The following is a 69552-nucleotide window of genomic DNA, read 5'->3' as shown; positions in this document are numbered from 1 at the left end:
AGAAAATTTCATGGAAGCACAATTTGTGATTCCCTGTTTAAAAATAGTTGGGTTTATGTAACCCTCCTTCTTTCTTACCTGCACCAAGATTACTCTGTGTTGGGAAATCAACTAGCCAATCATATGTTGCTTTTCTATCCCACCCAACTTCCTGATTTTTTCCTCTGAAATTACTGGCTAGTTTTAAACACACCCATGTTGGCTCCATTTTTACTTCAGTTGGATAATAAGTGAGTGTGCTCGCTTATGTAAAATGAGTACTGTTTATTTAGTGATAATCACAACCTTCAGAATAGTGCTTATTTAATATAGAATCACATATTTATTTTTTAAGTCCTTGTAGAAGTTTCTTTATTTACCAGGGTATGGGATTGTTTTCATATTTTACATCTAAAATATTTGCTTTAAACTTTTTGGATGCTTATTTAACATATCCTGGTCTATTGAGCAAGGCGTTACTTGGAAGAAGGCCTGGAGCATGCACGTGAAAGGCAACACTAGTATTTACAAGGTGGGAAACCAGAATAGTCGCTGGGCACCTGCGTGTCCCCAGGGCGCCAGCACTCACTCACCTCTTGGCAGTGCCTAACCCATCCTGGCAACACACTGTGTTTGTGTTTATTGTCATTACCAGTCTCCTCTGGCATTTTGTGTATTCCTCCAAGCCAGAGACTTGGAAGTCATCCCTGAATCCTCCTACTTGTTTACATCCTACATCCAGTGAGGTATCAAATTCCACTTCTACTTTCTGATCATGCATGTAATCCAGCCATGCAACCTCCCTGCTCCAGCGGAGCTCTCCTAGGTCAGTGTCCTCACAACAGTAGCAGCAGCGACCAAATGGCTTCCTTTGTGTGCGCCTCTGATCATATGCCCCACCCATGCACCCCTTGTGCTGGAAACCCTTCCTTGGCTTCTCTTGCCATCAAGAAAAAGTCTAGGTTCCTTATAGGACCTGTAGAGCCCTTCATGATCTGCCCTCTGCCACCACCTCCGTCTTCTCTAGTGCCATCCCCAGCCCACACGCCACACCCCAGCTTCACTGAAACACTTGAAATGTCATGGGGGTTTCCAATTGGCATTAGCTTCTGAGCCTCAGTAAATGTTCTTCTTGTTGCCCAGAACAGTTTCTCCCTGTGTCACCTGGCACACCTGTGCTTGTCTCTATAGTGGAGGGCTACCCCATTCCAGGCATATAGTAGGTGTCTAGTTCACGTTCACAGAATGAATGAGCGGCATGTGAGGTGATGGAGGATGGGTGATGGGTGCATCCCTGCGCATCTGGAGTGGAGCCTGTCCCGGTCTTGTCGTCCATCGATCCTTCCTGCCTGCACAGCCCCTGCTGCGACAGCACCGCCACAGGGCATATGGCTTCCTATCCACATCTCATCCCCTAGGTCCTATAGATTCCCCTTCTATAATGAGAACTCAAGGAGATAATTTTTAATTTTGAAAGTAGTGACTTCCCTGTACAGGTCCACCCCAGTGGTACAGGGATCCATGCATCCACCCATCCATTCATCCTCCCATTTTCATATTCCACTCATTCTCTGAGCACTGATTACACACCTACTATATGTCAGGAATAGGGTAGGCCGAACACAGTAAGGACAAACATAGGTGTGCCCATGATTTGAAATTTTTAATTTTGAAAGAGGTGACATCTTCCTTCTATGATTGAACAACCCCCTGGTGGTATTTGTTTCATTTCCCATTGCACTGTAAGCTCCTTGATGGCAAGAATTATGTTTGTTGTTGTTTTTGTTTGTTGATGTTATTGTTTTTTGGGTTTTTTTTGTTTGTTTGTTTGCTTTTTTGCTATTTGTATCTCCAGAGGCAGTACCTGGGACATAGTAGGTCCTCAGGAAATAATTCAGTGAGTGAAGTGAATGAATACAAGAATGAATGAACCAGGGTAAATATTTAGCTTAAAATTTTTTTAAATTTTAGAACAGCTTTAGTTTTACTGATGACAAAGATGGTACAGAGTTGCTGTGTGCCCTGCTCTTAACATCTTGCATTAGTATGGCAAACAGTGTGGGGTCTCTTCCCTTTAGGATCTGCCTGGTGTTTTCCCATCTGGGCCTCCCCTGTTGGGTCCTTTGTCCGGAAACCTGGATGTCAGTTACCCCACTCTGTGTACCCTTCCCACCACGGTGTCTGCGTCTGAGGCCATGTGGTGGAAGACACGGTGAGAGAAAAGGCAATAGAGACTTTGGCTCCACCTCCCTCAGATCACAGCTTCTCCAATCAGAGAGGAAGTTTCCTCTTCTTCCCAATGTTAGGTGCCTGCAGGGCCCACTGGGGCTTGAGAAAATGGGAAAAGGAAAAAGAATAGAGGATTTCCCTCCACCCTCTCAAAGTGTTAGGAATCCCTTTCCCGCTCCTGGGTTAGAATAAGAGGGTATCCCTGGAGTTTCCTCTGTGCACCTGGTCCCCCTTCCAAGTTCTGTGCTGCCTTGGGTCCAGGCCAGGGGTATAGGAAGGACATATTGGGAACCTCACTGCCTCTTCAGTGGTATTTTGAATTCTGGTCTTCTTCCCCCATTTTTAGATCCTCAAAAGACTACTCCATGCATTCTGTCCAGATTTTATACTGTATTTGGGAGAGACGGGTGGACTATGCTTATTGTGTTTATTCCATCTCACCTGGAACTGAAACTCGATATGTTTAATTAACTTTTAAATTTTATCTAAGTAATACATACAGGGAACTTTATCTATATAGACAAATAGATATATTTCCTTCAAGAGAAAATACACCAACATATTAATTATGGTTATTAATCTACTAATAGCAGGATTAGAGTATATTATTTTTATTTTCTGTTAGTTCTAAATCTCTTCCACAGTCACCATACTTTACACCAGAATAAAACCCAATAAATGTTCTTTTCAAAGGGAACCCTAATACAATTGGATATTGTGACTGGAAGTTCACAGCACCATTTATCAAGTGATTCCCAGCCTCCTTAGCCCACTACTTTGACCTTCATGGAGCCAGACAAGTTTTAAAAATATATTTGATTTGGACCTCAACTACATGGAAATTGCTTAATTGTAATCCTCTTCCATTATACACACTGTTCATTGGTCCTTATGTGACTCAATTTTGTTTGTCTGTCTAATCTATAATAATAATGTAATTACTAAGCACTCATTATAGAATAATGGTGGCATAATGTAAAATCTATCACCAAGAACATAAATTGACTCTTTTGGCAGGTGGGGGAGAAGTGGTGACAGTTCATTTATTTTTTATTACTTAATTAAAATTTTTCTGTTCTATTACAGCTGACATACAATATTATACTAGTGATTAGACCCCTTCTCCCACCTCCCATCCAGCAACCACCAATTTGTTCTCTGTATCTGAGTTTGTTCATTTTGTTTTTTAGATTCCACATATAAGTGAAACCATATGTTATTTGTCTTTTTCTGTCTGACTTCTTTCACGTAGCATAATATCCTCTAGGTCCATCCATGTTGTTGCAAATGTCAAGATTTCATTCTTTTTTTATGGCCAAGTAATATTTCATTGTATATATGTACCAGTTCTTTATCCATTCCTCAATCCATGGGCATGTAGGTTGCTTCCATATCTTGGCTGATGTAAATAATGCTGCAATGAACATGGGAGTTATGTATCCTTTTGAATTAGTGTTCTGGATTTTTTTCAGATATATGCCTAGAAGTGGAATTGCTGGGTCATAAGGTAGTTCTAGTTTTAATTTTTTTGAGGAATTTCCACTGTTTTTCTACAGTGGCTGCACTAATCCGCATTCCCACCAACAGTGCACAAGGGTTCCCATTTCTTCACATTCTAACACTTGTTGTTTGTTGATTTATTGGTGATAGCCATTCTGACAGGGGTGTGGTGATATCTCATTGTGGTTTTAATTTCATTTCTCTGATGATTAGTGACATTGAGCTTCTTTTCATATGTCTACTGGCCATCTGTATGTCCTCTTTGAAGAAATATCTACTCAGGTCCTCTGTCCATTATTAAATTGGATTGTTTATTCATTTATTTTTTTGGTGCTGAGTTGTATGAGTTCTTTACAAATTTTGAATATTAACCCCTTAACAGATGTATCATTGGCATATATCTTCTTCTGTTCAGTAGGTTGTCTTTTCATTTTGTTGATGGTTTTCTTTGCTGTGCAAGAACTTCATAGTTTGATGGAGTCCCATTTATTTATTTTTTCTTTTGTTTCCTTTGCCTAAGGAGACATATCCAAAAAAAATATTGCTAAGAACAATGCCAGAGATTTTACTGCCTATGTTTTCTTCTGGGAGTTTTATGGTTTCAGATCCTACATTTAAGTTTTTAATCCATTTTGAGTTTATTCTTGTGTATGGAATAAGAGATAGTCTAGTTTCATTTTTTATATGTGTCTGTCCACTTTACCCAAGGACATTTATTGAATAGACTATCTTTACCCCATTGTATATTCTTGCCTCCTTTGTCATAGGTTAATTGACCATATAGGCATGGATTTATTTTGTGGCTCTCTATTCTGTTCCATTGACAAATATGTCTCTTTTTATGCTAGTACTGTGCTGTTTGGATTATTATAGCCTTGTAGTATAATTTGATATCAGGTAGTGTAATTCCTCCAATTTTGTTCTTTCTCACTATTGTTGTGGCTATTTGGAATCTCTTGTGGTTCCATATAAATTTTAGGATTATTTGTTCTAGTTCTATGAAAAATGCTACTGGTATTTTGATAGGAATTGCATTGAATCTATAGATGGGTTCAGGTAGTATGAACACTTTAATGATGTTAATTATTCCTATTCATAAGCATGGTATATGCTTCTATTTCTAGCTGCTTTAATTTTTGTCTTATAATTTTTGAGTACAGGTCTTCTACCTCCTTGGTTAAACTGATTCCTAGATATTTTATTCTTTTTGATGCAATTGTAAATGGGGTTGTTTTCTTAATTTCTCATTCTCATAGTTCATTATCCTATACTAGAGGCCTGGTGCATGACATTAGTGCACTGGAGGGGGGTGTCCCTCAGCCTGGCCTGTGCCCTCTCGCAGTCTGGGACCCCTTAGGGGATGTCTGCCTGCTGGCTTAGGCCTAATTCCCACAGGGAGCAGGCCTAAGCCAGCAGTCAGACATCCCCTGAGGGGCCCTTAGGGCTGCTGAGGAGGTGGGAGAGGCTCCCGCCACCGACACTGCACTTGCCAGCTGTGAGCCTGGCTTCTGGCTGAGCAGCGCTCCCCCTGTGGGAGTGCACTGATCACCAGGGGGCAGCTCCTGGGCTGAGCATCTGCCTCCTGGTGGTCAGTGCATGTCATAGCAACCGGTCGTTCTGTTGTTCAGTCAATTTGCATATTAGCCTTTTATTATAAGGGGAGCAGGCCTAAGCCATCAGTTGGACATCCCCCGAGAGCTCCCAGACTGTGAAAGGGTTCAGGCTGGGCTGAGGGACCCCCTCTCAACCCCAAGTGCATGAATGTTGTGCACCAGGCCTCTAATTGGTGTATAAAAATACAACCAATTTCTGAATATTTGTTTTGTATACTGCTACTTTACTGAATTTATTTATCAGTTCTTGTAGTTTTTTGGTGCAATCTTTAGGGTCCCCTATGTTTTGTATCATATCATTTGCAAATAATGACAGTTTTACTTCTTTCCAATTTGGATATCTTTTATTTCTTTTCCTTTTCTTTTTTTGGTCTGGTTTCTATGGCTAGGACTTCCAATACTATCCTATATAATAAAGAACTAATATGCTAATTAGACCAAACAGCAGAACGACCTTCCAGATGACCTTCTGACAACCATCTGGACAACCTTCTGGAAGAAGCTGGGGCTCCGAGGGCTGAGCCTCTTGCACGAATTTCGTACATTGGGCCTCTAGTGTTGAATAAAGGTGGACTTCCTTGTCTTGTTCCTGATCTTTCAGCTTTTCCCCATTGGGTATGATGTTAGTTGTGGGAACATAAGCTGACTCTTGACTTAACCTATATCTAATAATAGGCCCCTTCCCTCCTGTCTCACTCACCATCATGCCTCCACCTAGACTAATTATAATCCTGAATCCTGTGTTCATTAACCTTTTGCTTTTTTTATTAAGGTAAAAGTTGCATAACATAAAACTAAGCATTTAAAGTGCACATTTCGGTGACATTTTAGTACACAGACAATGTTGTAACTATCACCTCTATTTAGTTCCAAAATATTTTCATCATTCCCCCAAAACCCCATACCCATTAAACAATCATTCCTCATTTCCCCTTTGCCCCTGATGTTTTCTGTCTCTATGGATTTACCTTCAATGGCCATTCTGTATAAATGAAAACATATAGTATGTGGCTTTTATGTCTGGTTTATGTCACTTAACACATTGCTTTTGAAGTTCACATGTTGTAACATGTGTCAGTACTTTATTCCTGTTTATGGCTGAATAACATACCATTGTATGACTATTTTGCTTATCCAGTTGTCTAGTGGTGGATATGTGACTGGTTTCTGTACTTTGGCTATTGTGAATAGTGCTGCTATGAACATTCCTGTCTAAGGTTTTGTTTGAACACATGCTTTTATTTTTCTCGGACACATAACTAGGAGTGGAATTACTGGGTCATAAGATAATTCTAAATGTAACTCATTGAAGGACTGCCAAGCTGTTTTCCATAATGGCGTCAACATTTAATATTCCCAAGGGGGAGTTTAACTCTTGTGTCTGATTCTGGAATCTTCTTCCTCTACTCTAGCTTGGATGTTCCTGTCTGGCAGAAACTCCCATTTCATTACCTCTGCAGGGCTCCTTACGGCTCTGAGCCCTAGCTCCTGGCCTGCCTGGCTCCGTCAGGCGTGGTGGCGCAGGGCTCGGTGCTTCCCCCCAGCGCTGCGGCCCCAGGCAGTGCCTGTGATCGGGTGCCCTCAGAGACCCTCGTGAGCTGCTCAGCGTGGCGTGCTCACACTGCCTATTGGAAGCCAGGTGTTCCTGCTGGTATTCTACACCCAGAGGTTCCTCGGGGTAAATCTGACCGAACGTGAGATGTGCTTTCAGAGCCACGTTTCCTCCGAGGCCAGATGGTGAAGATTCAGAGGTGAAGGTTGCCACATGGAAGGGAGTGCGATCACCTGCAGCCTCTGACACTTTGGACTGGACTTAGTCCTCGCTGCGGCTGGGGTGGCATCGGGACAATTCATGCGTAAGGGGGAACAGGACAGTGTGTGCGTAAGGGAGGCTTTCGTTTGCGCGTGTGATGACACGTTAGGGCTCTGAAGTCCTTGTGGGTTCAACTCTAAGTAAGATCTTTGCCAAGATCTGCCAATTCTTGCCGAAGGGGCCAGATGGAAGCTGTGATTTTAACTCTTGGTTGAAGTGCTAATTCTTCTATCCAACTGGTAAAAATGTACTACAAAATGGGCATATTTTGGCTAGTTCAGGGCCTTGCATTTTATCTTTTTGCAAAAGCATGCCAACGACTAAATATCTTCCCTGTAGCATCATAGCGACAGCAGACAAAGAAGCTGCAAGGAGCCAGCAGGGAATGAATGGTTTAATAGTTTATGGTCATCTTATTGGAGGATATTGTTCAAGTGCTGAAAAATGAAGTCTGTGTGCATGTAGAGATATAAGCACAAGAAGAAAACAACATATTGCATTTTGCCTTATTGTGCTTCACAGTATGTTGTGTGTGTGTTTTTTTTACAAATTGAAAGCAAGACCTTCAACCAGCAAAAAGATTATAACACACTTTATTGCAATACTCGCTTTATTGTGGTGGTGGTGGTGGGCGGCCTGGGACCCATCCTACAGTATCTCCGAGAAATGCTTGTATACCGTCATCTACTTTTGTTCAGGAACAAATGTATCTGTATACAGGAGGTACTTACAAATATTAGGTAATATTTGTCAGGCTCTTATTGTGTGTAGCACTAGGCTTATTTCTCTCACACCTAAATGACGGCATTTAGTTCTCACAACACTGTGAGGTAGGTACTTGTTTAATTGCTGAGGAATCAGCAGCCTAGGAAGGTTAGGAAGCCTGCCCAGGGTGCATAGTGGGTTAGAAGCAAAACTGGGACCACACCGGAAGCCTGCTGTCCCAGCCACCATGCTGGATGTGCTTCTCGTTAGCACTGATCCGCTGAAGGACTGTGAGGTGGGGTGGGGGTTATTTAGTGGGGACACCATATGAGACTCTTACGTGAGACGGGTACTGAGCTAGATCTCTTCCAGGTCCTTCCTGCACTCCGAATTTGCGTCCAGGCTGCGGGAGCCTTCTGAAAGTGTCACTTCTCGGTACAGGACACTGCCCTCTCCCCACCCAGGGCCTCCCCACCCCATGATGCTATTCATTTTTTTAAATATATTTTATTGATTTTTTACAGAGAGGAAGGGAGAGGGATAGAGAGTTAGAAATATCAATGAGAGAGAAACATTGATCAGCTGCCTCCTGCACACTCCCTACTGGGGATGTGCCCACAACCAAGGTGCATGCCCTTGACCGGAATCGAACCTGGGACCCTTGAGTCCGCAGACCAATGCTCTATCCTCTGAGCCAAACCGGTTAGGGCAGATACTATTCATTTTGGATTCAGAGGGCAGTTGGGCGACTTTGCTCGCGGACTTCTCGCTAGCTCTCGGGAACTTGACGGGTACTTGATCCTTAAACTTCACCTTGCCCTTACAGCACATTTAGAACAGAATGGCCGCAGTTCTGACTGCTAGGGTGACCTCGGTCTTCAGTTCACATTAAACATTAGCTCACATTGCCTCAAGGCCTGGAACCAATGTACCCAGAAGAACTTTACAAAGGGACAGCGATGTTGAAACAGTTTAAGTGCAAACAGGAGGATTCCAGGCGCTATCGTCTAAAGTCCCTATTTGACTCGTCGTTTTTCCATCCCATCTCTGGCTCGTTCCTCTCTGAACTGTCAGCAGCCGCCTGTGCCTGAGCATTCCAGCCTCTCGTTGTTAAATGCTTCTGATTCAGTCCATGTGTGTAAAGTCTCTCCATCTCTGAAGAGGTCACTTCCATGTGGTTTTAATCGCCGGGAGGGATAGTGCTGCTACCGCTGAGCCATTGGCAAAACTCAAGATTTGGAGCCCCAGACAAGGGCTTTAAGTCTCATGTTAGAGGCACAGAGGGGATTTGGTCACCGGAATTGTTAGTCGGGATTATTACATCTTACCTTTTGCTCCCCACAGTCCAACCTCTGATGCATCAGGTTTTGGTTGATTATTTTGTATTGCTTTCTAGTGGTTTCTCCAGCCATTCCCATTCCTGAGACCTCGGTTCCCTATTGTTGCTGGGGCCGGAGGGTGCAGCAGATCTGAGAGTGGGTGAGAACGAAGGGAGAAATGCCATCTTTTAGTGCATGAAGTGGTTAAAGATACATTCTGTTTATTGCTTTTCTTGGTCGAAGCAAAAAACAATGCAGAGTTAGGTGAGCAGGGTGTTTACTAAGTGTACAGGGCTGAAGATGTAGGTGTCTAACTGAACATCTGGAAGCTTTGGGACACGGGGCTCTGACAGGTTCCCCGTAACGAATCTGTCTCTCAAGAGTCCTTCCCCCAAAGCCCGGACACTTTTTAAACATTTGCTTCTTCGTGTGATTGCCAGCGCCTCAGAGAGGCTGACAGTTTGGGTGACTTCTACCAGCAGAACAACGTGGCCTCCACATGGGTCTGTTGTGTAACCCCCCAGCGGCCTCGGAGCCCAGGCGCACGCTCTCGCTCTGAGGAGGCGGGAGAAGGGAGAGCCCATCCAGGCGGGCTGTGGGGGAGGAGGGGACACCCAGCAGCGGAGGCCACCCTGTGCTGCAATCGCAGCCTAAACCAGATCCCTGGAAAGCGAGTGTCTTGCTGCCTGTGTGTGCCCCTGAGTAACCAGGGCCCCCCCCCCCCCCCCAAGGTGGGATGTTGACCTTGGGCAGCATGGAGTCTGGCTGCAGAGCCTGCAGAGCGTCCCTTCCACGGGGTCTCCGCAGCCTTCTTTCCCACCACTGACAGGTGCCCAGGCCGGGGGTCAGAGCTGAAGACGGAAACCCCTCCAGGTGAAGTGACCCCTCCCAGGAAATGGACTCCTCCCCTTTTCTCACATGACGTGCTGGCACTTTCACTCTTCCATATATAGGGTCACTCAGGAGCCAGCTCTGGCCAGTCCAGGTAGCCACACTGCCACCTTCAGTCCCTCCCTTCACAGCATCCTCGCCTTGCTCTCGAATGCTCACCAGCAGTTAGGCGGGAGTGACCCCTGCGCTTCTGCCAACCACAGGCCTGTTGGGTTTAAAGAAAAGAGAAAAACTCAAAGTCACAGCATTAAACGGTTGCCTTGAGGAAGCTGAGCGGAGACCTGTGAAAAGATGAACGGACCGGTGGATGGCTTGTATGACAGCTCTCTCAGTGAAGAAGGGGCCTTCATGTTCACCTCGGAATCCGTAGGAGAGGGGCACCCTGGTGAGTAGGCTGTACCGGCCCGACGTGACCTGGACCGAGGGAGTCACTTTTGCTAGAGGTGTTAGTGACTCTCAGGGCTCTCTGGAGGAACACTGTGAAGTATTTTTTTACTCTATTTGTAGTTTTGCAAAACAGATCATCGCATGCCAATGAAGCATTGCAAGTGAATGAAGCTGAGGGTTCCTGCCGCCACCACCATGGGCATCAGCCCTCAGCGTGGGGGGGGGGGGGGGTTGGGGGGGGGGCTGCAGCAGAGACCACACAGCTTGTTGACTAAAGATAGTCAGGGACATAAAATTATCATCAGATACAAACATTATATGTGTATATATATATACATATATATATATATTAGTAAATCTTTAACTTATTATCAACGAGCAGCTTAAGTCAACAGAAAATGTTCCCTCAAACAAGACCGAGGGTCACCAAGTTTTTCGTGTAAAGCACATGTAGCTTAGGAATAAGCGGCAGTGCATCCTCTGTTGGGATGGAGCTCCAGGTTCTGGAAGTCTCCGGTGTGTTATAGAAGAAAGTGCAGATGACTTCTCGAAGAGGAAGAAAATTCAAGCGTTCTTTTGGTACCTGAAAAGTAGGTGGGAGAGGCTTCCTGAGAGAGGCTTCCTTGGTGACAGTGGAGGCCAGGATCAGAGCCTCAGTGTTTAGAGGAATGGTTCTCAAACTCCGGGGTAAAATGCAGAGTGCTGGGCCTCACCCCCAAACTCTCTGATTTAGTAGGTCTCGGGAAGGCTCAAGAATTTGCATTTTGGGGAGCAGTTGAAAACTGGCAATTGTTGTCAGTTTTGGCTAAAAGAAACTCTTTAAAAAAGAATTTTCTTTTTTAAAAAATGTATTTTTTATTGATTTCAGAGAGGGAGGGAGAGGAAGAGAGAGACAGAACGTCAATGATGAGAGAGAATCAATGGTTACTGACTTCGAGCCTTGACCTCCTGGTTAATAGGTTGTCGTTCAACCACTGAGCCATGCCCACGGGCAGAATTTGCATTTTCAGTAAGTTCCCAGGAGCTGCTGCTGCCTGTAGTGTGGGAATCTTACTTTGAGAACCATTGTTCCAAGAAAACCCTGGGGCTAGACACGCTGATTTATGTATTTAAGCACTTCTTCAAAATTCATTGGACCAGTTGAAGTTTTTGGTAACTCATCACCAAGTCTACTTTTTTTTTCTTGTTCTTGTTCTTCCTCAAAGAGATTTAACTTCTGTACCTTGTAACTCAGCTTTAAATATCTCAATACACTACTCCTTCCATATGCTTTAGCCAGTGGTTATCAACTTGGGCGATTTTGTCCCCTTTCTCCCAAGGACACTTCAAAATGTGTGAAAACATTTGGGATTGTCACAACCAAGGGGGGTTTGTAATGGCCATTTAATGGATAAGAGGCCCGACATGCTCCTATACATCCTGCATACACAAGTCCATCTCCCCACAACAAAAAATTTTCCAGCCCTAAATGTCCACAGTCACGCTGTTAAGAAACCTCGTGACTTAATTCAATGTAAATCATCTTTTTTATTATGCACAATTTTACAAAGTTTCTAGGTCTACCGTACTCATAATCTCTGCTTCATTGCTATGTCTGGCAAAGTCTGGACAGCTCCCTGGCTTTTGAAAGCCAAATATAGGTTAGGATTTGCTCCGCCCGGAGGAAGTGGGTGGTTTGGCATGCAGTGGCCAGTGGTCCCAGGGCACACACAGCAAGGTGCTCGGTGGACAGAGAAGGAAAATTCCAGCCGATCAATTGGTTGTTTTGTCTACTGAATGGCAGACTACAGTTTGTCTGATTCTCCTTTCACTTGCCACTAAAGATTAACTGTCCACATAAGTCAGTCAGTTTCCACTAAGGATTGGTGACTTTCTGTTTGTTATTCCAGTGCTAAATTCCTCTCCACCAGAAAGATAAAATTAATGCTTCTTTTTCAACTTCCAACAAAACCACCTATTAGCTATCTTATGGCTACTAAGTGATAACGATAAAAATTTCCAAAGCCGAAAGAAACAGTTCTGAAGGGCCTCCTTAGATGTTATCTTAGTTTGTCAAGCTATCTTTTTTTTTTTTTTTAAATATTTTTATTGATTTCAGGGAGGAAGGAAGAGGGGGAGAGAGATAGAAACATCAATGATGAGAGAGAGTCATTGATCACCTGCCTCCTGCATGCCCCCAACTGGGGATCGAGTCTGCAACCCAGGTATGTGCCTTGACCAGGATTGAACCGTGACCTCCTCTTTCATAGGTCAACGTTCAACCACTGAGCCACACCAGCCGACTGTCAAGCTATCTTGATATCCTTGCTCAGCTCCAGCTTTATCCCTAATACCCCTTATCCCATTTCTCTGTGTGCGTTGGGAACATGTGACCCATGTCCTTTAAGTAAGCAGAGTCATCACGATCGGCTCCCAAGAGTCCTGATGGGTCAGCCTAACGTGGATGTTAAAGCAGCAGGACACCTTCCTTGGGAGGGTGTGCAGAGGCTACGACTCAGACAAACTTAGATTTACAAGCAGTTCTGCCAGTGGCAGGAGGATAGAAAAACTCAAACGTATGGTTATTTTTTCTTTTTAAAAGTTTTAAAATTACAGTTGACATTCAATAGTATATTAGTTTCGAGTGTACAGCATACTGGTTAGACATTTATATAACTTACTAAGTGATCACCCCAGTAAATGTAGTATCCATCTGACCATACATAGTTGTTACAATATTATTGACTATATTCCCTATGCTGTACTTTCCATCTTCATCTGTAACTACCAATTTGTACTTCTTAACACCTACCCCTTTTTCACCCAACACCCTACCCCCTCTCATCTGGCAGTCATCAGTTTGTTCTCTGTGTCTATGAGTTTATTTCTGTTTTGTTTTTTGAGATTCCACATATTAGTAAAATTATGTTATTTGCCTTTCTCTGTCTGACTCATATCACTTAGCATAATACCCGCTAGTTCAAACATGTGTTTAATAGCACTTTTTGCAAGGAAAAATTGGGGAATTTACCTTTAATAACAAATTGACATTTTTAATTACAGAACGTATAATGTGCTTTTGAGAGTAGAATTGCTTGATTCTGGATCCAAGTTCTTAATTTATAAACTTAAAAAAAGAGAGAGAAACCCAAGGAAACTTTTGGAGGTGATAGATATGTTAGTTACCTTGATATGGTAATGGTAACATGCATGTATACATATGTCCAAACTCATAAAATTGTACACATTAATTATACACAACATTTTTATAGACCAACCATATCTCAATAAAACTGGAAAAACCTTATTAATTTATTAAGAGCAGACCCTACGGGTATTTTGGATATTAAATGATATTAATATGTATAAATAGATAAATAGATGCCACCTTTATGTCAGAATTTGTGAGCATTGACAGTTCACGGGACCCCAAAGCAAGGTAGATTTCTCCACAGAGTCATCTAGTGGTCTATGAGCTCACCCATGCAGAGTCTCGAAGGCAAACACAGAGTGAGGTCAAAGGTCGGCTGGTGCTGAACTGTCAGTCCACCTTGACTGTGGAGGTCGGCCCAGCTGTTAGAACATCTGGCCTTTAGGAGGCCGAGTGGCCGTGGGGAGGGTCCGAGAGCTGCCCGTGGGAATGTTCTGCAATCAGCACTGGTGCTCAGAGGTCCTCTCAGCCCACGGCTGGGGTGGGGCTGGGCTGGCGAGTTCTACACCACACGCTGCATCCTGTGGAACCTGCAGCACGTGCATCGGGTTGTCCCTTCTGACTTCACACCTTGGCACCTAATCTCACCGGTGTTAGTAGCTGTTTTAACTTCTATGTCCAGGACTTTCCTGGGTGTTAGACTGAGAGGAATATGTTGAGGAATGAGGGACTTTTAGTTAGAAGTGTGTGTGTGTGTGTGTGTGTGTGTGTGTGAATTGCTGTAGACTCTTAGAACTGGTTTTGGAATATATTTCTGTTTTTAGGAATTCTATAATTTTATACATCATACAAAATTAGGCAGAAACGGGAAGAAATGTCCTTTTAGGCAGAGTTGCTATGTAAACTGACAGAATAGCGAATTCTTTTAGCATTTCATTTGTTGTACCTAATTTCCGTGATTCCTTCACATGTTCATTCTTTTCCAGATAAGATCTGTGACCAGATCAGCGACGCGGTGCTGGATGCCCACCTCCAGCAGGACCCCAATGCCAAGGTGGCCTGTGGTAAGAAGCGCCTGGGCCCTTCGCGGAGCCCTACGGGCAGCCTGAGTCCTTTGCTGAGGCGAAGCCCTCACCACAGCAGAGTCAGGAGGGCCCCGAGTGATTAGAGCGAGTCCTCTCACTTCACTGAGGGACAGTGCGTGCGGCTGAATGAGGGCCTTGGCCACCGTCACCGCGTAGGCGTGCCCACCATGGAGACCACAGCCTGCTGTCCTCCTGTTGGTGCCCTGGCCTGTCTGCTGCACTGACCGTCTGTCCCTCTCCAGTGCCACCCTGGCCCCTGGATTGAGGACTAGGTGTCCCTCTGAGGGTAGACTTCACGCCGACATCTTCGTAAACAGCTCAGATTCTTTGTTCAGGATCCCACTCCCTGAAGGCCGCAGTGGAGGTTAGCAGCAGGGGCGGGAGAGCGTCGCACAGGCTGAGCGCATCCTTTAGGCCAACTACGTGCAGTCGTGGTCTCCTTTTAATCCACACTGCAGTCTTCTTCTTCGCCTCACCTAACAGTGAAGGAGACAGACAGAGAGGCTAAGTTGTTCAAGGTCACACGAGTAGTAAGTGTGATATGAAAACTTGGTACAAAAACTCAGGTGTAACCAGTTCTTTCCGAAGTGTAGTTCTTGGGGCATTGAAGGTGGTCAGCAACCATGCTGGAATTCACTCCTTTTATTAGCGTTGCTATTGCTATTTCCCGTCTGGTAAGGTTCGCTGTGAGTCTCTTTATCAGCACGGGGAGAGGTCTAGCCATTAGGCGTCCCTGTGCTGGCGCTGGCCACTCCCTTTTGTCCTTCCCTTCCAGAGACAGTGTGCAAGACGGGCATGGTGCTGCTGTGTGGGGAGATCACCTCCATGGCCATGGTGGACTACCAGCGGGTGGTGCGAGACACCATCAAGCACATTGGCTACGACGACTCTGCCAAGGGTAAGGCAGGGCCCGGACTCCGCGGGAGGCCCCCCAGGCTGTCACATCAGAGGCTTCTGGACGGGCACAGGCCACCCGGGGAGAGACAGTCCTAGGGGCGCCTGTCGGGGACCAGGGGTCAAAGCCTGGCAGCAGTAGGCAGCCCAGTGACCGCCCACAGAACCGCCCAGTCCATCCATCGTAACTCTGGCCTTGTTTAGTGTCCTGCCCTCTTGGAGCTTTTGGAAGAGAAAGAACTCCGAGGAAAAGGAGCTGCCCTCCGCCGGGTCCTGTCCTCGGCTGGCACTGGCGCTGGTCTCTGTGTCCTCTTACTTAACTGCTTGAAGACCCTGCTGCGCTTCTACCCAGATGAGGAAATCCGAGCTTCAAGCTAAATGGTTTCTATGAGGTGACAGTCAGTGCGTGGCTGCCCCTCTTGGGCCTCCCGTGCTTTCTGCTAAACTGTGCTGCTGCCCATTATGGACAAGAAGAGGACTTAACCCACAACTGGTCCTGGGAGCGGGCGACGGAGGCAGGCAGTGTGGGAGCCTAAGCCCAGGGAGGGGCACAGGCCCTGGCAGGAGTGGAGCAGGAGCAGTGACCAGGGGCGGGCGAGAGCCGAGAGCACTGAGGCCTGCGGCGGGCAGGCCAGGAGGCCCCTGCAGGGCATCAAAGGGCAGGGTGAGGGCCCGATGCTGAGGGCCTGTGCACAGCGCCGGCCCACTTACTGGCTGTCAGGGTGACGTGGGCATCTGTGTGGGTTAGGGCAGGCTGGGTGCCTGTGGCACCTTTCTAAGTGAGAGAGCCACCCCACTTTCCCAGGTCACGTGACGCCCTTGGTTGGTTTTCAGCATTAAGAAGAGTCATTATGCCGAAACCGGTTTGGCTCAGTGGATAGAGTGTCAGCCTGCGGACTGAAAGGTCCCAGGTTCGATTCCGGTCAAGGGCATGTACCTGGGTTGCGGGCACATCTCCAGTAGGAGATGTGCAAGAGGCAGCTGATCGATGTTTCTCTCTCATCGATGTTTCTAGTTCTCTATCTCTCTCCCTTCCTCTCTGTAAAAAATCAATAAAATATATTAAAAAAAAAGAAAAAAAAAAAAGAAGAGTCATTATGTAGACAGTGATTAGGCCAAATGTGAGATGTTTATTGCAAAATGGTGAGTCCTTGGCAGCTCTCTAAAGGTTGTTCATTGGTTGGTGCCTTTAGAATCGGTCACTGGGCACAGGAGGCGGCACGGGACAGAGGTGTCCCTGGAGTTGGGGGCACTGCCTGGCATCAGATGATGCAGCATGAAGTGCCCGGCAGGGAGTTGGTGGCATAACTCACCAGGAAGAGCGGCGGGAGGGCCCAGGGATGCTGACTGAGAGCCGCCTGACTCGGGTGTGTGCGGGGCTGGGGGTTGGAGGAGGAGCATTCCAGCAGAGACCTTGGGGAGGTGAGGGCATGTCCTCTTTAAGGCCACCCCCGAGCTCACGTTGGCGAAAGGGGTCCGGCTGCAGGAGACCGTTTTACTTGGTGTGGCGGTAGGGCCTCGCCTGAAGCATGTGCACACACCATGGATTGGGTCTGCGTCGTTGGCTTGTTTGTTTGCTTTAACTGGCCCACTCTGGCCGCGTGGACAGGAGAGACTGGAAAGAGGGTGACAGCCAGCTTGTCACTAGTACCTGACCCTTTGGCGGGGCCGTTTGCTTTAGCTCCTCAGTCACAGGGTCGCTGGGCTGAGGCCTGCGCGTTGGAGGCCCCGCAGGGAGAAGAATGTGCTGTCTGTGCATGTGCTCCCTCCTGCGGCTCCGCAGCTGGGCTGCTGCGAGCCCAGACTCCCCTGCCCAGGCCCCAGCCGGTGCCACCTGCTTCCACTTCTGTGCCCGCCGAGCTGCGGGAGGGCAGCCAGGGCTCCGCTTCGCAGGTGTGGCTTTTCCCTCGGGACCACATCTCAGGATGAGAGGCCTCGGCACTGGGAGCCTCTGAACAGTCAGGGACACGTATTTGTTCAGTGTGTTTAATACACATGCTCCTCGCATTACCATAAGCCGGCCCTAAGCTGAAGGCATCGAAAGTCAAAATGCACTTAGTTCAGCTAACCTGAGAGCGTCCCCGGTTGCCTCGCCGGCCGCACACGGCCCAGAACACCTACAGTGGCCACGCTGGGCAAATCGTTTAACAGTGGCTACACTGGAGAGTGCAGGTTGTTGACCCTCCTGATCGCGTGGCTGCCTGGGGCCGAGGCTCGCCGCCCAGCATCTGAGAGACTATGGTACTGAATATCGACAGGGAAAGATCCAGGTTTACAGTTTGAAGTATGGCTTCTACTAAATGCGTATCGCTTTGGCAACATCGTGAAGTTGAAGGCTCCCAAGTCGAGGCCCGTATTTGGGTACTTCGATTAGGCCCATGTCCGGCTTTGGGTGGCAGGGTTGGCAGGGCCCGGGTTCCCTCGTGCAGTCATCCCACCTGGGACCTGGGAGGTGCCTCTGGGAGCAGCCCCGGGGCAGGTGTGAGTCACCCACCGCGCTTCAGGGGAGCAGCTGGGGCTGCTGCTGGTTCCCGCACAGCAGTTCCATGAGGGCGTGCGTGTCTAATCGAGCTGTGACGTAACACAGTGCAGCGCGCAGTGCAGGACTCCCTTTGGCTAAAGAGTCTTACGTGATGGTAAGGATACTGGGCCTCCCCCATTCTGGCATTGGCTCTGGGCCCAGGCAGGTCCCAGCTAACCAGAGGCACCCCTCCTCCCCCTCACCGCACAAGTGCACGCCAGGAACTGAAGGTCCTGGTCGCTCGGTCGCTCGGTCGCTCAGTTGCTTGCAGCTGCCCTGTGTCTGACGTGTCCCCCCTCGGCCTGCTTCCCTTCTGCCCAGGCTTTGACTTCAAGACCTGCAATGTGCTCGTGGCACTGGAGCAGCAGTCCCCAGACATCGCCCAGGGCGTCCATCTGGACAGAAACGAAGAGGACGTCGGTGCTGGAGACCAGGTGAGAGTGCGGAGCCCGGGCGCTGGGGCAGGACGCGGGCAGTGCGGCCGCTCTGGCCCTGCTCTGCCCTGTGTTGAGGAGCTGGCAGGGAAGTTCCTGAATAACGGGTTAACCACACTATGGGGTGACCCCTCCTCCTGGGGGACCGCAGGGAGCTGCACGCCCCTACTTCAGGGCAGCGACGTGAGGGCACCCGGGCTGTGGGAGGCTGGGGTTGCTGATGCCGATTTGGGCTGTCTCCCCTCTTAGGAGGTTGGGTGGCAGGGACGGGGCCATCCCCCCCACAGGGCCCAGCGCGAGTGCTGCGTGCGCGAGGCACCCGAGTGAGGTTGGAGTGCGGCGGAGGGTTCGGTCTGAGGACAGCCGCCCTGGTCCGAAGCGGGTGTGGCTCAGTGGGCTCTCTCCCCGCTGCAGGGCTTGATGTTCGGCTACGCCACCGACGAGACGGAGGAGTGCATGCCCCTCACCATCATCCTTGCTCACAAACTCAACGCCCGGATGGCAGAGCTGAGGCGCTCGGGGGTGCTCCCCTGGCTCAGGCCCGACTCGAAGACTCAGGTGGGTCTCTCCTTTGCCTGGTTCCAGACACACACCTCAAGCTCCCCATCCTCTCATTCCCGTTAAGGCCAAAATGTGCAGTCTGGACACAAAGAATTGTGGATTTTTGAAAAGAGTATTTATTTGAAAAATCTTCAGCTCTAGATGTTTTCTCCCCCTATTTTATTACGAAAAATTTCAAAGGTACTGGAAAATGGAAAGAAATTTTTTAAGGAAAAAAAATTGTTGTTTTCCTTCTCGGCATATGTTGACTCTGGTAATGTAATTCCCGTTCCTGCCACAAACTTCTGAACGGGTTTCAAACTTTTGGTCACTATCCTGCCACTAACACAGGTCTCCGCATCGTGAGCAAGGTCTGGACGCCGCCTGAGCAAAGATAGTCTGCATCTGTCTGGGCCTTTTCCTTTCTTTCTCATAAAAACACCTTCTCTTTGCTGTTCCTGCCTCTGGCCCTTGGGCCCTGACCACTGGGCTCCCCGCAGAGTGAAGATCCCCACGGAGGTCTGTATTCGAGGCCCACGGTGATGCCAGCGCTCGCACACCTGGAGGCCTCCTGTCCACCTTCCCTGTCCACCTCCTCCTGTCCTGGGGGCTCCCTCCCCCGGCTCCTCTTCCACATCCCAGTGGGTTGATGGCTCTTCTTCCACCCTTGCTCCCCTCTATCTGTGCTAACGGACCCACCTGGGCTCACTCAGCTCCCAGTCTTCCACCTGCAGTCCTCTTCTAGCCACCCCCCCACTTTTCACTCGCCCTGCAAACCAGTGTGCCCAGGAGCCCGCTGTGTGCCGTCTGGGCCGGGAGTGAGGTCCACTCTGGTACCCAAGCAGCCTGTGTGCGGGTGTGGGTCCCCTGACGGAGCCTCCCGGCCCCTGGACCCCCAGGCCGCTGCATTGTGGGGCACTGTGCCCGGACCCGCTGCGAGGCCTTCTCCTCCCCCTCCTGGTAGAGGAGGTTCCTCACCTCACCTGCGCTGACTGAGCAGGATGAGTCTTTCCACCTGAGCAAACGCCTCCTGCTGATACGGGAGTTGAGTGGCAGCACGAGGCTATTTTTGCAGCTGGTCAGGGGTGTGTTTTCCGTGGTGCATTTTCCTGACACGATGAGATAAGAGCCCTGCTTGAGCCCTGAGCTCCGAGGCCACAGCTCTGTGGGTCTGCAAGGACGCCGCTGGGGCTCACGGCCGAGGGGAGGTCAGGGGCAGGGGCAGAGGAGACGGGCCTCAGCCGCCCCTCGGGATGCAAGCCTTCTCCTGTGGCCCGAAGGGCAGATCTAGCCCTAGAGCCAGAAGGGTCCCCCCTTCTGAGAGCCCCCAACTCCAGCGCCTCCCACAGGGCCCTGAGTGTGCACAGCCCAGCAGATAAGGGTTGCTTCAGTCCACAGATGTTGGTGTGCATCGCCCCTCTCACACGATGTCATGTGGGCAGGGTTCCTTCTCTCCCTTCCCTGACCTCACCCTGTTGCTCTTTGGACCAGGCAGGACGCAGAGTGGGAGTGTGACACAAGTCCAGTGTTGCATGGACATCCGCGGGCCTGGGGCTGGCAGACACTGGCTGCAGGCATAGCCCCAGGAGGGCACTGCTTGCTGCCCCGTGGTCCTGTCAAGGCCCTGGGTTGGGAGCAGTGCTGTGCCTGCAGCCAGTGTCTCTACCAGGGCCCCTGGCATAGCTTCACTCCTGCAGGCCCCCACACGCCAGAGCCCCTCGGGGCACTGCTCTTGTGGGTTCACACTGACTGGGTAGCAAGGGGGCCTGTGGCTCCAGCATAGCCCTGAGGGTCTTAGTGACAGCTTCCTGCTGGGCAGAGCCCCCGCCAGGCCACACAGCTCCCGGTCAGAGCCTGGCTTTGCTGGCTGTGTGACCTTGACCAAGGCGTTTATGTTCTGGACCTCAGCTTTTTCGTCTTTAAGACGGGCTGGTAACAGCCTCTTAGAGCTTTCAGCATGGTTCCTGGCATACAGTGCATGCTCGGGCCATGCCCGATTCTTTAACCAGCTTTGTCTGCTGTGCTCACCTCTCCTCCCTCTCACTTGCCAGCCCCAGCTGCCCTGGCTGCTCTCTGCCTCACAGCCCGGCCAAGCAGGGATGCCAGGCTCTCCTGCTCACTGAGGTGTCAGGAAAGGACGGGAGAAGCGTCTCGTCTGTGCTGCTGTGGGAATAGCACGGGCTTTGGACCAGGCAGAGCAGGGTTTGGCTCTTCGGCTTTTCTCTGACGAGCGTGTGGCTTCAGACAAGTGGCTTCACTTCTCAGAGCCGTGTTCTCATTTGTGAAATGGAGCGCACAAGGCCTGCCGGCTAGAGTGGCTCACAGAGTAATTGGTCCTGCACAGAACGGGCACAGCCTGGCCTCGCTGGCGGCAGTGATCCTGGCTCTGTCCCTGTGGCCTGATCTGGAGGGTGCTGCGGGCAGTGCCACCCGCCGGGTGCTGTCCGCTTCCCTCTCATTTGCCAGAACACCCAGAGCTGGCAGCTCCCTCTGCCTCAGCCAGTAAGTCACTGGCCCTGTCTGCCTCCCGAGCTCCTCCCCGAGAGGCTGGGAGAGCGGGCCGTGGCCCGCAGACTTCCTGTGTCCTTGGAAGGAGCCAGAATAGCTTGGCCCTGGGACATAGAGGATCAAGGGAGGGCTTTGACCAGGGGACACTGGTTGGCACCCAGAACCCTCTGAGATAGCAGTAAAGGGGTCCAGTGGGTCATAGAGAGACAACTGTGTAAACCCCGAGTCTCCAAGGGGCACTAATGGTGGCCACAGGTGGGGCTATCTTATGCCTGATGCCCAGCCATCGCATAGCACTAGGCAGCCATTCAGATACCAGATGCGTCAGTTGAGCTTTCCTGCAGGCCTTTGGAAGACAGCAGGCCCCTGGCTCCTGGGAGCCCTGGCTGCTCTGTGCCCAGCAGCAATGTGTCCTCCACCCAGGGCAGGGCCTCACGAGTCTCCTGCCCTTCTGACCGACAGGTGACAGTGCAGTACATGCAGGACAACGGCGCGGTCATCCCCATGCGCGTCCACACCATCGTCATCTCTGTGCAGCACAATGAGGACATCACGCTGGAGGACATGCGCAAGGCCCTGCAGGAGCAGGTGATCGGGGCCGTGGTGCCCGCCAAGTACCTGGACAAAGACACCATCTACCACCTGCAGCCCAGCGGGCGCTTTGTCATCGGCGGTCCCCAGGTGCGCCCCGGTCTCTGGATGAGGCCCTGGTTTGTCTGTTCCTGGGGTGCTCCCTTCCGGAGCACGGACTGTAGGGGGCTGTGTGACTCAGCCAGGTCTGGCCTTGGACAACTGTGAAGTCAGCTCCCTCTCTGTGAGGCTTGCTGTGTACCTGTCAGTACCTGAGGGACGGGGACGTGTCCCCAGGATTCCTCCACCTGTGCTGCCTGGCCCTCCCACTCCAGACAGCTCATCCTTTTTTGTTGTTGTTAATCCTCACTCAAGGTTATTTTCCCATTGATTTTCAGAGAGAGTGGAAGGGAGGGGGAGACAGAGAGAGAAACATCTATGTGAGACACATCGATTGGTTGCCACGTTGCCTCCATCATGTACCCCGACCAGGGCTGGGGATCTAACTTTGCAACCAAGGTACGTTCCCTTGACCGAATCAAACCTGGGACCCTCCAGTCTGAGGGTCGATGCTCTATCCACTGAGCCAGACTGGCTAAGGCCAGACAGCCCATTCTTGATGCCATGCTTGCCCAAGAGGCTGCTGCCTCACCTGCTAATGTGCTAACTCGCATCCTAAATGACTGACCTTTACCAGGTGGCGCTCACGGGTCGTTGCCACAGGCCCCCTTCAACTCTGAGGGCACCGAGGTGGGCAGTTTATTATGTGGACACCTGCTGCCCCCTCCCTCCTGCCCCGCGGGAGCGAGGCCACGGAGATTGGTATGGCATCTGTGCGAGGCTGCCGGCCACTGTCGGGGCCTCAGCTGTGGCTGTGCTGCCACAGAGCAGAAGCCCCACATCAGGCCCTGTGACCAGGCGAAGTGCAGGAGCACAGCCAGAAAGAGGCCATGCCGCTTGTGTGTCCTTGCAGGACCTCTCCAAGGCTAGAAACATGAGTGTGAACATAACCTCTAACAGGGGGGGTAGCAGGCACTCTTCTCTAATCATTTAACACGGAGCCCTGGCGTCTCCACTGCCGGGTGTTGCCCAGAGCAGACACGGGAGGAAATGGGCGCCATGGCACTTATGGGGCAGCACCAGAGAGGCCCTGGCCCGGGTGTGCTGATGACAGCACCGTTGCCTCCTGCAGTTGGATTTCTGCATGGTGATTGGCTCATGAAGCAGAGGCAGTAGGGGCTGGCTGCCATCCCAGCGGGCTCATCGTTTGCACTTTCTGATGAGGCTCTGATGGTTTACTGACTTCCAGCTGGTCAGTGACTGGTCTGAACTGGAGCCCGGGTGTCTGGCCAACTCCAAGCCAAGGAGTTTTTGAAACATGCCCCTGGGCCACCACAGGGCACCCTTTCCCAGCGGTGGTTCCGCCGATCACAGTGCCTCAGTGTCCGCTTCCCAGGCCCTGCGGCTCAGCTCTCATCTCCGTTTCCCCCTCTCCCCCTGCAGGGGGATGCGGGCGTCACTGGCCGGAAGATTATCGTGGACACCTACGGCGGCTGGGGGGCGCACGGTGGCGGGGCCTTCTCTGGGAAGGACTACACCAAGGTGGACCGCTCGGCGGCTTACGCTGCCCGCTGGGTGGCCAAGTCCCTGGTGAAAGCAGGGCTGTGCCGGAGAGTGCTTGTGCAGGTGGGTCCCCGCGCCCCTGGCCCAGCTCTGGCCACAGCATGCGGCTCTGGGGGTGGTGGGGGGGCACTGTGACCAGGACCCTGAAGTCCGGGGAGAGGATAGAACCTCAGGGAGAGGGCCATGTACAGAGCCTGCCCACCCCGAGGACAGCAGGGCTTCTGGGCAGACAGTGCGGGGAGTGTGTTGGCGAGAGGAGCGTGGTGCGTGGTTCCAGCTGCCCTTCCTGAGGATCTGAGATTTCTGTGGGGGGCAGAGCCCTGCCACCGGCTTTGGTGCCTGACCCTCGTCTCCCCCGGAAGGTTTCCTACGCCATCGGTGTGGCCGCGCCACTGTCCATTTCCATCTTCACCTATGGAACCTCGCAGAAGACCGAGAGAGAGCTGCTGGACGTGGTGAACAAGAACTTCGACCTCCGGCCTGGCGTCATCGTCAGGTAAGTCCACTACCCTGCGCTCGTGGGCAGGACAGCTCAGCTCAGCGGGAAGGGAAGCAGGAGGAAGGACGTGCAGCCCCAGGAGCAGGGGGTCTTTGAGCCCTGGGCCCAGCACATGCACACCCAGGAGCAGGGTGTCTGGAGCTCAGGTTGAGGGGCCGCATGAGATCCTGAGGGCCCAGCGGAGGCCAGCCCCAGGTGGGAGGCCTCAGGAAAGGGAGAGGCTGAGTGGCTAAGGATTCAGGCAGCAAGTCTAGTCCCATCTGTCCTCACTTCTAATGCCATCCCTGCTTTCTAGAGCGTGCTAACTTGGCGTTGGTCCGGGCCAGGTCAGTGGGGTACAGAGGAGAAAGGCACCACAGGGCTAGAGTGCACTCCAGGTCCCTGATCGGGGGTTTCCTGAGCCTCTGAGCTGCTTCCCAGGGGCCAGTGACAGTGACAGCCACCCCACAGACACGGTGTCGTGTAGACAGGACATTTAGGAGAAATGACCTGAGTGGTGACATTCCTTTCAAAGACTGTGCTAGGCTGCTACTCCTGGGTCTGAAATTCGTAGAGAGACTCTGTTTCCATCCCACTGAAATGACCCTTCCTTCTGGGGCCTCGCAGGGACTTGGATTTGAAGAAGCCCATCTACCAGAAGACCGCGTGCTATGGCCACTTTGGAAGAAGCGAGTTCCCGTGGGAGGTTCCCAAGAAGCTTGTGTTTTAGAGCCAGGAGCTGGCCTGGCCCCGGAGGCATCTGGGCGGCCGCGTTCCTCTGTTCCCGGACCCCAGCTCCCAGGTCTCCCAGACCGAAGGCGCTGCGTGTGGCCAAGAGGGTGCCTTTCCCCACGCTCCCTCCTGGTCCTTGGACTTAGCCCTGTTCGTCATCATCACGAATGGCAGGAAGCAGGCAGCTTCCCGGTGCTGAGGACAGTCAACGGGGTTCCCCTACCTCTTCCTCAGACTAAGGCAATGCTCATTTAGTAGAAAAACCATCCCTCCAGGAGTTAATCCCCGCCCTCGCCCCTCCACCCACCCCAGCCCAGGCCCTGACTGGCTCCTGCTCACTGTCTTCTGACGGGAGCCAAGGTCAGTGAATCTCCCAGCTCTCCGGCCAGCGCCCTGAGCTAGGGTCCCCTGCCCCCTGGCCAGGCTGTGGCAGGCACAGGGCAGGGCTGACATGGTCTGAGCTAACTAAGCACTAGTACCATCTCTTCCTCAGTCCACGTGCTAGGAAGCACCTTTGTCACCTTGTTTATAAGCGGGGAGATGACACACAGACCATCCGGGGAGCTTTCACATGGTCCCACAGCCACAGTGTCAGGGCCTGGGCCCCACCCCCAAACTCGTTCCAGAGCCAGGTCTGAGCCGTGGGGACACAGAGTGCAGCGAGGCTGGGCCTTTGGCCTACTGACTCGAGGTTGCTGCGAATCAGGGGATTAGCCACCGGCTCTTGGGGAGCCCTGGGCAATGACCTGCAAAGTCAGGGCAGAAACAAAGCAGTTCCATTTGCCTCATTGATACCAGGAGACGGTTCAGGGTGAGCTGGCTGGGCTGGAGCCTGGAGTTAAGAGGCAACCATATAACCCAGCCCCTGATGCTCAGGCTCAGGCAGGGCTGGGCTGTGTGGGCCTCGGGTCAGTGGCCCGATTCCAGTCCAGTCCCAAGTCCCACATGTCTCATATTCAGTGTGACCTCGGGGGCAGGACTTGAAGCCCAGTGGTGGACAAGTTGGCCGAGATGTCATGGGAGATTCCGTGTTGTCAGGTGGCTTCTGGGGCGGCAGGTCCACTCCCGAGGAACCCAAGGCGTCCTCAGTGCGACAGGGTCTTAGAAGTTGTCTGCTCACCTGCCTCTCCATCCATGGCCAGTACCCCCCACCCACCCGTGCTCAGCCTGGGCCTCTGGCACCACCCACCCACCTGTCCTCAGCCTGGGCCTCTACCTTCATCCCAGCTCCCAGACCACAGGCTCAGGGAGGGCCTCCACGGGGACCGGGCTCCTATCCGGGCACACGGAGCTGGCTCTGGTGGGGCAGCAGCCGGATGCCTCACGTGGCACGGACAGCCTGCTCCTGGGCTCTGGGCCTGACCCAAGACCCCAGGGCTTCTCTTCCCACAGGGAAAGGGCACTCCAGGGCAGGAGCAGAGCCCCAGTTACCCCCAACCCCAGAGCTTGTGGGGCCACAGGGAGCTCTGCTCCCCCATTCCCCGAAAGCTGCAGGTGCTGTTCAGGAGAGGGAGGCGCACTTTGCAGGTGGCGGAGTTCCTCTAACTCGGGTAATATTTGAAGTGAAAATTGGAATTTTATACCTTCCTCACCCCTGGAGGAGCAAGATCTTCTTTTTCTCTGTTGTTTATACAGAGCCTATGGGCTCCTGCTGGGCAGTGAATAAAGACCAGCAGAGCAACTCTCTACACTTAGTCGTTTTTGTCTGCAAAGCCTCTGAAACCTCCCCTCCGAGTGGCGTCACCTGGTTCCCCCATGGCTCAGCAAAGTGGGGGTCCCCCCTTGGCAGTCCCCTAAAGTGGGCCTTCAGCTATTGGGCACATGGCGCCCGTCCAGCACGGATTGACGTTTCCTCACCCACCAGCTGCTATGTTGTCACTGCACTGCCATAGTCACTCTGTACCACGGGCCACCCAGGCACACGGCCGAGGAAACCACGTGCCACGGGGAGAACCTGAGGCCCAAGGAGGGTTGGAAATGTGCCCAACCTCAGATCGCCAGGCGCTGGTGCCCGTAGTCCTGGCCCGTTTCATCCTTCTGCCCCGCCTGCATATTATATACAGTAGCCTGGCATTGAGGGTGGGGGGTGAGGGCTGTATTTGTCCAATGGTTGGATGAGCAGAGTGGAGGTAGGGGCCTTTAAATGGTGCTCGCTCCCCTTTCACACATTGTGTGAGGAGAACGAGCAGGTGGTTAGAGATGGTCACGGCAGCAGCCTCCGGGGTGTGGTCCTGAGGCCCGCACATAGCAGGTACGGAGGTGGGACCTGTTTCCTACAAGCGCACGGTGGGCAGAGGCAGCTCTGGGGAAGCGTCACGGGCCAGCTGAGGCAAAGCCTGGGTGAGGAGGCTTTGGTGAGACTCTGGCCTGAGAGAGGCTGACCCAGGGTACCAGCAAGGGCAGGCGAACAGAAATGTGACAGAGACGAGGAGAAAACCACAGTCAGGAGGGTCCCTCTGTGCCCTGAGAAGCCACTACGTGAGCCATTCAGTGAAATGTGTTTCTTAGGAAGTAACACATGTTCCCCAAGCACATCTATAAACAAAAGCACTCAGAGCACATTGGAATGCTTGCCTGTGGGAACGTGGTGAATGAGTGGGCAGAAAGGCCAAATAATCAGTGGGAGCGAGATCGGAGCCATGAAGCCTCAGTGTCGAAATGTCAGGGAAATGTAGCAAAGGAGATGGCGAGGGAGGGCCTGTGGGGGAGGAGGAGAGTAGGGGTGTCCATGAAAGCCAAGTGAAGACTGTTTCTAGGATGAAGGAGGGGCCACCTGTGTGAGATGGTCCTGATGGGTTAGATGCGTGAGGCCTCTGCCCATTGACTTTCGCGCCTCGTGGAGGTCATTGGTGACTTGGGAAAGGGCAAAGTCATTAACAATACATGGTCACATGGTAACCCTTTAGTATCTCCCATACATTCTGATTAGAGTTCAAGGGGCATGACTAAGCTGTGACTGCCCCATGTTCCTATCCATCACCCATCAGTTTACCCTCACTCTGGGCTTCATTCCCACCCCCATTCCAGACTCCCTGTCTTCCAGACTCCTTGTCTTCTTTGGCTTCCCCAAATAGGCCCAGCTATTCCTGCCTCAGGACCTTTGCATATGACATTCTCTCTGTGATACTCTTCTCCAGCCTTTGAATGGATGTTCCAGCTCATCCTGTAGGTTTCAGATGAAATTTCTCTGTTTCTGAAAGCCCATTCCTTGATAAGCTCCCTTTTCTATTTTCAGTTTTTGGTTCAGTGTTTAACAAAATGTATAAATATGTATTTCCTTGTTTAACCATAAGAATCTACGTAACTTATAATAAATAACTTTAGCAAGGCTCCTGGATGTAAAGTAAATATTGAAAAGTCAATTGTATGCAAATATCTACACTAATAAAAGAGAAAGATGCAAATTAACCATCATTCTGTCGCTCCACCCCTCCACTACACCCACAAGCCACACCCATTAGCCAATTGGGAGCGAGTATGCAAATTAACCCAACTAAGATAGCGTTGGCCAGGGACCTGGAGCAAGTAAGAAGCTTGGGTTGCCCCCGGTAATGGAGGAAGCCAAGCTTCCCGCCTGCCCTGGTCAGCCCTCGGCTCCGCTCAAGGCTACAAAGTTTCAATTATAGAAGACAAATAAATCCCAGAAAATAAAAGGAGAGGCTGGGAGCTTGGGTCGCCGGGGGGCGTGACCAACCTGAAAACGGCCCTCAGCCCCTCACCCAGGCTGGCCAGGCACCCCAGTAGGGACCCCCACCCTGAAAGGGGTGTGGCCAGCCTGAAAACAGCCCTCAGCCCCTCACCCAGGCTGGCCACACCCCCATGGGGTGAGGATCCCTGCTGGGGGACTTGGCCAGCCTGCAAACAGCCATCAGCCCCTCACCCAGGCTGGCCAGGCACCCCAGCGGGATCCCCATCCTGATCTGAGACACCCTTCAGGGCAAACCAGTCGGTCCCCACCCGTGCACCAGGCCTCTATCCTATATAATAAAAGGGCAATATGCAAATTGACCTTAACAGCAGAAAGACTGGGAATGACTGCTCACTATGACACACACTGACCACCAGGGGGCAGACACTCAATGCAGCAGCTGCCCCCTAGTGGTCAGTGTGCTCCCACAGGGGGAGCTCTGCTCAGCCACAAGCCCGGCTGATTGCTACCAGCACAGCAGTGGTGGCGGGAGCCTCTCCCGCCTCCTCAGCAGCATTAAGGATGTCTGACTGCAGCTTAGGCCTGCTCTCTGCTGGCAAGTGGGCATCCCAGAGGGCTGCCAATGTACTGGGCTGCATATGGGGGCGCGCTGTACTGTCTGTTCCTGGAACAGACAGATAGGAAGGTACTGACATCAGGTCAGGCCTTGAGATATGGTCTCATGGTCCCTCCTCAATATACTGTGCTCTCTGTTCCCGGAAAACATAGATAGGAAGGTGATAATGCTATACTGTGTCGGGAACAAATTGCATAAACAAGGCTTTGTAACTTTGTAGTTTTTGCAAATAAATATGCTGTAACTCTTGCAGTCAGGGTTGCAGTTCAGCCTTTGCTTTGGTGGGGTGCTGGGACTGCAGACAGCTGGCCAGCTTAATAAAGGTTCCTAAATTTAAATTCTGAGTCGGTGGTCTATCTTGCTGAGTCAACCCATAACATTTGGAGGCTCCATCGAGATACCCGGCAGGGAGGAGAGGGACCCCCTATTCAAGGCAGGAGGCTCTCCCCCGCTTGTCGCCAGGCACTCAGCGAGATACCCCACACCTGTGGAGAACGACTATCAAGGAGGCCTCCAGTCCACCCCAAACTTTCAATTCGGAAACCGAGCCACCTGGACTCTCGAGAGAGGTAAGGACTGGTTGTTAAACTGGAATTGGGACGTCCCACGGAAGGACCTATACAGAGGGCTGGATGCAGCGGTACTCCTGGTCCTGACCCGCGGCCATGACAGTGGCTGGGGTCCTGGTTTGTGCGACTCTAGGCTGCACCGGGTTTGTCTGTCTAGTGTTTGTCTGTCTGATATTTGTTGTTTGGTGTTTGTTGTCAAAATGGGTCAGGGGTCGTCGTCTGCTTCTGTGTGCACCCCGCTGCAATGTTTTCTTAAGAATTTTCAGGACTTCAAGAAGAGAGCCAGAGACTACGGATATGATGTTAATGCTTTTGATTTGCAGAAATTCTGTGAACGAGAGTGGCCCACTTTCCAGGTGGGATGGCCGGACGTAGGGACTTATGATTTAACCACCGCTTTTCGGGTTCACCATGTTGTCTATGGCCGGCCGGGTCACCCCGACCAAATTCTCTATATTCAAGTGTGGGTTGATATTTTGGCTGAAAAACCAAGGTGGTTAAAGAGTTGTCAGAATAAGAAAAAGAAATTGGAATAGAGACAGACAGTCCTCTTGGCTTCGGCCCAGAAGGACAAGACTCCCCCTGTTCTCCAGGATCCAAGTGAGGAGGCACTCCCCAAGGTCAGGCCTCCCCCCTATGCTTCCCCACCCGCCGGCCCGGCGGTGGCTAAAGACCCTGGCCCGGAACCTCTGCCTCCTCCACAGCAGGTTCCCTTTCCTCCGAAAATACCAGTCCAGGACCCGGCTTCGTTCTCCCCTCCTCACACTAGGCAAGGGACAGCATATGGAGAGAGAGAGGGAGAGGGGAAGAACCTGCAGGACCCAGCGGCATCCGCCAGTCCTGCAGTTCCTATGCTGCCACTAGGCAGGCAGGCCCTTTAGATTTGGGTCCAGATGGGCAACCTTTCATGGTCTATGTCCCCTTTTCTACCATTGACCTGTACAATTGGAAGAACCAGAATCCTTCTTTCTCCCAGAACCCACAGGGGTTAATCTCTCTTTTAGAGTCTGTGTTTTTTTCCCATCAACCTACCTGGGATGATTGCCAACAATTGATGCAAACTCTTTTCACTTCGGGGGAGAGAGAGAGAGTCAAGGCGGAAGGGAGGAGATTTGTACTGGGTCCGGATGGGCAGCCTACCTCTGACCAAGACAGATTAGAGGCTGTGTTTCCCTCCAGGCGACCTGACTGGAATCCCAATAGTGAGAGGGGAAAGAAGGCTCTCGATCGGTATCGCCAGACTCTATTGGGGGGCATCTGAGCTGCTGCTCGGAGACCCACAAACCTCTCTAAGGTGACAGAGACAGTCCAGGGGCCTAATGACAGCCCGGCAGCTTTCCTGGAGAGGCTGTGCGAGGCCTATCGGGTGTATACCCCCATTGACCCTGATGCCCCAGAAAATCGGAGGGCTGTCATTGTTGCATTTGTTTCCCAGTCGGCCCCAGATATTAGAAAAAAATTGCAGAAGTTAGAAGGCTTTGAGGGGAAATCAATCTCTGAGTTGGTTGCGGTAGCCCAGAAGGTTTTTAATAATCGGGAGGACCCGACGGCAGGTTTAAACACCCGGATGGCCAAGGTCCTCATGGCCCTAAATGAGGAAAAAGGCCCAAGGGGCCTGAGTGACAATAAGAATAAAGGAAAGCCTCGTGGGAGAAAAGGAGTCCAACCCAGGCTTGGAAGAAATCAGTGTGCACTTTGCAAAAAGGAAGGACACTGGAAAAGGGAGTGCCCTGAACGTGCGGGGGAACCGACTCCCGTGCTGGTGGAGGAGGTGGATTAGGGTTGTCAGGGCTCAGCTGGCCCCCAAGAGCCCAGGATAACTCTGACAGTGGGGGGCCAAAAGGTGGACTTCCTTGTGGACACGGGAGCCACCTTCTCTGTCCTGCAACAGCCAGTGGGTCCGGTCTCTAAGACCAAAATCCCCATCAAAGGGGCAACTGGAAAAGTGAAATCCTACCCATGGACTAAAGGTTGAATCAGCGACCTAGGAAACGGTTCAGTGACTCACTCATTCCTAGTAATGCCAGAGTGCCCTTACCCTCTGCTAGGCCGGGACTTGCTGAATAAATTATGGGCCACAATCTCTTTTGAAGGGCCAGGGCCAGAGGTCAAGTTGCAAGATCCAGGGACTGCGGGGATCTATCTCCTGACATTGCCCTTACAGGAGGAATATTTACTACATGAGGAGGAGCCTGGGGAAGTCTCAGCAGATGCCTATCTCCAACAATTAAGACAGGCTATCCCGGCAGTCTGGGCGGAGGACAATCCGCCAGGGTTAGCTAAACACCGGCCTCCAATTGTAGTCCAGCTGATCAGCAGTGCCACCCCAGTCAGAGTCCGGCAATATCCAATGAGCCAGAAGGCGAGAGTGGGAATCGCCAAGCACATTAAGAGGCTGGAATCTTGATTCCTTGCCAATCTGCTTGGAACACTCCCCTGTTGCCAGTACAGAAACCAGGGACTGAGGATTTCAGGCCAGTACAGGACTTAAGGGAAGTAAACAAGAGGGTTGAGACTATCCATCCCACGGTTCCGAACCCTTACACTCTTCTCAGCCTCCTCAAGCCAGAACACTGGTTCTATACTGTTTTAGACCTAAAGGATGCCTTTTTCTCCCTTCCCCTGGCAAGGCAGAGTCAACCTATCTTCGCCTTCGAGTGGGTGGACCCGACAGAGGGAGAGTCTGGACAGTTAACTTGGACTAGGTTGCCACAAGGGTTTAAGAACTCACCCACTCTGTTCGATGAGGCCCTAAACCAAGACCTCCGGGAGTTCCGTCAGGACCATCCACGGGTGACTCTGCTCCAATATGTAGACGACCTCCTACTGGCCACGGAGGAGGAACAGGACCGTAGGCAGGCCACTCGAGAGTTGCTGACCACCCTAGATCATTGGGGTATCGGGTCTCAACCAAGAAAGCTCAGCTATGCACTACCCGAGTAACATATTTGGGTTACAACATAGAAGGGGGCAGGCGAACTTTACCCAGTAGCAGAATAAAGGCCATCTTGTCAATCCCCAGGCCTACCACCAAAAGGCAAGTCTGGGAGTTTCTCGGGGCAGTGGGTTATTGCAGGCTATGGATACTAGGTTTTTCAGAAATTGAAAGACCACTATACTCTGCAATGGGGGGAAAGGAGGCCGCCCTGGTCTGGACAGAAAAGGAAGAAGAGGCTTATAAGAGACTGAAAGAAGCCCTGGTAAGCACCCCGGCACTCGCCCTGCCAGACCTAACCAAACCCTTTCAGCTATATGTAGCTGAAAACAAAGGGGTGGCGAAAGGGGTCCTCACACAACCCCTAGGACCATGGAAACGCCCCGTAGCTTATCTCTGTAAGAGACTTGACCCGGTGGCCTCGGGATGGCCCAACTGCTTGAGAGCCATTGCAGCCACCACCCTCCTGGTAAAGGAAGCCTCAAAGCTAACCTTTGGCCAAAATCTCCAAGTAGTTGCTCCGCATGCAGTTGAGACCTTATTAAGGAGCCCCCCGGAGAGATGGATGTCCAACGCCCGCATTACCCAGTACCAGGTGTTACTGCTAGACCCACCACAAGTCAGCTTCCTGAAAACAGCTGCCTTAAACCCGGCCACACTCCTCCCTGATGAGGAGGCAGAGCCCCCTTTGCATGACTGCGAGGAGACATTGACTGCCCTCACTTCCCTCCGAGAGGACCTTGTGGACCAGCCCCTGCAGAATCCAGATGAGACCCTCTACACGGACGGGAACAGCTTCGTAGAGGAAGGTACCCGGTATGCGGGGGTGGCAGTGGTGACACAAAAGGAGGTTCTTAGGACGAGTCACCTCAGCCCAAAAGGCAGAACTTACACACTCACTCAGGCTCTCCGTTGGGGAAAAGGAAAGAGTGAACATTTTCACAGACAGTCGATATGCTTTCGCCACTGTACATGTGCATGGGGCCCTATATCAGGAAAGAGGCCTCCTGACCTCAGGAGGAAAGGACATTAAAAATGCTTCTGAGATACTTAACCTCCTGGCAGCCATATAGGGGCCAAAAGAAGTGGCAGTAATTCATTGCCAAGGGCACCAGAAGGGTGATAGTCCCGAAGCACAGGGAAATCGACTTGCAGACCAAACCGCCAAGGACGTGGCTAAAAGACCAGTAAGGCCCCTAGAAGTTCTCGTAGCCCTGCCAGCACGAAGGCTCACAGAGAAGCCTACTTATGTGATGGGGGAGCAGAGGCTAGCTGTGAAACTAGGGTCCCAGGAAGGAGAGGCTGGATGCCTAATCCTGCCAGATGGAAGGCCTATAGTGCCAGAAGCCCTGGGGCGGACCATCGCTTCCCAGACCCAAGAGAGCACCCACCTGGGGGGAACGAAGCTATCAGAACTACTGGGAAGAGAATTTTACATCCCAGGGCTCCAGAAAATATCCCAAGATGTGGCTAGAGGTGCCAAGTGTGTGCCCGGGTAAACCAAGGGCCCCCTGTTGTGGCCACGCCGGGGCAGCGATTCTGACCACAGAACCCTGGAGAACACTGGGAAGTGGATTTCACTGAGATACCAGGAGGACAAGGAGGGTATAAATACTTGCTGGTTTTCATTGATACCTTCTCTGGCTGGCCTGAGGCATACCCAACCAAGGCAGAGACAGCACAGGTAGTAGTTAGAAAACTCCTCACTGAAATTGTCCCCCGGTTTGGCCTGCCACTACACATGGGGTCCGATAATGGCCCGGCGTTCATTGCCAAAGTTACACAAGCCATAGTTAAGGCCCTGAGGGTTACCTGGAAATTGCATTGTGTCTATAGGCCACAGAGTTCTGGACAGGCAGAGAGGATGAATCGGACCTTAAAGGAAACATTAACTAAGTTAAAATTAGAGACTGGTGAAAACTGGGTAAGTCTCCTTCCTTTTGCTCTCCTCAGAGCTAGGTGCACTCCATACATAAAGGGACTCACCCCTTTTGAAATTATGTTTGGCAGGCCGCCACCTCTTCTTCCCCGCCTAAGGTTAGGAAGAGCTTGCCCGACTGTCTACCCGAAATTTGCTTAAGTCCTTACAGGCTTTGCAGAGCAGCGCCTCGTCGGCACGACGGGTGGTGAGAGCTGTACAGGAGGAGGACGTGCTGAGATCCAGTCCAACACAGCTTGCCTTCTCTCCGGGAGATCTCGTTTGGGTGAAGCGTCACGACCCTGGCAGCCTGGAACCTAGATGGGATGGACCCTACCAGGTGGTGCTGAGCACTCCAACCGCCATCAAAGTCGCAGGAAAGAGGCACTGGATCCATTGTACGCAGGTTAAGAAAACGAACGACAGCGTTGAGGGATGGCGGGTCCAGAAGACCGGAGACCCGTTGAAGGTCAGACTCACTCGGTGTTCTTCCTAACTCTCCTCATCTGCCTGCAGCCGGGACTGGGAAATCCCCATTCGGCCAGAAATTACTCTTGGGAGGTCACACGTACTATTGATGGGACTGTTATAGGCTCTGTTGTTGGAAAAGTGGCGCCTGTCATCCCGACAGATCTCTGTAAACTGTTTGGAGAAAACTGGGGAAATTCCTGTAGCAAAACTGCATCGACTGGGTATGGCTCCGGGGGCCATCCCCGGGTCACCAAAGCCAGGGGTTACGGGTGCGAAGACCTAGCCCTAGAGCAAGAATTGTGGCACACTCGACATTATGTCTGCCCCCGGGAAGGGGGTAGTAACTGTGGAGGAGAGAGTGACTTCTATTGTGCCTTTTGGGGTTGTGAGACCCTAGCCCCATGGAAAAAACCTCCCACCGACAAGCTCCTCCGTCTGAACAGAGAGGTTCGACCTGGGGCCCCGAAGAAGAACTGCACGATCGAAAATTGTAACCCCGTCCTCCTCATGCCTCTCGCCTGGTGGACTGACCAATGGGAAGGGGCAAAGACGTGGGGACTAAGACTCTATGTTAGTGGCCGAGACCCTGGCCGGCTCTTCACCATTCAACGCCGGACTCTTCCCCGGTGGTTCAACCCGATTGGCCTCTTGCGTCCCCTAGACAAGCCAGAGAGGCCGAGCCAGCCACAGCACCCAGCCCCAGCTAAACCTCCTGGTTCCCCTGGGTCACAAAGCTCGGGGAGTCCCAGCCCTACTCCCCTAGAGCCCTTCCAAAGAATTATACAGGAGAGACCCCCACCTACTTAGTAGCTCCGAAGGGGACTTGGTGGGCATGTACAACTGGTATAACCCCTTGCATCTTCTCTCCAGTCCTCCAGAATCCGATGGACCCTGGACTACGCATTCTAACTCATATCCTCCCACAGGTATATTACTATTTGGGAGAAGGGGGCCGAGAACATTTAAACCTCGAACCCAGAAGGGTTAAAAGGGCCCCCGTCCTAGTCCCCCTCCTTATGGGAATAGGACTAGCAGGGTCCACGGCCGTCGGAACAGCCGCCCTAGCAACCGGCCACCAGAATTATAAAGAGTTAAGTGGGCAGATAGATCAAGATTTAAGCTCTCTCAAAAATCTGTTAGCCAACTGGAGGACTCCCTTGGTTCACTCGCAGAGGTAGTATTACAAAACAGACGAGGCCTAGATCTGCTTTTCCTGAAGCAGGGAGGCCTCTGTCTGGCTCTAGGAGAGTCTTGCTGTTTCTACACCAACCACTCGGGGGTGATCAGGGAAAGCCTTAGCCAGCTGCGAAAACGGCTGGCTGACCGAGAAGAGGCTAGAAGGGCTGAAGGCAATTGGTATGAGAATTTATTTTCCTGGCTAACTACCCTGCTCTCCTCCTTGGCAGGACCAGTCGTTCTGCTCCCCCTAGGGCTCATATTTGGCCCCTGCATTGCCAGATGGCTCCTCAATTTCATACAAAATCAAATACAGGCTGTAAAGTTAATGGTTTTATACATCCAATACTCCAGAATCTTAGAGGAGGATGTTGAATCAAAGATTTGATTCCCAATAAGACCAGTAGGGAATGTACTGGGCTGCATATCAGGGTGCGCTGTACTGTCTGTTCCTGGAACAGACAGATAGGAAGGTACTGACATCAGGTCAGGCCTTGAGATATGGTCTCATGGTCCCTCCTCAATATACTGTGCTCTCTGTTCCTGGAAAACATAGATAGGAAGGTGATAATGCTATACTGTGTCGGGAACAAATTGCATAAACAAGGCTTTGTAACTTTGTAGTTTTTGCAAATAAATATGCTGTAACTCTTGCAGTCAGGGCTGCAGTTCAGCCTTTGTTTTGGTGGGGTGCTGGGACTGCAGACAGCTGGCCAGCTTAATAAAGGTTCCTAAATTTAAATTCTGAGTTGGTGGTCTATCTCGCTGAGTCAACCCATAACACTGGGCTGTGAGAGGGCACAGGCCGGGCTGAGGGACCCCCTACCCCCAGTGCACAAATTTTTGTGCACCAAGCCTCTAGTCTATAATAATAAAAGGGTAGTATGGTAATTGGACTGGACAGCTGAACAACCTTCCGGACATCTGGATGTTCTTCCAGACAAAGCCAGGGTGGCGGGGGCTGAGGCAGCCAGGGCTGTGAGTGGGATCCTCCGGTGTTGGTGAGCCCAAGCGCCAGCCGCCAACCCTGCACACGATTCCCAGGCCCCACAGTGCAGCCCCCTCTGCCGACCCTGCCATCCTGGCGCCACCCTACACCCCAGCCTGCAGTCGTTCATGGGCGCCTGTGGGACCACAGAGCAGTGGCCATGGCGGAGGGCAGCCTGCTCTGCTCCTGAGGCAGCTCTCCCGACATCCAGGTGCAGAGCCGAGGAGGACTCGGCACTGGCAATAATAATAGCTTCTGTTTTTCAACCGCTCACACTGTGCCAGGCTCTGCGTTGAACCCTTTGTGTGCGTTCATCCTGGAGTCAGCCCTGTGAAGTTGCCAAGATTGTTATCCTTATTTTTCAGAGGCAGCATTTGAGATTCAGAAAGGTCAAGCGACCTGCAGTCAGAAGGTGGTGAAGTCAAAAGGGAACCAGAACTTTCTTGACACCCTATCTGCTGCTGAACATAAAGCTGTGACACCCACTGATGCCTCGCCGATGTCAATAAATCGCTCCCCAGTAGCAATAAAACAGCAGTAAAGAAGGAGGGGAGAGTGTGGATGAGAAGTGGGAAGGAAGCAATGGTGGGGCACAGTATTCACTGCAGACGCCCTAGATAGCGGACAGTTTCCGGTGGTCAGCCAGATCAGTGCCCCAGAGGCCATCGAGGATCATGAGGGAGAAGGTTACCATCCAGAACCCTCTCATAGCTCATTGTTCAAGGCAGAGGTTTTAATTTATTGTAGCTGCTAACTATTGCACAGCTGACTGGAAATGCCCTCAAGTACTTAAAACTAAAGGTGTTGAAATAAAAACTTATTCTTTCATCCCTGTTATTGACCTCAGAGAACTTTCATGGGGCGAAAAGAGCCCTCTCCACGCTAGCCATACACGTGCGCATTCGCGTCTGGATGCAGCCCCACTTCATCCACCCCAGTGACCGCACCACCCCCCACTGGTTTGCTTCAGCCAGAACCTCAAGATCATCTTCGACTACACTTTCGCTTGACTTTAGGTGGATATAAATATTTTCACTTTTTATTATGGAAAATTTAAAAATATAGATGAAAGGAGAAAGAACAGTGTAATGAACCTTACTCATATACCCATCACTTAGTTTCAACAATTATCAACTTCTGGCCAGAATTAATTATTATTTGACAAATATCTATGATATATGAATCATGTACCAAGTTCCAAACTAGGCCCTAGGGCTCCAAAAATGTATCCGATTTGACTGTAACGAAACCTAGAGGATATAACATCTGGCCTTGGTCCTCGATGGGTGAATAAGAGTTACCCAGAAAAAGGAAGTTGTCCTTATTCATACCTTCTCTTTCAACAAATGATTATTATGTGTGAGGCACTGACCTTGGTGCTGGGAACACATAAAGAAACAAGATTGCGTTTCTACCTTCTTGACGCTTGAATAATGGGAAAGAGACATTAAACATGTGACTAGAAATGTGATGAGTATTTTTTTTTTTAAATATATTTTTATTGTTGATAGTATTATAGATATTTCCCATTTCCCCCTCTTACTTTCCTTTCCCTAGCCCTTATCTACCCATCCCCAGGTCTTCGCTACTCTATTGCCCATGTCCATGGGCTATGTGTATCCTATATAATAAAAGGATAATATGCAAATAGACTGAACATCAGAATGACCGTTCACTATGATGCACATTGACCACCAGGGGGCCGATGGTCAACGCAGGAGCTGCCCCCAGCCCGCAGGCCTTGATGGCCTGATCGGGGCCTGCCAACCAACCTCTCGGTCCCTCTTCCTCTTCCCCTGCCCCTGGCCGGCAGGCTCTGATTGCCTGATGGCAACTGGGGAAGCAGGAGTGGGTGATGGTGGGGGGCAAGGCCACCCAGGGAAGATGGCCCTGATCTCAGGCCAGGCCTAGGGACCATACCTGCATGTGAATTTCATGTCCCGGGCTGCTAATATCTACTATAAACAGCTAGAAAATAAAATTTAAAAATACCATCTATTATGTCAAAGGCCTTGATTCTGTAGGGAAGTCAGTGCTTGCTTGGTTATGCCTGTTGGCCCACAGGACTAGAAATTCTTGAGCTCTGGCCTTGTCTGCTTTGTTGGCCATTTCGTACCTGTCCTGGCACAGAGTAGGTGTGAATGTAGGACACTGGTCATATCAGCGAACGAATTCTAAGTGTGTGTGTCTCTCCTGCCCCCTGAGCTGCCCTTGCAAAGAAGTCCTGCAAGAGATGAGGGTCCTACTTGCCCTCTGGTAAGTTTTGTGCCAGGCTCAGGAGCCCAGAGATGTAAATTAATCATTCAACAGAGGTGTTTTTTAAAGCTGTGACTATTGAGGACTTATACACATTTTAGTGGTTCGACACTGCAAGTGACCGTGGGATGGCAATGAGATGACAAATCCCATCTCCCACAGAGGTGCCAGAGGAGCTGACATCAGGTGGGGAGGGACTCAGGAGGTGTGTGCCAAGGATGGGGAGGTGGGAGCTTGGCCCGAGGGGTATTTTGGAGTTGGTAGTGGATGGAGGAGTGGGGGAATGAGAGGAGACTGGGTGAAAGAATTACAGGCTCAGCAGCGGTTGGGTTGAAAGGCTTGGGGTGGGAACTTCAGAAGAAATTTTCACCTGTGACAAATCCGGTGGAGAGGGTGTGACCTGGGCACAGTGTAGGAAGCAGGATGACACAATAGCCAAGACGTGGAAACAACCTAAGAGTTCGTCAGTGGATGAATGGACAGAGAAGATGTGGTATTGGGATATTATTCAGCCGGGAGGGGAAGGAAAATCCCGCCATTTGCAACACCTTGAATGAGCCTTCAGGGCATTATGCTAAGTGAAATGTCAGACAGAGCAAGACAAATACTGTATGACTTCACTTCTTGTGGAATCTACAAAAGCTGAACTCACAGAAACAGTTGAATGGTGGTTACCAGGGCTGGGCGGCGGGAGAAATGAGATGTTGGTGCTGGGAAAATTTCCCAGGGTGGACTGGCACTAACCTCCAAAGGAGGGCGGGGCTGAGAGGTCAAAGAAAGAGGCTGACACCTTCAGAATTAAACAGTTACTAAGGGACGTAGGACAGAAGCAGAGTCTTGGGCAGTAGCTAGCGGGTGGCTCTCCACATCTGGAAGAAAAAGGGCTTGACACGGAGTCTTCCTCCCAGTGAGTCTGGGGGAGCTATGGTAGATGTAGAGGGTCTACCAGCTGGTGCCTGGGACCTAGCAGGGGCTCAGGAATGGACAGGGTTCCCATTAGGCCTCTGCAGGTACATAGCACCGAACCAGCTTCTGTGGACAAATAGGGACCATGAGCCAGAAGGGCCCTGGCTCAGGGCAAAGACTGTATCTATCAGACTAGTCATGGGCGAGCAGGAGAAGCAGGGGAAGTGGGGGAGAACACAGCCTGGGAGGCAGAGGGTAAGCTGGGTCTCCCATCCTATCACAGCACCTGATACCAAGGAGCCCTCAGGGGATGGTGTGTGACATTGGCCTGGGCATTATGTGGCTGCAGTTTTTCATCTGGACACCAGAGAGCAGAGCTGACTAGCACATTCCCTGTGGGATAGAGGAGGGGCTCCCTCTTGGGAGTGCTGGGTGCTCCGTGGGGATCAGCCCCAGGGCTCAGGGACCTCCCTCCCTCACCAAGAATACACGAGGCCATTCAGAGCCCCTGAGAGAGAGGTCAGGACTCTGTCCCCCACATTCCATTTTCCCAGAACAGGCCAGTCCAATTACAATTGTTCTTCAGTCTGACTAGATTTCTCAGGGCTGTGGTGACCAGTGTCCCCCCTTGTCCCAGGGTGTTCCCTCCTTCTCCTCTGCTAGAAAAGGACTTTCTCAGGGGAAAGGATCATGCACATGAACGCCAGCCCATGCAGTGTTTGTAACCACTGTCCCCCAGCTAGGAGCTGTCCTCATGCCCATTTTACAGATGTAAGAACTGAGGCCATTGCAGGGTCACCGTTACCAATGAGGAGCAGAGCCCCAGTTGAGCACGGAGTGGAACTTGCCTTGTGTGTGCATTCTCTGTGCGCTCCCTCCCCAGCCCGCCTTGCTGTAATAATGGCTGGTGCCCTTAATGGGAGAGGGGAGGATGGCTGGGCACCTCTGAGGTGGGGAGGAGAGACTGGCATCAGGCTCCGTGGGTCTGGAAGAGGGTATTTTTGAGTCTAAAATACTCCTCTTGTTGGGAAAGGGTTGCAGGCTTGGGAGCCAGCCCTTGCATGAGGTCTAGGACCCTTCGGCTCCAGGTGCCAGTCCCCACCAAGGCGCAGCCTCTCATTTCTCTGGGCTCTGCAATCCCTGTTCAGGACTGACCGCTTCACCTTGATCACAGTGGGCCTCTAGGTGGGCGTGGTCCCCATGACACACCCAGCAAGGCTGCCGGTGCCCTCTCAATTGCTCCTGGGCGTGGGGAGGTCAGACATAGCCAGACGGCACTCTTTTCCAGGGCTAATGGCCCCTCCTTAGGGGACTGGCCACTACACACACACACACACACACACACACACACACACACACACGACCCACATCCAGACATTATTAACACAGACGCACATGGACACGTGCACAGAGTTAATATGATACATACTTGCCCTCCACACATACCCTGCCGCCAGACACAAAAGCCACACAGACATCAATTTGAAAATTACTGAGAGTAGATCTTAAATATTTTCACCACAAAAAAGAAATGGTAATTATTGGAGATGATGAGGTATTAACGCTCTGTGGGACTCATTCACCATATGTGTGTCTTAAGTCAACACCTACACTTAAGCTTCAGTGTTAGGTCTGTTATACGTCAATAAAGTTAAAAACACCTGAAACACGATGTGCTTCTCTGGCGTTTGGAAAGCAACAGGCCAGTACTGAACATGCTGAGGGCAGAGAGAAAGGTGGGAAGGCTGTGCTGGTAAAAAAAAAAAAAAGAGAAAAACAAGTAATGTGAATTTTTAAACGAACTGTCATTTTTAGTTACCAGAAATTGATTTAATTATTATGGTTTTTTAAAATATATTTTTTATTGATTAAGATATTACATATGTGTCCTTGTCCCCACGTTACCCTCTACCCCCCCACCCCCCCCGCTCATGCCCTCAACCCCCGTTGTCCGTGTCCATTGGTTAGGCCTATATGCTTGCATGTAAGTCCTTTGGTTGATCTTTCCCCCTTACCCCCACCCTCCCCTACCTTCTCTCCAAGGCCCGACAGTCCAATCAATGCCTCTCCATCTCTGGATCAGTCCTTGTTCATCAGTTTATGTTGTTCATTATATTCCACAAATCAGTGAGATCATGTGGTATTTATCCGCTCTCCAGTTCCATCCATGCTGTGGCAGATGGTAAGAGTTCCTTTTTCTTCTTCCTCTTCTTAAAGAATACCTTTCAGCATTTCATATAATGCTGGTTTGGTGGGGATGAACTCCTTTAGCTTTTTCTTATCCGTGAAGCTCTTTATCTGACCTTCTATTCTGAATGATAGCTTTGCTGGATAAAGTAATCTTGGTTGCAGGTTCTTGCTATTCATCACTTTGAATATTTCTTGCCACTCTCTTCTGGCCTGCATGGTTTCTGTTGAGAAATCAGCTGACAGTCGTATGGGTACTCCCTTGTAGGTAACTGACTGTCTTTCTCTTGCTGCTTTTAAGATTCTCTCTTTGTCTTTTGCTCTTGGCATTTTAATTATGATGTGTCTTGGTGTGGTCCTCTTTGGATTCCTTTTGTTTGGGGTTCTCTGCACTTCCTGGACTTGTAAGTCTATTTCTTTCACCAGGTAGGGGAAGTTTTCTGTCATTATTTCTTCAAATAGGTTTTCAATATCTTGGCCTCTCTCTTCTTCTGGTACCCCTATAATTCTGATGTTGGTACACTTGAAGTTGTCCCAGAGGCTCCTTACACTATCTTCATATTTTTGGAATCTCTTTTTTCTTTTTCTTTTTCGGTTGGGTATTTTTTGTTTCTTTGTATTTCAAATCTTTGACTTGATTCTTGGGATCCTCTTGTCTGCTGTTGGATCTCTGTAAATTATTCTTTATTTCAGTCAGTGTATGCTTAATTTCTAGTTGGTCCTTTTTCATGTCCTCCAGGGTCTCATTATACTTATTGAGGGACTCACTAAATTTATCGGCGGTTTCCATAAAATTCTTGAAAAACCTTATAAACGTGGCCTTGAACTCTATATCCAGTCGTTTGCTTTCCTCCATTTCTGCCATTTGTGACCTGTTTCTTTGTCTCCGCATTTTGGCTGCTTCCCTGTGTTGATAGAGTGGCTTTGTGTGCTAGGTGTCCTGTAGGGCCCAGTGTCTCAGCCTCCCCAGTTACCTGAAGTGGACACTCTTGGTGCACCACCTTGTGGGCTTTGTGCACAGTCTTGTTGTAGTTATGCCTTGGTTGTTGTAGGATCACTGGGAGGAATTGACCTCCAGGCCAATTGTCAGTGAGAATCAGCTGTGTCTGCAGTGGGAGAACTTCTGTGCTGGAGACACCCTTATGGGGCAAGACTTGCTTCAGTGGGGCTTTGGTGCTCACTGAGACTGCACCCTGAGTGTGTCCCTTATGGATCTGAGGAGTTGTGATCTGGATGGTCCCCCTCTGACCACTGGGTACAGTGGCTCTTGGATCTAAGGAGGTGCTAATTTAGCCTCTGCCTGAGGTTACACAGCAGGAGCTACGAAGAGAACTGCAGATTCCCCTTCCTTTTTTGGAGTTTGGAGGTGCCCTGATGAGGCTCAGCTGTGAAGCAATGGAAGCCGCTGTGGGGCCTTGGGCCTTCTCTTGGAAGTTCTGGGTCTGCCTGGCCCGGCTGCAGTTAGGTAATTATCAGGTTGCAAAGGGCTGGGGCATTCATATGCAAAAGCCTCTGCCGCAGCCTGGGTGGGGCGGGGTCTCAAGGAATCAAAGGGCGGAGCAAGCAGCTATGGCGGATCCTTAGCCCTGCCCTAAGGAGTCGCGCGTCTCAGTGCCCCGGTCTCAGTGTCACGGTAACAGCTGCAAGCACCTCTGAGGGAAAGTCACCCTCAAGTTCGCTCGCTGCCAGACAGTCCAGTTTCTCCCCGTATGAGTCCTGGGTCCCCAGAGACTTCCCGGAACCGGAGTTCAGAGCCGTCGGGAGCTTGTGACTCCCTCCGGATTAAAAAAGACAGCCGTGTCCTCAGGTGCCAGCCCCTTTCCGCGCGCGAGCGAGCCTCCGTACCTCTGCACTTTACTTCCGCAGCTCCTCTGGCTCTCAGTGTGCTTTTCTTTCATTCTAGTTGTAGAATTTCCACTCAGCCAGCCTTCCTGTAGTTCTGGATGATGTCCGTTTTGTGTTTTTGTTGTATTTTTCAATTGTTGTGGGAGGCAGCAATTTCCCGGTGTTTATCTATGCTGCCATCTTAGTTTCTCAATTATTATGGTTTTTTAATGAAATGCCATTCATTGGAAAGGCAGCAGTGTAATATGTATGTATTTATTGAGTGTGTTGATAGTATCAGGGAATAACAGGCTCAATTCTTTTCCTTCATGTTGTTGAGGTGCCCCCTAGATTCCTGAAATTAGACCTTGATCCACATATAAGCAGTAAATTACCTTGTTTATCCCTTTGTCTTTAGGTACAATTAAAGTGAACATATCCCTCTGACTGTGGGAATATTATGGCAGAGAATTTAAAGTGGATTCCAGGAGACCTGGGTAATATTCTCTCTCTCTCTCTCTCTCTCTCTCTCTCTCTCTCTCTCTCTCTCTCTCTCTTCCTCCCCCTCCCCCTCCTCCTCCTCCTCCTCCTTTTTTCTTGTGTGTCAGAAAGGACAGTCAGAACACTCCAGATGAGAGAAAAATAGTGACCAAAGAGAGAAGAGCCCTGGAAAGCAGCCTGGTTCTGTGCGTGCAGCGTGCTTCTAGAGAGGTTGCAGAGGGAGAGGGTGGGATCAAGGATGAAGGAGGAGGGAAGGCCAGGTAGCTAATTGCATAGTCATTTCATTAGAATTGTGTATGACACGTGTTTATATATTGCCATTAAGCTATGTGAGTGACGTCAATGATTAGATAAACAATGACTAGGTAACTTACATGTTTAAATAAAATACCCCATGATATTATATCGCTTTTTAATAAAAATAATATCTGAATCATGCTAATTTATTGATTTGATGGTTATATTGCAGTTGTATAGGAAAACATATTTATTAAAAACATTTCTGTGAAATATAAGTTAAAGTTCTGGCGTGATGAAGGATCATATTGGCCACCTACTCTTACAGGTTCAGAAAAAACAAATCTGTACCATACTTGCAACTTTTCTCTAAGTTTGATATTCCTTCAAAATAGTAATAAAAAGGGTAAACCAAGGCTGGACGTTTATATGATCTGACCAAGGCCACCTGGGTAATAAGTGGCAGCACCAAATTGCAACTCAGGTGTGTCTGGCTCCTGAATCCACACCCTCCTCACCAAGCACATGGCCCCCGACATCGCAGCTGCCTCTCCAGACCCTTCAAAATTGCCCCTAGAAGGTCCCTCCCTGGATGGTCACCTGTGCAGCCGCCTGCCTCCTCGAAGCCCCGCTGAAGTCCTTTTGCTGGAACTGCTCCCCACTGACCCAGCCTGCCCTCCATCCACCTGGCTCCTCCATCCACGTGGCCCGGCACCTATGTTAGGGCACGTGGCTGGCAGCTGCTGGGCAGCTGAAGCACTCAGGGCTCCAAGTAGCTCTGGCTGGCTTCCTGTCCCTAGGAGCGGGGTTCCATCAGCTGAGCTCCCACTCCCCAAAAGTCCTCTGGCTCTTCCAGAGGACCTTGAGATTTTTCAAACCACTTACAAGTCAGCATGGCAATGTTTTCTTGTCTTGGTTCCCCACTGTCACCAACCCTACAATTTGAGATTCCCTCCTAATCAAGTGGCTTGAATAGGGGATCTCATCAATTCGGGCTTTGTTTACGATTCCACCACTTAAGGACATCAGCATTGCAGGTTATCAGACATCACCCACTGCCAAAGGCAGAAGCTGCCGCTCTCCTGTGACTTCCAGGCCCTGCCTGCCTCCCCACAGCTGAACCTGCCAGCGCCCAGCAAGGGGACGCGCATGACCTGTGATGCCACAGTCGTTAACCTGTGACTCTGAGCCATGCACCCTCCTCCTCAGCTGCAGGCTCTAGAAGCAGGAGTGGGGAGGCCTGGGGGGCTGAGTGCTGGACACACCCCGGGACAGGCCATTTGTTCCAGGTCAGCCTGGCCACTCTCAGCTTGAGCCAGGGCCTCTGCACTGCCTGGAGCCACATGGACCCTTCCAAGCTGAGGAGGCTCTGGGGCTGGCCTGGCCCCATGGACATATACCTGGTGGCTGAGCTGCCCCCTTGCTCTCCTGGGAAGAGTCCAGCCTCGGGATGCTCTTTCCTGGTGGTGGGCATTCAGGGGCTGGTGGTGCTTGCCGGTGGGTGTGTCACCAGCCAGGATGGGCACCACGGCCAGAGGGGAGGGCTTCCTTGCCACGTGTGTTACCGGGCCCTGGGTGAGTGCCCTCGTCCTGCACTGCTTGGAAACTGGTGGAGGGGACTGTCCCTTCTTCAGACCTGCAGTTGCTCTTTGCAGGCTTCCTAAGTGCCCCTCCATGCTGAGTGCCCATGAGGAAATGCGCTGTGTAAACAGATGGCTGCTTCCGGCCGGCCTCACCGGAGTGGAGGCCCTTGTGACAGGAGCCTCTCCAGCATGGAGAGGAAGCATGCTCATCTACCTCCGTATAAATGCTGCTGCCCACCCTCCACTCTGAGCTGGAGGCAGAGATCCACGTGGGCTCCGTGTGGGTGAGTGTAGCCCCATCCCCTGGTGCTGCCCATTGCAAAGGTTGCAGGCGGTGGGAACCAGCCCAGCAGTCACCTTCTCATATTTTGCTGGGCTCCTCAGCCAGGTCCATTCCCACAAGGAACTCAGCGAGACCTGACAGGGAGCAGAGAATAGTCTGTCAAGAAGGGGTCGCCTGAGCAGGAGGAGGGTCTCCCCATCATTGGCCATCTTGGAGTGGTCAGGCCATGGACCCTGGTCATCTTCATTCATCCTCAGAAACATGATCCCTTAGAACCTGAGAAGAGGGTAGCTGAGAGCATCAGGGGCAGATGGAGTGAGTGAGTGACCACACCGCTCCTCCCAGCAGCCTGGGAGGGCAGGGCAGGGCAGTCTCCAGGGCGCGGAAGTTCCAGCTGAATGAAGAGTGGTAGAGTCACTTCACCGTGGTCGCCCAGCAAGGTGCAGAGACCCCATTAGAACCCAGGTCCTCTGGCTCTCCAGAGCTCTCTACCACGTACTCCTCACTTGCCCAGGCACCACACCACCTCATGCAGAGCAATGAGGCATGAGACCATGTCAGATGTCAGATGATGCTGGGAGTTTCCAAGGATGGTTTGGGTCCTCCCAGAGCTCCTGTCTGTACCTGGCCCTGAGGCTCAGCTGTGTGAGGGGAGGGAATACCTTTGCACATGCTTCAGGTGGCTGACAGTTCTTCCTTTCTGCAGGAGGAGCAGTTGGAGCAGAAGCCATGTTGCTGTGCCCGTTGGCCCTCACCCTCGTCCTGCTGGTGGTCTCTGGCATCGAGTGTGAGCTGAAGGAAGTTTGTTCTGGAAGCCCGGGCATCCCTGGCACTCCGGGATCCCATGGCCTGCCAGGCAGAGATGGGAGAGATGGTGTCAAAGGAGACCCTGGACCTCCAGGTACTGGCTGGGGGACCCCTGCCTCAGCTGAGGGACAGTGATCTGTTTTCAGGAGCCCAGTGTGTTTGGGGCTCTGGAGGGGACCTAAGGGTCAGCTGGATGGTGAGGCATGGTGGGAGTTTCCCAGAGCCCTTAGAGCAGCCCTGGAGGATCTCTCCTCAGAGTGCCCATTTACTGATAGACGACTCAGCCTAGCTGATAATGAAGGTCCTATCACGTGAGTCCAACCCTGTTGTGAATGATCAATACCATGCGTCCATGTGCCCTTCTCTCTGCAGGCCCCATGGGCCCCCCTGGAGGAATGCCAGGCCCTCCCGGGCGTGATGGGCTGATCGGAGCACCTGGCATTTCTGGTGAGCGTGGAGACAAAGGAGAACCTGGTGAGAGGGGCCCTCCAGGTGAGCAAGGTGGGGAAGGCAGGCAGTGGCAACATGGGCACAGTGCCCGTGTGATTGTCACATGAGGGAGGATGGGGATCAGACAGAACCATGGAGGTCCCCCAAGGGCATATTACTCAACCTAATAAGAGAATCTGAGATTGAGGAGAGACATCAAAAGGTTGTGGGTGGTAGGCCACAATGCAGGGACCGATGGCTGTTGTAAGTGCTCCATGCATCACAGCTGCCATAGAGGAGGTACACGGTGTTGGGTGTGGGAAATGGGTAGTCCTGGGCGGCAGTTCCTAGGGGTGAGGCACTAGAGGAATTATGAAAGGTGTAGGGGGTACGCGGACTAAAGATCCAAGCAGACGGTGTGATTGGGAGCCCCACATGCAGAGGGAAAGTCCGAAGCGCTTAGTAATCCAGGTCCATCAGGAGCGTGCACAGAGAACCACACCTGCCCTGGGGAGGGGCTCTGCCCAGAAACCAGAAAAACCCACAGAGGTGGGCACACAGCCATCAAAGGCTGTGGCTGGAGAGGAGAGCAGAGAGGGCTCTGCAGGTGCAAGGCTGCGTGAAAAGACAAGTGTATAGGGAGTGTGGAAGCACACTCCAAGGTAGTGGACCCTTGCGACTTGGGGCCTGGGCAGTGGGTATGGACAAGTAGAAGGAAGAATGCCAGGCTCGCGGCTGGTATCACACCTGTTGGCTTACCCTCATTATGGATGGGGTTTTCTCTACAGGGCTTCCAGCTTATCTGGATGAGGAGCTCCAAACCACACTCCAAGACCTCAGACATCAAATCTTGCAGTCAAAGGGAGGTAAGGGACCCCTTAGGGCCTTACAGGACAGGGGGTCTCCCATGAGTTCCCCTCATCCTCAGTACCAGGCTCCAGAACTTAGCAACTTGACAAACAGTTGTGGATATGCATGTCTTGGGGAAAATAATGATGCTTCCCTTTTTGATGTCTTTGATGGCCCAGAGGGGACAGAGGTAGACACAGATTAGCTCCCTACGTCATGGAAAAACAAGGTCTCTGCCTGTCTTGATTTCCACTGAATCCCAGAAACTGCAGTTTGGGGCACATAGTAAGACAGTTAATAAGTAATTGTTAAATGCAGGAGTGAATGAACAGAATGATGAGAGCACAGAGGAGAATTTAGAAAGGCTAGGATTGGAAGACAGAGGGAAGACAGAAAGGCAGAGGTGAAGAGATTGGAGAGCATATAAAGGCAGAGCCCAAGTGAGGCAAAGAGGCCAGTGGTCTGACCCAGATTCCTCTGCTCTCAGTCCTCAGTTTGCAGGGTTCCATGCTGATGGTGGGAGAGAAGGTCTTCGCCACCAATGGGCAGACGGCCAATTTTGATGCCATTAGAGAGGCATGTAGCAGAGTTGGCGGCAGCATTGCAGCCCCACAGAGTCCAGAAGAGAACGAGGCCATTGCAAGCATCGTGAAGAAGCACAACACTTACGCCTACCTGGGCCTGTCCGAGAGCCCCACCCCTGGAGTCTTCCACTACCTGGATGACACTCCTGTAAATTACACCAAATGGTACCCTGGGGAGCCCAGGGGTCGGGGCAAAGAAAAGTGTGTGGAGATGTACACAGATGGGCAGTGGAATGACAAGAGCTGCCATCAATACCGACTGACCGTCTGTGAGTTTTGAGCAGGCATCAAGGCCGCAGGAGAGACAGGGTCCCGCCTTGCTTTCAGCCGCCAACCTGTGGATCCCCCTGTATATCCTTTTCAACAACATTTATCTGTGGCTATTCCAGTTGGAGGCATTCTTAGCCACTCCACTCCCCATTAGGGCCCTCACGCTTCCCCTTTGATCGCTAATCAATCTGACATGCCCCCTGGCGCTCCTTCTCAGCACTGCACTCTAGGCAGCCACTGCTACCTTTGCCCTTTGTCGAGAGATGGAGACTCCTTTCTTCCTCCTCTTGTTCAGTTCCTTCATTTATAGGTGGTAACAGTGAGGTCCTGGGATGGAAGATCCCTCCAAAATCACACAAAGGGTGCCTGCTTCCTGGCTACCTCTACTCTTTCTCTGCAGCCCACTCCCTGCCCAGTCTCATCGATTTAGCAGTTCTGGTAAAGCATAAGATAGAAACAGGTGGACTTCTGGGATATTCCAAATTTGGGGACTATCTGTCAGTCTGTGGCCTCTGAGGACCCATGTGGTCAGTCTTCCCATGGGGTCAGAGGGCCAGCTGGTGTTTCAGCATGATGAAGGCCAACCCACTATAGTGATTGGCATATATGATCCACTTTCTTGAGTCTTGGGGTACCAACTCAACTCCCTGACCTAAAAGCAGCAAGCCTAGACCTCTAGAGAAGATCTTAACCCCACCCCAGACATAACCCAAGTAACTTCCTGCTGATGGACATACTAGTAACTCCATACAACTTCAGATCTCATGAGGTGTTCACACCACTCATCACACCATTGACTATCTATTGAGCACATGCTATGTAACAGGCACCTTGACAAGCATTTTAGCAAATAAATATTATTTAATATTTACCTAATGCTATGGGACCATCATTATTTTTCATCTGAGGACACTGAAACTTAGAGAAGTTAAATGTTTTTGAGTTTTATTACATGGAGCAAGGGGCAGAGACTGGACTCAAACCCATCTACGTGGACCTGAAGATCATACACATAACCACCCTACTCTCTTACTGAGCAGAGATGATTTAAATAAATCCTGAATGTGTTAACATCAGTCTCCATTGCTCTGGTTCCAAGAAACATCACATTTCTGTATTTTTATAAATCAACTTAACTGGCTCTGAGCCCCAACTTACCTAAAAAATGGAAAATTCAATCTCAGGTTATGCTTTCTTTGTTGAGTGGAGGGCAACCTGCTCTCCACGCATAGGTTATACAGTTGAATGAGGAGCTACAGAAAATGCCTGGAAGAACAGCAGTGTTGGTGGCTGGCATTAAGATAACTCCTCCTCTAAGTCTATGTATCCATTTTGGGTGGTGATTTCATGTGTTCATTTCCTACAGAGCCACGTGGATGTTTTCCCTAGTCATGGCTCTGTCCCAGGCCTTGGTGAACCACCCCAGTCTTAGGTCTGCAAGGAATGGGACCATGTCCCTACTGGCTTGAGGAGGCAACCACATATGTGTCCCACCTTCAGAAAGGTCCTCACTTCTTCCACTTTCAAATCTTCTAATGCTCTTCCTTACTGCATATAATTCTTTTTCTTAGGTAAGAGAGAGCTTTGAATCAAAACCCACAAAGCCAGATGGGAATGAGCAGAAATATTTCTCATTCTTTCATGAATGGCAATTTTTTAATCTGGTCACATTGCTACATGTGCTTAGGTCCCAGCACACAAATTATTGAGCCTTCCCCAAAATTCAAAAGAGCAAGCAGGAGAAGTATATTTTTCCTATTTTGTAGATCAACAGTCTAAGCCTCCAAAAATTGATGTTTTCTCATTTCTTATTAGATTTATTTTTTACTTATTTTATGGTTTTATTTGCTATTGTTACTATATTATTTTTATCACATTTAAATTAATTATTGATGGTTTATAAGAAAACTATTGGTTTATTTTTTATTGATCTTATATTCAGCCATCTTTTTGGATTCTCATGTATCTCCTAATATTTCTAATATAATTGATTATCTTATATTTTAAAAGTATACGATTGTATTTACAAATGACAGGAATTTTTGCCTATCCATTATGATATTTACATTTCTTATATATAATTTTTATATATTTAAAGGTGCCAGGAGACCCTATATAGTGTTGAAAACCCTCAATGATAAATTTTGTTTTTTGGGTGGCCCTGAATGTATAAATGGGAACACTTCCAATATTTCACCATTGAAAATATTGCTTATTTTAAGTCTGACAGATACCTTTTATCAAGGAAAAGAACTTCCCTCTTTTTCCTAGTTTGCCGTAACTCATTTTAATCATTAACATGTATTGAACTGTATCAGATTATTTTTGGCATTTCCTTTAGTCTAATAACACTAAACTGATGTCTAATATGGGTTGAGTCATCTCGAATTCCTGGGTGCCAGCATCTGGAGCCCACAGGGGAGAATGAGAGGCTTTAAGTGCCTCATCTTTTAAGATTGGAGAAATGCCCCAAGGACCCCACTATGGAACCTGTAAGGAGGGGGCTGTTCAGTATGAGTGATTTAGTAATTCCTACCCCCATAGTCAGTATAAGGAGGAATAAATAGAGGAAAGAAGGCTGATGCACCTTGGGTAGAAATTATCTCTTCTTCTTCACTCCCTGAAGGAGGAGACTGTACTGTCTTCTTCCTAATTTTTGCAAGTAGGGATGCTCAATTGCTTCACCTTCCTCAATTAAGTCACCTAATGTAGAAATGGAGGGATTATATCCAGTTCTAAAATTACTGAAGTACTAAACCCGTAGATGGACTGATCTTGCTGAGGCCTGGGGAGATGGAGAAAGGGGAGAACAGAGCTGGGAACAAGAGTGTTTGGAGATAATGTGGATTTCCATCAATTGTATGGAGTTTCCCTGGGGCTGTGTGAATGCCAATGTCATGGAAGTGAGCTGGGATTTAAATTCTAGTTGTGAGCAGGTTGCTTCCCTTGAAGCAGGGACACAGGAGCTCAAAGAAGAAGAGACAATGAATTGAAATGTCCACTGACATGATATGGACTATAGGAAACATGCAGCTAGAGGCTTATAAGGTCCCTTGTCTGAAGAACTAGCTCTTGAGAAGGGTTGTCATTTGTAATCAAAGGGACTAAACAACCAGTCAGGGTGGGGCAAGAAGCAGCACTGTTCCCACTGACATGTGGTTCCTCCTGTGAGCAGGTATTGTCTACTATTGGAATCATCATTTTCTCTACACCCCACATATGGCAAGCAGTAAGAGAGAAGGCCTGCCCACCCTTCACTTCAAGAAGCCAGCACTCTATGGCCAGAGTAATGATGAATCAGAGATGAAACTGAGATCTTAATGAGAAAACTGGAGTACAATTCATTTTAAATCAACCCTAGAAAGTTTTCATTGCAGGAAGAAAATGTATGAAGAATTTTGAGATCAGGTAAACTTCAAATTTTAAGATTGTATATATCTGCAGTAAGACTCTTAAACTTCTTAGATATTAAACTAGAGGCCCGGTGCATGAAATTCGTGCAAGGGGGCGGGGGCGTCCCTCAGCCTGGCCTGCAACAACGCCAGCATCTCTCACCCCAGCCTCTGGCTCAAGGTCCCTCCTTTCCCCTCCCTCTGTACGGCCGGGGCGGGGACACTGGGCTCGCATTGCTGCAAGCCCAGCATTTCTCACCCTGGCCTCTAGCCTGAGGCCCCTCCCCTCCACTCCCTCCAGGCACGGACACTGGGCTCGTATTGCAGGGGCTACGCCACCAGCATCCTGCCCCTGCCACTATGGGAACCGCCATCTTTGTCACAGAGTGATGGTTAATTTACATATTACTCTTTTATTAGATAGGATTAGTGAGTTACATGGATTCATTTTTTGATATTGAACCATCCTTGCATTTCTAATATATACCTTACTTGGTCTAATGGCTGATACTCTCATCACACTGTATGCCAGGCACTATACTTGTATTAACTCACATTATCTTCTTTAGCCCTATTATCCCCAATTTACAAATAAGAATATTGATGAAAATTGCCGGGGTCAATCCCAGCAGGTCCAGGGGTTCCCAAAGGTGTAGACGGAGTCGGCGAAGAAGGAAGGACACGGAGACAGTGTTCAGTTGATCAGCAGCCTAGCCAGGATCTCCAGCCAGGATCTCCAGCCAAGTTCTGGTCTGGATCTCCAGCCAGGTTCTGTGTCCATGTTCTCTTGCTAGGTTCTTCAGGTTCTCCAGCCAGGTTCTGTAGCCATGTTCCCTCGCTAGGTTCTCCAGCCAAGTTCAGTCCAGGTTCTCCAGCCAGGTTCAGTCACCAAGTTCTAGTCAGGTTCTCTTGCCATGTTCTATAGTCAGGTTCAGTCCAGGATCTTTTGCCATGTTCTCTCGCTAGGTTCTGTCTCTAGGTTCTGAGGCCAGTTTCTGTCCAGGATCTTTTGCCATGTTCTCTCCAGCGAAGTTCTTCTGTCTCTAGAGAACGTTCTGTGTAGGTTCTGTGCCTCCTAAGTTCTGTGTTCTAAGTTCTGTGTTCTAAGTTCTGACTTCTTACAACTGTATTTATACCAGTTGATTCCAATCCTATCAATCTCTATTACAAAGGTTAGGGCGTTTCTTATCTCCATTCCAGGGAGTAAAGATTATGTAGCTTAAGCATGATTGTTCATAGTTAAAGTGATTAATTACCCGCCTGGCACTTAGTTGAGGGGTTTTATCCCCTCCCTAACTTCAGGGGAAAATCCCTACCTGGGGAAACAACCTTTCTCAGAGACCTTGGTTAAAACACATAGTGCCAAGAAGGTTAGCAAACATATTAAGAACAGTATGCCATATATGCCAGGTCCCTTGAAACAGCAAGCATGGACCGGCTCCCGGCAGAAAATAGATATTAAAGTGATTTGTCAAAGATCATGTAGTCACAAGATGGTGGCATAAAGTATATACCTTTACGTGCCGCCCCCCACAACCACATTAAAACTACAACTAAAAGACAAAACGGCGATCATCCAGAACCATGGGAAAGCTGGCTGAGTGGAAGTTGTACAACTAGAAGGAAAGAAAAAAGTGCATTGAGGCTGGGTGGGAGGTGCGGAGGTGCCAAGAGCAGAGGTACGGAGGTGCGTGAAACGGGCTGCACCTGGGTGCACAGTTTTTTTTCAGTCGGGAGATACAAGAGCCCGACTGTACTGAACTTGTTTCCAACGAGACTCTAGGGACCCAGACTCCTACAGGAAGAAACTGGACTGTTTGGCATCGGGTCAGAAAGCGAGGGTGGCTTTCTTGCAGAACTGCTCCCAGAGATCATTGTTACTGTGGGGGTGCGGGACTCGGGGACTTGGGGACGTGAAGACACTGAGACACAGAGACACGTGGAGACTCACAGAGTCACAGAGATGGCTGACAACAGCCATTGCTGTTTGCTCCATCCTGGTGATTCTCTGAGACCCCGCCCCAATCAATTTGAAACCCCACCCAAGCTGTGCGCAAATGAATCACCTGCCCTTTTGCAGCCTAATCTAACAAATTGCAGCTGGGTCAGAAAGCTCCAAAATTTCCAAACCCCAAACAAAGAGGAGAAATTGGCAGATATTGTGGTAGCTCCTGCTGGGTGGACTCACACAGTGGTTGAATTTGCACCTCCTTGGAGATCCAGGAGCCAGTGTACCCAGTGGTCAGATACCAGATTTCAACTCCTCATATCCATAAGTGACGCACTCAAGAGGCAGACTCAGTGAGCATCAAAGCCCCACTGAAGCAAGTCCTGCCCCATAAGGGTGTCTCCAGCACAGAAGTTCTTCCACTATAGACACAGAGGGTCATTGCAGTCAACTGGCCTGGAGGTCATTTCTTCCCAGGGATACCAACAGCAATCAAGGCTTAACTACAACAAGACTGTACACCCAGCCCACAAAGGGGTGCACCAAGAGTGTCTACCTCAGGTGACTGGGGAGGCTGAGCCACTGGGCCCAATAGGACACCTACCACACGAAGCCACTCTATCAACACAGAGAAGCATAAAAAATGCGGAGACAAAGAAACATGTCACAAATGAAAGAAATGGAAGAAAGCAAATTACTGGACTTAGAGTTCAAAACCACAGTTATAAGGTTACCCAGGAATCTTCTACAAACCTCCGAGGTACTTAGTGAGACCTTCAAGGATCTTAATGAGAATGCCAAAAAAGTGGAAAAGGACCAGTTAGAAATTAAACATACACTGACTGAAATAAAGAATAATATACAGAGATCCAACAGCAGACTAGAGGATCCCAAGAATCAAGTCAAAGATTTGAAATACAAAGAAGCAAAAAACACCTAACTGGAAAAACAAAAAGAAAAAAGAATCCAAAAATATGAAGATAGTGTAAGGAGCCTCTGGGACAACTTCAAGCGTACCAACATCTGAATTATGGGAGTGCCAGAAGAAGAGAGAGCGCGAGATATTGAAAGCCTATTTGAAGAAATAATGACAGAAAACCTCCCCTACCTGATAAAAGAAATAGACTTATAAGTCCAGGAAGCGCTGAGAACTGCAAACAAAAGGAATCCAAAGAGGACCACACCAAGACACATAATAATTAACATGCCAAGGGCAAAAGACAAAGAGAGAATCTTAAAAGCAGCAACAGAAAAAACAGTTAGTTACTTACAAGGGAGTACCCATATGATTGTCAGCTGATTTCTCAACAGAAACCATGCAGGCTAAAAGGGAGTGGCAAGAAATATTCAAAGTGATGAATAGCAAGAACCTACAACCAAGATTACTTTACCCAGCAAAGCTATCATGTAGAATTGAAGGTCAGTTAAAGAGCTTCACAGACAAGAAGAAGCTAAAGGAGTTCATCACCACCAAACCAGGATTATATGAAATGCTGAAGGGTATTCTTTAAGAAGAGGAAGAAGAAAAAGGTAAAGATAAAAATTATGAACAACAAAGTGACAACAAATACATATCTATCAACAAGTGAATCTAAAAATTAAGTCAATAAAAAAAATCTGATGAACAGAATAAACTGGTGAATATAATAGAAGCGGGGGCATAGAAAGGGAGTGAACTGACAATTCTCAGGGGGAAGGACGTGTGAAGGGTGTGGAAGAGTTTGGATAAAAGTTTTACACCTATGGATGAGGACAGTGGTGGTGGTGGGGGGAAGGGTATGGGATGGGGTGGAAGCCAGGTGGAGGGGAGCTATGGGGGAAAAAAAGAGGAACATCTGTAATAATCTGAGCAATAAAGATTTATTTAAAAAAAGATCATGTAGCCAGTTACTGATAGAGCTGGACTATAAATACCGGAAGTCAGATTCCAGAGACTGTGTTATTAACCATTAATATTTGGCTAGACTTCATAGCCAATTATTACTTCAGGCTTTCAGGTGGGTAAGTGTGTACTCCACATCATATAATTATTCTGATATTAGTGGGTACCAGGAACATATGTTCCCATAATTAGAAAAAGCAGGAAGAGGCCAGGTTAAACTTACAAGTACATTGAAAGCTACTGCTCCCTTCATGTCTGCTCACTGTCACACAGCAAAGCCAAATATTAATAAGGTGTTTACTCAATGTACTCTGTCTAGTAGGAGACTCTACAAAGGGCTTGGATATAAAATTCTATGATAAGAACAAAATAAAATAAAATTCAATGATAGAAGACATTTCAAATGAAGAATAATAATTCAAACTACCATGATCATATTTGCTAAATTTATTATTTTTTTGCAAGGAACCAGTTTTTGTTTTATTGTTAGCTCTATAGTTATTTCCGTATTCTAGTTCATTAAATATATTATTTAATTTTTATTTTATTGATTTTTAATTTTATTTCCTATTTATTATTTATTTATTTACTTATACTGTTTTTCTAAAGCTATTAATTTATCTGTCTCACAGAGTCAGCAGTCTTTGAAGGGCTACTTCTTTTTTATTTTTAAATTTTTATTGAATGTATTGGGGTGACATTGGTTAACAAAATTATATAGGTTTCAGGTGTACAATTCTATATTATGTCATCTGTATATGGTATTGTGTGTTCACCACCCAAAGTCGAGTCTTCTGTCACCATTTGTTCCCCTTTACCCTCCTCACCTCCCTCCACCCCTTTCCCTTATTGTCTGTGTCTATGAGTTTACTTTTTTGCTTAATCCCTTCACTTTCTTCAAACAGTCCCCCCAACTCTCCTCCCCCCAATAGCTGTTAATTTATTTTCTGCATCTATTTTGTTTGTTTATTTATTTTGTTCATTAGATTCCACATATAAGTGAAATCATATGGTATTTGTCTTTCTCTGACCGGCTTAGTTCACTGAGCATAATACTCTTCAGGTCCAACCATGCTGTCACAGACATCTTTTCGTACGTCTATTGTCCATCTGTATGTCCTTTTTGGAGAAGTGTCTATTCAGGTTCTTTGCTCATTTTTAATTGGATTGTTTCTTTTTAAGTGTTGAGCCGTGTAAATTCTTTATAAATTTTAAATATTAACCCCTTATCAGATGTATTCTTGGTGAATATGTTCTCCCATTCAGTGGGTTGTCTTTTCATTTTGTTGATGATTTCCCTTGCTGGAGGACTATAGCTTTCACTCTGTTTATTTCCTACTGGGTTTGCCAATTTTTACTAAATGAACTCAAATTTACCTGATTCCATCTGAGCAAATCCTGGGTTAAGGGTAAGGTCCTTCATTGCTTTTATGTTCCCATGGTGCACTAGGTTGTGATGAGCTGAGACTCTTGAAAAACAATTTTTAATCTTGACATAAACAGAAAAATGTATTAATAATAATCACAGCAAACAACAGTAATAGCACACACTCAAACCTCCAATCGATGAGAAGACAGACTTGTGGATATGTGTGCACAGAGTCAAGGCTTTCTTATTATGCCTTAGCTGACAGTGCACATTCCTTCCTCTGTCCCAAGCTCTTTTTCCTCTTAGTCTTCCTCTAAGTGTGTTATAACACACTCAGGGTCCTAGTTTTATGTAGTCACTCAGTTTCAAATTTCTACCTCTCTGGGAGGTCTGCTCGTTTGCTGAATGGGTTGAATGCCCCTTGTTCTCTGAATCTATTGGCCCTTCAAAGTTGTGTCAAGGACATCAGGAAACATAGCCCTGAGAAGTGTCTTCTTTACAAAGAGCCCCTTTTAGTGCCTGGCAGGCTCCTTTACGACAGGAACCTGGGAGGACTGACGAACAGGTATGAGAACTTGAATACACAGAACTGATGACTTTTGAGAAGTCAAAACACCAATCACAAAGCAAGATCAAAGCAAGAGCAGTTCCTGCTCCCCACCAGGGAAAACCCAAACTTTTTGAGTTATTTGATAAGACTAAGTGCTTCAAAGAGTGAGTGTAAGTTTCAGGGAGGGCGGGAAATCAAAGGTCATGTCAGGGACTTGGAAAAAGTGACTTCATCAGGCTTTGACGATAAGAACTGGACACCCCTGAAAACCCAGGCATGGAGGAGCACTGACCAGTAGGGTATCTGCCCCACTCATGGTCTCGCTTCTCTGCTCACTATCTCAGCAGGTCCTTCTGTGTACCTGGAGACAAGGATCTGAATCAAATGTTCTTAGAAAAGTAAGAACACTGAAAAAGTGTCAGATGTTCATGCCAGCTGTAGAGAAATCAAGGGGGCTGCTCTGAGGACATGATGCAGGGGATTCAGTTGTTCCATTAATGTGTGGTGAGCATTGACTCTGTTTCCAGGGACTCTTCTAGGTGGGGATACAACAGCTGAAGAACAGGACTTCTGTTCTAAGGAATCGCATGGTCATTAAATACGCAACCAAATAAAGATTATGTTGCAGGCATAAATTAAAGGCAGAGAATTACAATTTTGATAGAGTGGCTACTTAAAGTTAAATGGTTAGGGAAAGCCCTTTCTCCAGAGATAATCTTTAAGCTGAAATCTGAATGACAACAAACAATTCTGCAAAGATAGAGGGAAGTGTCCTGGGCTGGCACAGTTAGTGCAAATGCCACATTCAGTTTTGAATGTAACGTACCTACAAATACTTCTCCTTGTGCCTAAACCTGTGACATGCCCAAGGAAGACAATTGATAAATGTTCTGAATGAGAAGGGTGGAAAGAGAGGAGTCAGTGTTGTCAGTAGACTAACCAGAAATGGAGGGCAAACTACAGATACAGAGTTGTGTGCCTGTGCATGTGTGCGTGTGAGTGCACATGTGAGCATGTGTCTGGTAGAATGTCTATACCTGTCTCTTCTATAAAAAATGTCTGTAGGAAAATAGATTGAGAAGCTGTGATTCTAGAGGGTCAGTTGCTGAGTTATAGAGATGGATGCATGGGAGGGGCCAGGAGAAGGAGGAGTTTAGGGTATTAAAGTAGAGAGCTGCCCAGTGCGGCTGAAGGGCCCACCATCAGCCCTGGAGAGCTGCCCAGCATACAGGAGTTCTAATAATGGTTGTTTATTAACTTGGGGTGAAGGCCAGTCCAGCACTGCCCTGTCGCCAGGCTAATTGAGCCTGACGTTGCTGAGGCATCTGCCAGAGGCCTGGGCTGGAGGACAGCTTCCCTGCCATAGCCTTCGTGCTCTGAGGAGGCCCTAGTAAGTTGTTTCTGGAGGACAGAGGTGGAGTCCTGGGCCAGGAGTCTGGACACTTGACTTGATCCTTGTGAGGTCCAGGCAGGGGCGTTGGTGGGGTTGTCAGGCCCACTCAGGGCCTATGTCTCTCTCTGCCTTGTGGCGTTTATGTTCTTCTTGAATCCACTTGACTATCTGCAAACTAAAGGGTGGTCTTTTCAGTCAAAGGGAAGAATGGAAGTGGGGTATGTTTAAACCTGACCTGGGCCTTTGGTATAATCAGGGAAAGGGGGAAAGAAGATAGAAAAAGGAAAGGTGGAGAAAATGTGATAAAGTTTCCTTCCAACTCACTACTTCTCACTGCATCCTGGAGGGAGGGAATGGCTCTGGGAGCTCCAGGGTAGGCAAGGGCAGATGGTAGTTATGGACCAGCAACATTGGGATTAACGGCCAGAGAGGAGCAGAAGGAGAGGCCCATGGGACTGGGCTGCGAAGACTTCCTGGAACAGAGTCCAGCTTGAGCAAAGGCTGGAGGGGACTCTGACAGCAGGTTGGGGATACAGAGCTTGCGGGTCTAAGCGCAGAATGCAAAGAAGCCTGCCAGGAGAAGAAGAATGAGCTGAAATCCTGCCAGGCCCAGTATAAACAGAAATTTTAGGAGCCTGGGTTCTGGCTGGAAAAAAAAATAAATAAATGCCTCACAGTAGAAAACTTCAAACCAAGGGAAGAAAACATATTTAAGTCTTACGTGGCAAGGATCAATGATCATAGAAGGTTCCTTGGGAGGGTCAGAGCCCTGCCTCAGGGCACTCTGGGTCCTGAGCACCAGCAAGGGCCTGTCATAAAGTAAAAACTGTAGATGAAATGATTGACAGACTTCGGGAAACAACTGTGGTTCTGAGGTTAGGTGAACCCCGAAGTGTAAAAGGGATTGTTATGTGAAATGAGAGAATGGACGTCAGAAACCAGGTTCTGCCAAGAAATGGGCCTTGTGGGTGCTCAGATCTCCTGCTACAGTTTGAGTCTAGCTCTCAGGCCCATAGGAAGGAGAAGAAGAGGGAATCTGAAGCCCGCTTAGTCCTCAAAGACTGGGGTTGAGAGAGGAGTGGAGGCTCACACAGGCAGTGAGCTTGCCTTTGTGCCAGAGTTAGGTCATTTTCAGACCCCACGGGCTCTCATGCATAGGGCCTGCCTCACCCTCTAAGCCTTGTACCCACAGGGGCACTGGAGGCCCAGGGAGAATGGGCTTCTACCAAGTTCTCTTGCATCTACCTTGGCTTCAGCACTGATCAAATTCTAACTTCCTTGTCTGTCTCCTTAGCAGCCTGGGAGAAACTCAGAGTCAAAGCTGGTGTGTCTGTGTCCCGAGCACAGGGGCCAGCTCACCAGAGGTGGTAGCGGATGTTGGCTACACGGGATGAGATGCAATTCTTTCCCTCACTCTCTCCACTACCAGGTGAGGACTATGTTGTGGTTTGTATCACTTCCCACCCTTCTGTGTGTGGTGACAGTGTCCTTCTCAGAACCCACAACCTGTGAAGATGCCCAGAAGGCCTGCTCAGTGATTGCCTGTGGCATCCCGGTCACCAATGGCACCCCAGGCAGAGATGGGCGAGACGGAGCCAAGGGAGAAAAAGGAGAACCAGGTACCCAGGCTGGTCTGACTTCGTGAATCTTTACTCCCCAGAGGGATCTAGGACAGAGCCATGAGCAGGCTCCCCTTACATTATGATGGGGTTGAATCTCTCAGGATAATTCCTGTACATTGTCATTCTCTCCTAAACAAAGATGCTGCTGTGACCTGACTCCCACCTTTCTACGCAGGAATCGGTGGTGTGTGGTTGTCCCTAAGAGGCAGTATCTGTAGCCCTGGCAGCTGGTGCTGGAGGCAGGAGGTCTTTCTTTCTCAGGTCACCACTAGTTTGCTGTGGTTTCTGGAGTCAACATGAATCTCGTGCTGAGCTTTTGGAGGAAGAGAATGAGAGACAGACACTGGGCCACATGTCCTTCATCTTCCAACAGGGCAGGGGCTCCGAGGCTTGCAGGGCCCTCCAGGGAAACTGGGGCCTCCAGGAAGTAGAGGGGCTCCTGGGCCGCAAGGACTGAAGGGTCAAAAAGGAGATCGTGGAGACAGTTCAGGTAAGAAGCCCATCTCAGCATGGCGTGGGCTGAGGGGAAAGGCTGGGGAACTTGAAGGCCAGGTGGGAGGGGCCCTTCTCTTCTGCCCCACTGGCAGACCTCCCCTCTGCTTCCTGACCCAGCACTCTCACTCCTCCCAGTCCTACTTGGGGCCTGAAGGGATTCCCACAGGCACCTGGGAACAGACTTGCTACCCTACTGGCCACTCCTCGCTCCCTCAGCTGGAGCAGCCAATGCCAGGCTCCAGGATGTGCGGGAGGAAACCAGTCCCCTCTGAGGTTGGATTGAAGTCCGTTGTCACAAGGGTGGCAGGAAGATGGTCTGCTTCATAAGATCCCTGGTGCAATAGAGTAATGAATAGAGTAATGGAATAAATTCATCCAAAGTGAAATAAAGTAATTAGTAGCAACAAAACAAAAGTGATGACCTCACATAAATATTTGCCTGCCTGCCCATCATGATTATAAGAATATTAAAAGCTTGCCTGGAATAAGAAATGAAAGCATGATTAAGAAAATTTTTCAAAAAGGAGAATGAGTTCGGTTTTTTCTTATAAATGAGTATAATATTACAGTATTTAAGCAGTATGTGAAGAAAAAGATCCAGAGCTACAGTTTGCAAGTTACCGTTATTGCTAGTGTTATTCCTAGTTTCAGAGTTATAGTTTATAAGAGTTATGAATTATGTCTGAGAAGGCAGGAATACAGTTATGTTTTATTGTTTTGCTTCCTTATTTTTCTAAAATAAGCATACTTCTTCTTTTTTTAAATTAAATCTTTATTGTTCAGATTATTACATTTGTTCCTCTTTTTTCCCCTCATAGCTCCCCTCCACACAGTTCCCACCCCATCCTCCACCCTCACTCCTCACCCACTGTCCTCATCCATAGGTGCACGATTTTTGTTCAGTCTCTTCCCGCATCCCCCACACCCCATTCCCCCCCAAGAATAGTCAGTCCATTCTTTTTCTATTCCCCTGATTCCATTATAATCACCAGTTCATTCTGTTCATCAGATTATTTATTCACTTGATTTTTAGATTCACTTGTTGATAGATGTGTATTTGTTGTTCATAATTTGTATCTTTACCTTTTTCTTCTTCTTCCTCTTAAAGGATATCTTTCAGCATTTCATATAATACTGGTTTGGTGGTGATGAACCCCTTTAGCTTTTTCTTACCTGTGAAGCTCTTTATCTGACCTTCAGTTCTGAATGATAGCTTTGCTGGGTAAAGTAATCTTGGTTGTAGGTCCTTGGCATTCATCACTTTGAATATTTCTTGCCACTCCCTTCTGGCCTGCAAAGTTTCTGTTGAGAAATCAGCTGACAGTCGTATGGGTACTCCCTTGTAGGTAACTGACTTTCTTTCTCTTGCTGCTTTTAGGATTCTCTCTTTGGCTTTTGCTCTTGGCATTTTAATTATGATGTGTCTTGGTGTGGTCCTCTTTGGATTTCCTTTGTTTGGGGTTCTCTGTGCTTCCTGGACTTGTAAGTCTATTTCTTTCACCAGGTATGGGAAGCTTTCTGTCATTATTTCTTCAAATAGGCTTTCAATATCTCGCTCTCTCTCTTCTTCTGGCACCCCTATAATTCTGATGTTGGTACTCTTGAAGCTGTCCCAGAGGCTCCTTACACTATCTTCGTATATTTGGATTCTTTTTTCATTTTGCTTTTTCAGTTGGGTGTTTTTTGCTTCTTCGTATTTCAAATTGTTGACTTGATTCTTGTGATCCTCTAGTCTGCTGTTGGGAGTCTGTATAATATTCTTTATTTCAGTCAGTGTATGCTTAATTTCTAGTTGGTCCTTTATCACAACCTCTAGGGTGTCATTAGATTTCTTGTACATCTCATTAAGTTTATCGGCAGTTTCTAGAAAATTCTTGAAAGACCTTAAATTGTGGTTTTGAACTCTATATCCAGTAGTTTGCTTTCCTCCATTTCTGTCATTTGTGTCTTGTTTCTTTGTCTCCATATTTTTTCTTTTTGCTTCCCTGTGTTGATAAAGTGGTTTTTCTGTGCTAAGTGTCATATAGGGCCCAGTGGTTCAGCCTCCCCAAATGCCTGAGGAGGACACTCTTGGTGCACCCCCTTGTGGTCTTTGTGCACAATCTTGTTGTAGTTAAGCCTTGATTGTTGTAGTTAACACTGGGAGGAGTTGACCTCCAGGCCAATTGGCTGTGAGAATCAGCTGTGTCTGCAGTGGAAGAACTTCTGTGCTGGAGACACCCCTTCGGGGCAAGACTTGCTTCAATGGGGCTTTCGTGCTCACTGGGTCTGCCCCCTGAGTGTGTCCTTTAAGGATCCGAGAACTGCAAACTGGATGGTCCCACTCTGACCTCTGGGTTTCCCAGCTCCTGGATATCTAGGGAGGTGTTAATCTAGCCTTTGCCTGAGGCTACCCATCAAAAGCCTCCCTGCATTGCTTGGGTGGGGCGGGTCCCACGGGATCAACAGGGCGGGCGAGCAGTTATGGCTGCTCTCAGTCCTGCCCTCAGAGGGTCTGCTTCTCAGTGTCCTGGTAATCGCTGCACACACCTCCAAGAGAAAGCTGCCCTCGAGTTCCGACTGATGCCAGACAGTCCCGCTTCTCCCGTATGAGTCTGGGTCCCTAGAGACTCACCCGGAACTGGAGCTCAGAGCCTTAGACTTCCTCCTGATTGAAAACGACAACTGCGCCCTCAGCCACCAGCCCGCTCTGTGTGTGCCTCTTTACCTTAGTATTTTACGTCCGCACCGTGCCTCCTCTGAGTCTTGGTATGCTTTTCTCTTTCCTTCCAACTGTAGAATTTCCACTCAGCCAGCCTTCCTGTGGTTCTGGATAATGTCCCTTCCGTCTTTTAGTTGTATTTTTTTTCTTCATACTAGTTAGAGTGTTTTATTAAAAAAACAAAATAAAACAAAAAACTTAATTAGAAAGTCTGATTAAATTCAATATTAACTCAAGCTCTCAGAAACCTACTGGGGAAAGCCAATAGGTGCATCAGAGAAAGCAGGCAGTAGGCTGACAATTCTTTGGTGGAAAAGGCAGTTGCATATGTATACAAATGCCCTAATGATTATCAAGCCCAAGTTTTGTTTTTCAAAAATAGGTTTCAAGATCTACTAAAGAAACCATACAGACTTCCTTAACAGTACAAAAAAATTAACAATAAAGTTTAAGGATATAGGAAAAACCAAATATGACAATACATGTGAATTATTTATAAAATAAGCCTTTCGATCCCAGAAAACCAAAAGGGGACCTCATGAATGTCAACACACATAAAATAAAGGCTAATAGCACACAGACATTTTCCCAACGACTAACTAAGGTTTAAAAATGACAGGATACTATTAACAGGTAGCTTTTCTTCTGGTTATCAGTCAATATAAAATTAGGGTCAATTTTTTCTACTCAAATTACTATCAGTTCTTCTTTTGTACCTTTTCCTTAATTTTCTCTAGCAACATTTTTCCTTTGGTTTGACCAGTTGAGCTCAAAAGGTTTGGAACCTAAAGTGAGTATCAACTCTTATTGGAATAGCACTTGGGAAATGCAATCCTGGAAAAGGCAATTTGTAACTGAAGTGGTCTGACAAAGTAAAGCAGCCCTTCTCAATGGGAGTGTCCCCCATGCAATCACCAGGCTAATGGCTCCTCTTATGGCCAGATCACATGACCCAGCATGATAATGGCATGATCCCTGGTGAGATACTGGGGAGAGCTATGTGACAAGCATCCACCCACTTAAGCTTTCAATAAATACAAAGCACTGTTTAAAACCATGTCAGTAGAATAAATAAGAGATGCTGCATTTCTATTGGCCTGTTTTGCCTCTTGAACTGGCTTGGAGTACTGTTCATGACCCAGAAGACACACTAGTTAGTTGCTACTCCAAGCTCTTTAGACTTTAGTACCACCTGCTCTTCAAGCCTCAGCACCATTTTTGCAGCGATAATGGTATTCTTCATTAGCATTGCCACTGTCATGGGACCAACACCTCCAGGGACTGGGGTGATGTAGCCGGCTTTTTTCCGGACTTCTTAAAAATCCACATCTCCAACCAACTTGGGTTTAGCAGTGGTAGGATCCTGAATTCTATTTATTCCCACATCAATGACGGCTGCTCCTTCCTTGATCATATCTGCTGTGATCAAATTTGGAATGCCTGCAGCAGAGATCACAATATCTGCAAGAATGGTATGTGTTTTCAGCTGCTCTTTCCACCTCCTGCCGCACTTCCTGCTTGATCGATCTGCTGGGCAAGTTTCCTTCCAGAAATGACAACAGCTTCATTTCGAACAGCCGAGAAATGGAGTGGACAGTGACGGAGGCAGCAGTTCTGTGCGGGTCACAGCAGCTTGGTGGCCAACGTGGACACGAGGGATGAAGCAGCCATGCCCCGCACTGGCGTCAGAGCCCGAAGAGAGCTTTTAGTTGTATTTTTGAAGTGGTTGTGCAAGGCAGCAAACTCCGGTGTTTACCTAGGCCGCCATCTTGGTTTCCCAAGCATACTTTTTAATAAGCTTTTTTTACCCAAAAAATACTCTGTTCTTGAATTTAGGGTCTTTTTCTCAATATATGCCTTTCTCCCATTGCTTTGCAGTTACAGAGACTAAGCTGGCTAACTTAGAGAGAGAGCTGAGGAGCCTGAAGGCGGAACTGGACCACATCAAAAAATGTAAGCCTCCTCCTGCCCCTCTGGGTTCCCAATCTTTCCTTCTCCTTGAGCCCCCTGGGTTTTTGGGAGGTGGAATAGAACTAACAATTATGAACACGGATTATATACCAGGGCCTGTGCTAGGTTGGCATTTTCTCATAATATGGTTTCATTCTGTCCTCTCAACACTGCTGTTTGTGAGCATTACGCTTATTTAATTTACTGGTGAGAGAAAATAGGTCCAGGAATTCCAGATAATTCATTCAGCATCACCCAGGTGGGAAGCAGCAAAGGAAAGATTGCATGGAGGTCTGCTGCCTCCACATCCTTTCTCCTTCCTCAGCACCCGCTGTTCTCAGATAGCTGTCCCTGCCCCTTTCTATCCTGGCATCCAAGCCTGGCAGCGGTGCCCAGACCTGTTTCCCTGTCCACTGCACTGGAGGAGTTTGCCAGGGGACTGTCTCCAGGACAGGCGCCCCCAGGAGAGGCTGGGCTCTGCCAGGGCCTTCCCTGCGCTGAGGAGCTCCTCCTCACTAGGACCTGACCTGAGGGGCTTGCACATGGGCTCCTTTTCAGAGTCCTGACTCCCCGACAAGGGCGTGGTCACCTACTGGCCTGGGCTTCAGGCCAAGTCAATCCCACCCATCCTTTGTGATTTCAGTGCTAACCTTCTCCTTGGGCAAGAGATCTGGAAAGAAGCTCTATGTGACCAATGGTGAAAAGATGCCTTTTTCCAAAGTGAAGGCTCTGTGCGCTGAGCTCCAGGCCACCGTGGCCACCCCCAAGAATGCTGAGGAGAACAAAGCCATCATGGACGTGGCCAAGGACCATGCCTTCCTGGGCATCACAGATGAAGGGACCGAAGGCCAGTTTGTGTATGTGACAGGAGGGAGGCTGACCTATAGCAACTGGAAGAAGGATGAGCCTAATGACTTTGGCTCAGGGGAGGACTGTGTGATCCTTCTAAAGGATGGGATCTGGAATGATATCTCCTGCTCTTCCTCCTTCATGGCCGTCTGTGAATTCCCAGCCTGAAGAGGCAGTTCCTCAGCCCTTCTTTGGCTCTGCTGAGCTCTCTGCTGCCCTAAAAGAAAATTCAGTGATCTTTTTCTTATGCCCAGTGTTGACTCATTCTTTGGTGGGGATGGGAGGAAAATGAAGGGATGGATTTGATTATGGGATTAGGGAGTGAAAAGAGGCTGACATGAGGGTTTCTGGTCCAGTTCTTGGCAGAGGACACCCACTGTCTTGCCTAAGACCATAGCACTGGGTCACAGTCAAACCATGGAAAGGGCCTAGTCTAGCCCTGTCCTTTCTCAGTGAGGACACTGTGGCCTGTCACATGGACCCATGGAGGGCCACATCTGTGTCAGTCAGCTTCGGATTTCGGCCTCCAAGAGAACCAATCCTTTTGTCCAAGTGCTGCCACCACTTGAAGCCCTTGATCCCTCCCCATGGCTAGCCCCGTCCTATCTGTGGCATGGATATGTCTTCAGTTGCTCATGTGCTGCACCAGAAAACCCTTCACCAACTGTAACACCTGGCAATATCCAATGTCCATGTTAGAAGTCCAAACCTGTAGAGAATGTTTGTACAAGTTTATCCGAATCGAACAGAGGATACACCAGAAGCCAGAAAACAGCCCGAGAAAATGCTTCTCAGAATGACAGGTTGTAGCTTCCTTTGTGCACTTGGAATTGAGGAGGGACATAAGGGAGAAAACAGAAGGTGTTGGAAAGCCAGGCAGGAAATGAATTGCAGGGTAGGTGACGAGATTCCATGCTCTCTTGAGGGCTCTGCAAAGAGGCAGTTCAAAGGTGTGTTAACCCTTTTACTACAAACACTGGATACCTGCAGTGTGACTACTCACTGTGACCTGCCCAGTTAGAAATCTGTCATCAGATCACCCTGTGAGGTTACAGTCCATGGAACCCCTTTTGCTTCCACACCAACATGGTACCATGATTAGTCCCAGGAATCCCCAAGTGGCTGTGGCCTTCTTATAGCCACCAGGGTAATCTTGAGGACAAAGGACAGCCTTTCCTCCCAGCATACTTTTAGGACCTTGATTTGATATGGCCCTTGCCAGCATCACTGTGGGGGGCAAAAGGTCAGGCAGACTCCTGACCTCCCTCTTCACAGGGCACTAGCAGTCTCAGTCTGTCCGTGTTCAGAGCCCCTTCCTCCTGGGACATCCTCATCCCATTATAGGTCAATGGGTCCATTATTAGTAGACACAAGAGGAAAAACTCCCCAATGGTGAGCTTCACACCCTGTGG

The 69552-nt window shown here is 49.3% G+C and overlaps 3 protein-coding genes across 5 annotated transcripts; all 3 read left to right on the top strand.

Annotated features, from left to right (window-relative positions):
• Positions 1 to 10143: 10143 nt before the first annotated feature.
• On the top strand, positions 10144 to 28365 carry MAT1A (methionine adenosyltransferase 1A). The gene is made up of 9 exons (XM_036337266.1): positions 10144 to 10434; positions 14553 to 14630; positions 15427 to 15549; positions 18388 to 18500; positions 18915 to 19058; positions 22011 to 22229; positions 23622 to 23804; positions 24104 to 24237; positions 24847 to 28365. The coding sequence occupies exons 1-9, from the start codon at positions 10341 to 10343 to the stop codon at positions 24947 to 24949; spliced, it is 1191 nt and encodes a 396-aa protein (XP_036193159.1). The 5' UTR covers positions 10144 to 10340; the 3' UTR covers positions 24950 to 28365.
• Positions 28366 to 47758: 19393 nt separating this feature from the next.
• On the top strand, positions 47759 to 49999 carry LOC118670360 (pulmonary surfactant-associated protein A-like). 2 transcript variants are annotated; one of them, XM_036337394.1, is made up of 4 exons: positions 47759 to 47951; positions 48230 to 48349; positions 49075 to 49152; positions 49623 to 49999. In XM_036337394.1, the coding sequence occupies exons 1-4, from the start codon at positions 47780 to 47782 to the stop codon at positions 49997 to 49999; spliced, it is 747 nt and encodes a 248-aa protein (XP_036193287.1). In that variant the 5' UTR covers positions 47759 to 47779. The 2 variants fall into 2 exon arrangements, with proteins under 2 accessions (XP_036193287.1, XP_036193286.1); XM_036337393.1 differs by having other exon boundaries at positions 47780 to 47864; positions 48290 to 48349.
• Positions 50000 to 60392: 10393 nt separating this feature from the next.
• LOC118670199 (mannose-binding protein A-like) lies at positions 60393 to 68378 on the top strand. 2 transcript variants are annotated; one of them, XM_036337264.1, is made up of 5 exons: positions 60393 to 60520; positions 61953 to 62142; positions 62519 to 62635; positions 67220 to 67294; positions 67935 to 68378. In XM_036337264.1, exons 2-5 carry the CDS (start codon positions 61962 to 61964, stop codon positions 68306 to 68308), a joined length of 747 nt encoding a protein of 248 aa, XP_036193157.1. In that variant the 5' UTR covers positions 60393 to 60520; positions 61953 to 61961; the 3' UTR covers positions 68309 to 68378. The 2 variants fall into 2 exon arrangements, with proteins under 2 accessions (XP_036193157.1, XP_036193158.1); XM_036337265.1 differs by lacking the exon at positions 61953 to 62142 and adding an exon at positions 61818 to 61952 and having other exon boundaries at positions 60417 to 60520.
• Positions 68379 to 69552: the final 1174 nt, after the last annotated feature.

This window comes from Myotis myotis, unplaced genomic scaffold (assembly GCF_014108235.1).
Source record: "Myotis myotis isolate mMyoMyo1 unplaced genomic scaffold, mMyoMyo1.p scaffold_m19_p_15, whole genome shotgun sequence".
NCBI lineage: Eukaryota > Metazoa > Chordata > Mammalia > Chiroptera > Vespertilionidae > Myotis > Myotis myotis.
The sequence above is the reverse complement of the archived record's forward strand: the minus strand, read 5'-3'. Positions and strand labels throughout refer to the sequence as shown.

What these genes read in the sequence shown, in the direction of transcription:
- MAT1A (XM_036337266.1), top strand. Translation starts at nt 10,341, where the DNA reads ATGAACGGACCGGTGGATGGCTTGTATGACAGCTCTCTCAGTGAAGAA. An exon ending in ACGTCGGTGCTGGAGACCAG is followed by an intron (nt 18,501 to 18,914) that starts GTGAGAGTGCGG and finishes TCCCCGCTGCAG; the next exon opens with GGCTTGATGTTCGGCTACGC. An exon ending in CGGCCTGGCGTCATCGTCAG is followed by an intron (nt 24,238 to 24,846) that starts GTAAGTCCACTA and finishes GGGGCCTCGCAG; the next exon opens with GGACTTGGATTTGAAGAAGC.
- LOC118670360 (XM_036337394.1), top strand. Translation starts at nt 47,780, where the DNA reads ATGTTGCTGTGCCCGTTGGCCCTCACCCTCGTCCTGCTGGTGGTCTCT. An exon ending in AGGAGACCCTGGACCTCCAG is followed by an intron (nt 47,952 to 48,229) that starts GTACTGGCTGGG and finishes TTCTCTCTGCAG; the next exon opens with GCCCCATGGGCCCCCCTGGA. An exon ending in TGGTGAGAGGGGCCCTCCAG is followed by an intron (nt 48,350 to 49,074) that starts GTGAGCAAGGTG and finishes TTTTCTCTACAG; the next exon opens with GGCTTCCAGCTTATCTGGAT.
- LOC118670199 (XM_036337264.1), top strand. Translation starts at nt 61,962, where the DNA reads ATGTTGTGGTTTGTATCACTTCCCACCCTTCTGTGTGTGGTGACAGTG. An exon ending in GGGAGAAAAAGGAGAACCAG is followed by an intron (nt 62,143 to 62,518) that starts GTACCCAGGCTG and finishes ATCTTCCAACAG; the next exon opens with GGCAGGGGCTCCGAGGCTTG. An exon ending in AGATCGTGGAGACAGTTCAG is followed by an intron (nt 62,636 to 67,219) that starts GTAAGAAGCCCA and finishes ATTGCTTTGCAG; the next exon opens with TTACAGAGACTAAGCTGGCT.